Here is a 72,089-nt window from a genome sequence, read left to right on the forward strand (position 1 = left end):
AATAAAAAAGTTATAGGGGTGATCCACTTTTGAGACGCACCCGGTATATTTATCCGTTGCGTATCTGAGGGACAAAATTTTACGAACTACAGATATGTGACAATAGATATGACAATAGATATGACAATGCTTCGAAATAAACTAAATCAAGCCATCAAGCCATCAAGCGATCAAGTGAATCGCTCCCCGCTTACAGAAGTGTCTAGCCCCAGCAGGCAACTCTTAAGCTTGAGCAATCAGGTTGGTTAGCGTGGTTATTTGGAGGGTGTTAATTTATTTGTGTTTGGTCAAAAACTCTAACATGATTGGTCGGGCTTAATAGTTGCCTGCTGGGGCTAGACACAAGTGCCGCTTATTACTTACCGTTTATTACCGAAAGAATATGTGCCCTGCGCCCTGCGCCGCAACTTACTGCTTGGCGCTTGGAGTTAACGAGTACTTACAACGTGCGATGGGTGAAAACTGTATTTATAAATACGAGTGATATTTCGCTCGAGTGATCGGTTATTGCAATCGCTTGATACTCGAGTACTCGATTATTGAAATTAATCGTTTTTTCCCATCACTAATAATTATCTATTGGATATACAGGGTGTCTCAGATTTTAATCGGGAAAATTTAATACACGATAGAACTTGCAAAAATAAAACAAAAAGTTCATACCAACTTGTAAGATTTAAAGCTTCCTTTTCGAGATAGAGGGTGTTAAAGTTACTTAAAAAAGAAAAAAAATTAAGATATTTGAAAAACTATTTAATCGATTTTGATATAACTTGACCCGTTTATAATACTTACTATGGGACTTAATTTGATGTAATTAGATTTAAGTTTAATGGCCAGGGGCGGCGATGGGGCATCACGGTTAAATTATTTTAAAGGAAATATAGGGACGCCACTGCTTTTTTTGAACTTTAATATTATTTTTGGATTTAGTAATTAAAAATATTATTTTTTTGTCTCCTGACTTTTTTGTCTATAACCTAACCATTATTATTTAATTTATTGTCCAGGGTGGAGTGAATAAATGAATTTAATTTTTTTCGCAAGAAGTAAGCAAGATAGACAAAAAAGTCTATAAACTTATTGTTTTATTTTTGCAACACACTGTATAACTATTGTAGTATATATTTATCCACTTTTGATTAACATAGGCTGTTATGTCCGAGGGTGATATGTTTTTTAGGTCTGCCGTTAGCATGGTTTGGTCAAACACCTCAAACCTGGTGCTGCTCCCAGTAGGGCAGGTACACATAACATGCTTTATAATTTCGTCATTTCCATACAGAGTCGGTATTAGGCGTCTTCCACCAGTCCTTCCACCACCCATCCTCTGCAGGAGTGATCTCAGCTTGCAGAGGATGTACACTAGAGTGAGCGTACACGCTCCATTCCTGCCGGCTTGTAAGAGTTCTCCTCTTCTACGTTTGGATGACCCTGCCAGGATTTTATTGGCATGTTCCATTCCGGGACTGTCATTCCAGTCCCGAAACATTATGTCCCATCCCATTCACAGAGCCTGTCTCTTGCGAGTTTTTTTAAACGCGGTTCTGTACCCAAGAGCAAATCTGCACTTGTTTTGGCGAAGGAGTCAGCACGTTCGTTTCCCTCTAGGCAGACATGTCCCGGTATCCATATTAGCGATACCTTGTTCGTATCTCCTAATAAATTGAGTAGTTTTCTACATTGAAGAAACGTGGTGCCTTTTGTTGCTTCAAGAGGTTTCAACGCGGCTTGCCTATCCGAAGATATGTTTATTGTTTGATGGATACGGGACATTACTGGACATACGGGACATTATTTAAATTCTTTCAATCGAGCCATTCTGAAGCAACCAAAAGAGTTATAGTCAAAACATTGTTATTTTTTTATAAATGGGAAACCCCTTTAGGGCCCCCCTTTAGCGTGGGGATCTCCCTCTCTACGCTACCCAGAGGCCCACCCACTAAAAACCCATCTTTGCCTAATCTCAGTCTCCGTCTCGGAACCGCCCGGCCCGGGGCATTATTTCAAGGCAGAGGGTTGTCTTATGTGTGCATCCTATATGCCAACTCGTTTGGTGCCTCCCGTTGTGCCAACTCTTCCTGAATTTTGGTCCTCATGTTTCTTGCCCAGCCTAGAGCTGTCGCAACTTTCCTTTATCTGGTGTACCATAGGCATGACACCAGCCAATGCCACTACTGCCGTTGTCGGCGCAGTACGGTAGGTGCTCTTAATACCTAAAGCCAGTCTCCTAATCATAGATTGTAGCATATTTTTATAGTGTTTATATCTTATAGCTCTTCTCCAAATTGGAGCAACATACAATATCATAGAAGTAACGGCCGATGCCATATCCTCTTCATAGCCTTAAGTCCGCCAATATTGGGCATTACTCGCAATAGGGTGTTAGTTGCACGTGTGGCCTTTTTCACTATCCTGCGGACGTGGGTGGTCATACGCAGACCGCGGTCCAACCACACTCCCAACATCATGTCATAGAAAAAAGTGATTAGAAAAAGCGCAAATTTAAAAAGACCGTATTAATTTCTAACAATAATAAAATTTTTAGCAATCCAAGTTTGGAAATTTTAACAATATGGCAACCACTCAACAGATGACAACCACAGCGCAGAGATAGTTAATTCCGACTTGTCGGAAAGTGTCGGTTAGATATTAAGTCCCAAACGGGAGATAGCGGCCTGCGTGCAATGGTAGTACTTTCGTACCACCGAGGCGAAACTATCGATAGTAAAGTATGGATGGTAAAAGGCTTTTTTTCAGGCAAGCCAAATTATAAAATAGAAAACAAATTTCTTGCAGTATAGGTATATAATATAATTATATAAGAATCCTGATATAATTTTATTATATATATTTTATTATATTATTATTTTATTATATACCTATACTGCAAGAAATTTGTTTTCTATTTTATAATTTGGCTTGCCTGAAAAAAGCCTTTTACCATCCTTTTACTGTCGATAGTTTCGCCTCGGCGGTACGAAAGTACTACCATTGCACGCAGGCCGATATCTCCCGTTCGGGACTTAGGGCTCGAACTCACTGACGACCAGGTCGCAACGACCTGGCCGTCGGCTGGCCGGATGTATTGCGTTTTTAGCTGCGGCCAGATGAACGACCAGTTTTAACAGAGTTGTCAAATCTAACGATTTTTTACGTTTTACCAATTAGAAAATATTGTTTCAGAAATGTTAAAATATCCGAGTTAACTAAAAAGCGAAGTTGCTATTCACAACAAACAAAAAGCATTGTGTATGCGCGACCGACAAAAAGGGAGATATTCTGTTTCTTTTTTCTACTGATATGGCGACCTTATCGACTTTAGAAGTAAACCTAGAGACCACTCCAGAATGACGTGACTGACAGTTCGCAAAATTTGCTGGGAGGCACACAAACCAATTAATTTTCACGTTGTCCATATGTAAACACAATAATCCATGGTTTAAACGAACAGTGAAAAATGCCTCATTTTTGTTGTGTTATTAAGTGTTTAATGCGTGATAATGTCTAATTTTTCCCAAATCATGCTGCTTTGACCAACAGAGGAAATAATTTAAATGCATTATCTAATGTTCGAAGAGAAGTGTGGTTAAAAGCTTTGAAATGAAAGGCCCCTGTATGAAAGTGAGATTAAATTCGAAATTGTTCCACGAATTTGTTCCAAAGACTTTATAACTGTTAAGTCCGTTTTGCAAAATTATCATTTATTGAGTTTAAATTAGCGAAAAATACGTTTTTGTTTTTAAGACGAATTATGTTAGGAGATAAGTCTAATTCAACCAAAATTTGGGATATTCTTCCTGTCTCCAACTACTTCCTGTCTTCAACACTACAAGTCATATTCTAGATTTGGCATATTAAGAAAAAAATGAATCAGAGGTTTGTTATTTATACTATAACTAAGATATATACAAGCGTATAAAGTATTTTTATTTTTAGTTAAAGATGTTGCTATAAAAGATGAAAATCGACCAGTAAATTTTCATAATCCTCCAATCGTTAATCAACTTTATTCAATTTAAATCGTCTGAGATAGAAGACGATAAACCCAAATACACGACAAGGATTGCACTTCTGGAAGATCAGCTGAATAAGAACGATAACAGGGCTGTGTTCAGATCAAATATATACCAAGAATATTTTTCGTGAAGTCTTGGCTGAGTATGCCTATAATACAAGAACTGTGGATTTTGGAATCCTAAGATATCAGCTGAGCCTCTATGAGAAGGGTCCTTGGTACATGAGTGTAAAGTTGTTTAATAGGTTGCCACTCAAGTCAAGTTAATAGAAGTAAAGAGTAGTTTGAGACAGAAGTAAAGAGTAGTTGCACAATTGAAAAATTTGTCAATTTGATATAGAGCCATATCTCTCAGATTTCCTGTAGACAAGTCAATAAATATTGTGTGACATCATTTCATTTTCTGTATATACTATTTTGTATTTTTACATTTGTATGTTACATTCCTTGAAGTAAAGATTATTATTATTATTACTATTGTAAGAATTATTTAAATATAGCGCCAAAAATTAGGCTGACAACTCCTTCCTGGAAGCATAGAATTATGAGTAGCTTGTTGTTATGGTGTTGTTAGTTGTTATGTATTGAGAAATAAACAGAATTGGAGAATAAAGTATAAAAATTACATGAAGTCATTTTTATTGTAAATACAATAAAAATTAAGGCTCCCCCTTTTATAACTTCAGGTGTGGGGTTAAATCTGCGTAGTCCCCAAGAAGAGAAGAAGAGTGATAAGTTATAACAATAGTTTGAAGATTACCGGCAATAAATAAAATGGAAGATCAAGACGAAAACCAGAGTCACCAATTTTCTGCTGATGATTTTGAAAGATTTGTGCAAAATAGAGCTGAAGAAAATCCAAACAGTAATGCTAATATTAATCAATTTATGAATACGATAACAACCTTATTGCAACAAAATACTCAGATGTTGCAAATGCTACAAAACAACAGCAGCAGCCATTACATGCGCCAAATCAAGAATCTCCAGTTCGAAATTATAACGTAATGCCAGATCTCTCGAAAACTATAGAAATATTCAGTGCTGAAGAAGAGCCAAGTAAAGCTAAGTTATGGTTACAGCAGTTGGAAACTGCCGCAACACTTCACAATTGGCCAGATGCGTTTATTTTCCAAACAGCCAAAAGTAATCTGATTGGTGCTGCACGCCATTGGTATTCAGGGCGAAGCAGTGAAGTTGTAGATTGGTCATCCTTCCGCATGGCTTTTATTAAAACATTTGTATTTACCAAGAATAAAACCGAATTATGGAAAAGAATGCAAGAGAGGGTACAGTCTGTCAATGAAAATGTAAGCGTATATTTTCATTCCAAAGCATCATTATGCAAAGAGTTAAGTTTATCATTCGAAGAAGAGAAAGAGCAGATAGCTATTGGATTATGGTCCAGAGAATTAAGTAATTTTGTCATGTCCAAATTCCATATAGATGAAGATGCATTATACCAGGACATTATAGCATACGAGAGAATTGTTACTGCGAGGAAAAAATAGATTGCCTGAAAGAAAAAATGAAATAAAAAACCACAGAAGACAATTGAAGCATCTCTGAAGAAATTTACCAGTTTAGATCAAGTTAATAATAAAACCATTAAGTGTTACAATTGCAATTTGCTAGGACATTTGGCGTCGCAATGCAAAAAAGATGCCTAGAGTGAAGGGTTCGTGTTTCAATTGTGGCTCAATGGAACATAAAATAAGAGACTGTCCAAAGATTAAAGGAGAAAGAGCCTCTACATCCAAGAAAGAAGTTGAAGAGAAAGAAGCATTGATGGTCGAGAACAAATTCCCTGATAGATTCACCTTGCCTTTGTGTCTTGTAAAGACAGTAAACAATTATTTATCGAAGGTACTCTTGATTCAGGTAGTGTAATTTCTATTATTACTAATAGCATAATCAGACCATTTAATTTTGAAATCTCAGAAGCCCCATCTGTAGATTTTGAGGGTGTTAATAAATCTAAATTAGATGTTATAGGTTCAATAATGTTTAAAGTATATGTTGAAGGCATAGATGTCCAAGTTTTATTTTATATAGTACCAGATGATGCTATACCTGTTAAATGTCTATTAGGTAGAAATTTTATGACAAAATAAAATATTTCTTTAATTTTTGAGTCTGGAAAAAGTCAAAATAAAATCAGTATTAAATGATAATTTATTGGAAAATCAAGAAAATAATGAAATCTTACAAATTGATTACATTGATCAAAATGAGGTTGATTTAAATATAAATTCTGAAATTGATGCAAAAATCGTCAAAAATTAGTTGATCTTTTTGTTCAAGATTATATACAACCTGAGCGACCTGAAAAATAGAATCTAAAATTAAAATGAAAATAGTAGTTAATTCAAATCATACTCCGTTTTATTTTAAACCTAGACGTTTATCTTTTTATGAAAAAATATAGTGCAAGATTTGATTAACGACATGTTAGAAAACAATGTAATACAAAAAAAGTACTTCGGAGTACAGCTCTCCAATAGTTCTAGTTAAAAAAGAAAACTAATGATTATCGATTGTGTCCTGATTTTAGAGCTTTAAATAAAATTACTGTAAGAGATAACTTTCCTATTCCCCTGATTGAAGATCAAATTATTCAATTACAAGGTCAAAAATATTTCATAACCCTGGACCTTAAAAGTGCTTTTTATCACGTTGATATTGAACACGATTCGATAAAATATACTTCGTTTGTAACCCCAGTAGCTCAATACGAATTTTTAAAGATGCCATTTGGTCTTAAAAATTCTCCTTCTGTATTTATGAGGTACATTCACGAAATATTTAAAGAACTTATTGATCTAAATAAAATTTTTATTTATTTTGATGATATTTTAATACCAACTACAACTATACCAGAAAATATCTCAATTTTAAAGCATGTTTTTAAACTATTAGTGGAAAATCGCTTGACTTTGAGAATAGATAAATGTACTTTTTTATATACTGAGATAAAATATTTAGGATATATTATTAATGAAAAAGAAATTCGTCCGAATGATGAGCATTTATTAGCAATTAAAAATTACCCAGTGCCAAAAAATGTAAAACAGGTTCAAAGTTTCATTGGTTTGACCTCTTACTTGAAAATTTGTTCAAAATTTCTCAACCATTGCTGGCCCATTATATAATTTAACTAAAAAAAACAGTAAATTCAATTTTGGATCTGAGCAATTTACTAGTTTTAATAATTTAAAAGAAATATTAATGTCTAAACCAGTTTTAGCATTATACTCACCTAAAGCAGAAACTCAGCTTCATTGTGATGCTAGTTCGCATGGTTATTCCGGTATTTTAATGCAAAAACAAAAAGATTTAAAGTTCCATCCAGTATTTTATTATAGCCAACGTACCACAGAATCAGAGTCTAAGCAACATAGTTTTATTTTAGAATTAGCAGCCATAATAAATAGCATTAAAAGATTTCATGTCTATATACTAGGCATTAAATTTAAAATTTATACAGATTGTAATAGTATCACTTTAGCACTTAAGAAGAAAGACATTAACCCGAAAATAATGAGATGGAGTTTATTTTTACAAAATTATGACTATACTTTAGAACATAGAAGTGGAAGTAATATGCAACATGTTGATTCTTTAAGTAGATGCTATCAAAATGTTTTAGTACTAGAAGAGACACCTTTGAAACAAATCTTAGCATTAGACAATATCAAGATTCAAAAATTAACAAAATTAGAGAGGAATTAGAGAAAACTGAAAGTAAAGATTTTGAAATCAATAACAATCTTGTTTATAAAAAGAAAATAGACGTTTACTATTTTATGTACCTAACACTATGGAATTAAATGTAATTAGAAGTTGTCACGATGATTTAGGACATGTAGGTATTGATAAATGTATTAATGCTATAAAAGAACTCTATTGGTTTCCAAACATGAGAACTAAAGTTGATGAATATATAAAAACTGTTTAAAATGTATTACTTATTCTCCTGTAAGTGGAAAAAAGAGGGTTTTTACATAATATACCTAAGGGAAATAAACCATTCCTTACATTACATTTAGATCATTGCGGGCCTTTAGCAAAAACCAGCGAAAAGAAAAATCGATTTATTTTTGCTATAATTGATGGGTTTACAAAATTTGTAAAAATATACGCATGTAAAACTACCAATTCAACTGAGGTAATAAAATACTTAAGAAATATTTTGCTGATTATAGTAAACCACTTAGAATAATCACAGACAGAGGTTCTGCCTTCACCTCTAACAATTTTTCAGAATTTCTTCAAAATTATAATGTAAAACATGTATTAATTGCGACTGGTGTTCCACGTGCTAATGGTCAGGTAGAAAGATTAAATAAATTTATTATTCCTATGATTGCCAAATTAACAGAAACTCCAGAGAAATGGGATGATATCTTAAATGACGTTGAATTTGCTGTAAATAATAGTGTTCATAGTACCACTGGAGAAACCCCTGCTAAGCTATTATTCGGAGTTCCACAGGAAGGGTTAATGAATGTCGATTTAAAACAATTTCTTTTAACACATAAGGAAGAAGAAACAGACCTTGATGATCTAAGAGATAAGGCAAATAGGAATATTGAAAAAAGCCAATCATATAATAAAACCTATTACGACAAAAAGCATAAAGAAGGTAAAACTTATAGTAAAGGTGATTATGTGATGATACCTAATGTAGATGTGAATCCAGGTATCAATAAAAAGTTATTACCAAAGTATAAAGGTCCTTATGTAATAAAAAAATGTCTGCCAAATGACAGATATTTAATAACTGATATTGAAGGATTCCAGGTAACTCAAATACCTTTTGAAGGTATTTTTGATTCAAATAGTTTGAAATTATGGTTAAAATTATCTGACACTATTGACAAAGCCATTGACCAAAATCTTGACCAATGTTAATATTTTGAATCTGCCCAAATTGATTTTACTTAACTTATTTTCCTGAAAGAGTCATATAATATTGGATTGACTTATTTTATTTTGACTTATGAAAAATAATTTAAAATTTAATCACATGAGATAATTTATGAAACATTATGATTATATAATGCAAAAATTTATGATTTTGGTTATGAAAATTATGTTATGATGTACTGAATTAGTTTTATTAGTAATATGTACTAGTTTCTAGTTTAGTCATAAAGATTATGTTATGCAATTAGTTTATGAATTACTTATGATATGATGTTATGAAATCATAAAAATATTATGTTTAGAATTAATCTTATGTATTACGATACTTATGTGTTATGATCAGAATTCTTATGTCTCTTATGTTAAATTTTTTGATTATGAATTGCTTATGTAACCTCTTATGTAACTTAAAGTATTATGTTAACGTTAGGATAGAACGAGGTCGTTCTAATTGTCAGGATGGTCGAGTTGTAAGAATTATTTAAATATAGCGCCAAAAATTAGGCTGACAACTCCTTCCTGGAAGCATAGAATTATGGGTAGCTTGTTGTTATGGTGTTGTTAGTTGTTATGTATTGAGAAATAAACAGAATTGGAGAATAAAGTATAAAAATTACATGAAGTCATTTTTATTGTAAATACAATAAAAATTAAGGCTCCCCCTTTTATACTATGAATAAATGAAGATTTATTTAAATATAATACGATTTAAAAAAAATATGTGTCTATTTTTAATAGTATAACCTTGGTTTATAAAGTTTAAATATTATAAATTTTAAATAATATCTGAAACATCAATCCATGAGTTAAACATGGAAGAAAAGCCTAACCACTTCACATAAATTTGTTTATTTTTATTTTTCTGGTGGTGACCTAGCATTATTTCAACTAGATCAATACCAGGAGACTTTGTCTTCTGTAATTCGGCCTCATAAAAATACCCCTTAATTGGTTGACCTACTGATTCTAGGATAATTAAAATTGAGGATTAAAGAAAATTAAGAATTAAAAAAATATGTCTATAACGCTATAAAAGACTAAAAACACAAAGAAATGAATGCAAGTTAATGTTTTATATACGGTTTGTATGCCTCCCAGCGAAAATGGCGGATCTGTCAAAGTCACGTGTTCTGGAATGGTCTATTAGGGCCATCGTAAAAAAAGATCGTCAGACACTGGCTCTAAATATAAGCAGGTAGAAAGTTAAGCTTCCAGTTATTTCAATGTTTAACAATACAGGGTGTCCCAGAAATGAGTGCAGATATTTTAAGAGGTGGTAGATCTGGTCAAAATAAACATATTTTCTCTTTACCATTTTTAAAATAAATTGAAAATAACTGAGTTATTTAACTTTGAAAATTTAAAAAAATAATCGCAACATTTTGAGAACCGCCGGCAGATATTGCCAACTACATCCAATTACCCGGATCAAGCCCGGATTTCAGTTAATTCGACGCACTGTGTTGCCATATGGACAAGAAAGTATATGTTTAAAAGTAAGTCATAAAATCACAACACCTGAGGAGTTTGCAGAGATGCATTACATTTTTAAGATTGTGATATTATTACATAAAATGAATTAAAAGTTAAATGTTTAAAAGTTAAAAAAGTTAAATTAAAAATCTTACCCAACATTAAAAAAGATACTTATGACAGATCGATGTAACTGCGACAGTTCTCTTTTTCGATACACACTTAACTAAATACACTTCATTGTGCTGCTTTACTTGTACATGCTATTATAAAAACTGCTAAAATAACAGTCCCCATTTTTAACTTAACACATTATTTTCATATAGGCTTCATCACTATTTGAACCACTGATTTACAAAACACCTTGAAAAGCACACATTACACATTACTTTGAATATCTTTCTGAATGAATAAATGTTGAGAATTATTTTCTCTTACCGCCACTTTACGAACTACTTTCAATCTAAGAAAATACATGTTTCACTCAACAATTTTAAATACGTATTTTGCTTTTTCGCAATTTTTTCGATGTTTTCGACAATTCGTCAACAGCCCAACCATTCGTCGGCCAAGACAGCCACGCATCACTGGTTGGTAACTGCTCACTGCTTCTTTGTCGCGCCGGCGTGTCGAGCTTGCGTCATGCGAGGTTGCCGTAGTTTCAACAATTTCAAATTCAAGACACTCGAAGCAATCAAATTCTTATTAAATTTTAAAAATAAAACAGAAAAACATGAAAGGAAAAAACAAACCACAAATGAATTGATTATTGATAAGGTCACAAAAAGAAATTTCTAAATTGTTTATCGTAATTCAGAATTCAATATATCGAAAACAGCCCGACGAATAACCAATTCATTTTCGTTTTGTTTGTTTCCTTTCATGTTTCTCTGTTTTATTTTTAAAATTTAATACAAATTTGATTGCTTCGAATCTCTTGAATTTGAAATTGTTGTAACTACGGCAACGTTGCTTAACATCGTCGTCTGACGCAAGCCTGCCACGACGGCGCGGCTCAAAGGACCAGTTCACACGTGGCACTCTTGGCCAACACGCGACGGTCGGGTTGTCAAAATACATCGAAAAAATAGCGAAAAAACAAAATACGTATTTAAAATTGTTTAGTGAAACATGTCTTAAATTGAAAGTAGTTCGTAAAGTGGCGATAAGAGACGGTATTCAAAGTAATGTGCGCTTTTCAAGGTGTTTTGTAAATCAGTGGTTCAAATAAAACAGAGAAACATGAAAGAAAACAAATATTGAATTCTAAATTACGGGTGCTTGTCAGATATAACACCCTCCGAATTTTGTACTTTTTTTTATATCACTCGAAAGCATACATCGAAATAAGTATTCCAAGTCAAAAAAAAGTGTGGATGATCCATAATTTAATGAAAATATAAACATCTAATTATTGCTACAACAGGCTACTTTCTATGCGAAAACTCCTCCAAATTTTGTCGGCGTTGCCAGATTCATTCATTTCTTCTTGAAAGGTTCATTAAAAAAACACGTGCTGGTCGGAAGAAAACTCGCGTTAAGAACAGATTATAAATTATTTTAAAATCAAGAAAAGGCGATCGTTTGAGGAATTGTTCCTACACATAGCTGATATTTTGCCAACGAGATTTGACTATTTATAACTACAAAGTTGCACGAAAGAGTTTTGATTGCGTTGGTTTCAACTTCTTTGGGGGTTAATCTGTTGTTTTTTTTTATATTTTAATACGAATCTGAGTGTTTTCAATGTCTTGATTTTAAAATAAGTTATAATCTGTTCTTATCGTGACAGCGCTACTGTATAAGGATTTGTTCGTCCGGCGACCGGCACGTAAAATCAAGTGAAAGCAATCAGATTCGTATTAAAATAAAAAACAAAACAAAAGATTAACACCCTCACGAAAAGGTTGAAACCAACGCAATCAAAACTCTTTCGGTTTCAACTCTTTTTTTGTATCATGTAACGTACCGTATGATCGAAAAAAAACGGCGTCAGCCATGGCTATGAAATGAACATCGCTGTCATTTTATATGTAAAATTATATGGGGAATGTCATCGATCGTCATTTCCAAGCCAACTGGACGCCGTTTTTTTTCGATCATACGGTATTATGTATCATACAAACAAGAAATAACTTTGGCAACAATGCTTACACAGCTTACATCCTTAACAACAAATGGTGACAGACGGCTCCGGCGGCAAGTTTGAATCGAAAGAGTAAATCGATCAGGCAAATATTACAAAAGATATCAGCAACTCTATTTTTGATTTATGACTTATTAATGATTCTCAATGATTAAGTCTGACGTTTATATTAATAAAAAATGCACATAATCGTCATATTTTACAATAATTACACGCTTATACAACTTCACCATAACCTAAAAATGCACTTTTAATTAATTTATTTTTCAATAAATTGTGGTTCATCCGCAATTTTTTTTTGCTTAAAATTCTTATTTAAGTGTATGCTTTCGACTGATATATAAATAAATGCCAAATTCGGAGGGTGTTATATCTGACAAGCACCTAAATTACGATAAACATTTTAGGAATTTCTTTTTTGTGACCTGGTTGTGAATAATATGATGAATCATTTTCGTAAACGTTATAAACGTAATGTTTTAGTTAATTTTCGGTGGTTTTTGTTAAGTTTTCATTGAAAGGGTAAGTACTAAAAATAATTAATGTGTTTTTTTCTATAATAATTATTAATAATGAGCACTGATAAAAATTTAACATTCTTAATTTTTGAGTAGAAATTTTTCTATGGATTTATAAATGTAGAACTATGTAGAATGTGGATAACATAGGAGGTTACAACACTGCAAGGCACTAAAAAGTTTTTTCAAAATTCCCGGAAAATGTCAAGAAAAATTTTAAATTTTCAACATTTTTTTTTCGCAAAAAAACCTTATAGGCGTGTTTCTGGGGTTGAACTATACTACCAGTTAAAATATTTGCACTTATTTCTGGGACACCCTGTATGTGCTGGATAAAAAACACTTTCATTAAAAGGGTAAGCTCTAACTAAACATTAAAGGTTATAATTGTTTATTGAAACGATTAAAAATATTTCCTAATATGGCGAAAAAAGAAGCTAATTGTTAAGATTTATTTTTTCAGTTTACTCCACTGTAAAAAGTATTTAAAATATTGCGCGTTTCTCTACAATTAGTATAGCAATCTACACTAATATGAATAAAATTAATTTTCGTATTTTTTTCTGTAGCAACTTAAAATAATTGAATTTATAAACATGCAGAATGTGGGTATGGTAGGAGGTGGCAACGTTGCATTCTCTCCGACACTCTCTATGCCCGGTAAACGAATTTCCCGGGGAGTGAACAGTGGCACTCAAAAGTTTTTCAACATTTTCCGGAAAATGTCAAGAAAAATATAAAATTTTCAACATTTTTTTTTCGCAAAAAAAACCTCATAGGCGTGTTTCTGGGGTTGAACTATACTACCAGTTAAAATATCTGCACTCAATTCTGGGACACCCTGTATAACGAAGAATCTACAACAGTAATTACATCTATTTTTATGAATGTTTAAGTTACTTTCTTATTTTTTTTCAAAATAATGTAAAAACACTAAATCACCACAATACACCAAAACACTTTTACTTTTACACTGCAGATGATTATAAACCACAGTTCGTTTATAATCATCTGCTGATGATGCTAACATGGTTAGCGAAACGCGCGTCCAGTGTAAAAGTAAAAGTGTTTTGGTGTATTGTGGTGATTTAGTGTTTTTGTTTTGCTGTGTAATACCAAAGGTTCCAACCCTCAACTGTAATAAAATAATGTACCTAGTAGAAATATAGTCTAATGAACCCTGTTTGAAAAACGTTAAATTAAATATAATATTTAAAATACAGTTGTCCTCCTTGTACATGACTACAATACAACTAAAAAAACTAATTTAATAAAAAAAACAAGTGTTTTTTTCTCTGAGTTTTTCTTTGAGTTTTTACTAGAATCGACCCTTGATAAAAAAAGGGATTAGATTTAAGTTTACCTTTAATCCAGTCTGTATACTATTTCTTTGCATGGTACTTCTGCACGTGTGCAAAAACTACACTAAAACACTATATCTTATAGAAAATAAAATATTGTGCCTTGAATTTGAGGGATTTCATCTGAAAAATTATTAATTTGGAAGAAAACCGGCAACAAGCGGCAGAAAATAATAATATTTCCGTGCAGTCTTCTGGTCGCAACGACCAACGGACGGCGGCGGCGGGACGTTAGTGTGCGCTATATCATTTGATTTAATGTTTTTAGAGGTAGCTGCGGCCTTGCCGGTGCGACCTGGTCGTCAGCCTTTGGTATCTAACCGACACTTTCCGACAAGTCGGAATTAACTTTCTCTGCCCTGTGGTTGTCATTTTGTAGATCTGCCCAGGCTCACCTGATGATGGAGTAGGGCTCCGAAACCGGTAGTGAGAGCAGGTTGATCCACATTATGACAAACATAGCGTAGAATTAAATTACTATATCAGCAGTTAAATGGCAAGAATCCTTATATAATTTTATTTAATAATAATGTATCTATAATTTTATTATGTTTTAATTATTATAATTTTAATTAGTTAAATATAAGTGAATTTTATAACTGATTGGTTTTCTACACCTAACGCATATTACAGGGTGTCCCAATATTCCGTGGACATAGTACTACTACGTATTTTTGGAATCAAAATAAGTTCATTGGACACAATTTACCTCTATACAAAAGTGCTTCGTTTGTCCGCCAGAGGGCACCATATTTTAAAAAAATAAACATATTTTTCAGATATTTTAAAAATCGTATATAATTTTGTTTTCATTCTTTGATAGATTATTATTGACAGAATTTTAATTATTATCATATATTTTGCTGTTTTAAAATGTTAAAGAAGCACAACATTTATTTAGTTCAATGTTACGGAAAGGTTGATAATAATTATCGAAAAATCAACAATAATTTTAACGTTAATCAAAATTAATTATAACGGTCTCTCAAAGAACGAAATCGAAATTATTTTACCATAGAAATGTCTTTTAACTTTTAGAACTTTAGGAAAAATTCGACTACATTTTCATGTTTTTAATACCAATCTATCAAGGAATGAAATCTTTAGGACTTAGGATCTTTAGAAAAAAAAATCAACTCTATAGGTATTTATGTTTTTTTTTTAATTTTCTCTAAAACGGTATGGAAATCTGGAAAAGTATAAAACGGGATTAGTCGTTTTAGAATAAGCAAACATTTTTATGAAGAATGCATTTTTCTCAAAATGTGAATATTAAAAAAGTTTTTTCTCTTGTTAAGACAATCCGGGGACATACTGTAAATAACAAACTATTTTTTTGATTGTATTTTTATTTTCATATGTAGATAGCAGAATACTATAAGCTTTTCTCAAGTTACTTAACACCCATTATCTACGCACCGCTAGTTTTAAAATTCCTGCCGCTCTACACTTTACACGCAAGTTACAATTTGTAGGCTAACGTAATAATTATCCATTTTCGTAATGGTTTCGGTATAGTGCCTGAGTGCCCGAACCAAATGCGAAGTAACAGATATACATATAGGAACAAAAAAAACAAGAAATAGGAAAATAACTGACAGAAAGAAGGTTACACCAGTAAATTGAGGTGAACGGTTAATAAAAGAACTGGACTGGTACAATCACTTTTGGTTCAATATCGTTTTCGTATACATACAGTATGTTTATAAAATACATCTTCTTAACACTTTTTATAGTTAATTAACACTTAACAATGAAACTTTCTATTTTTATAAAAAAAAAATTAAAAAAACGATTTCTTCACGATCCTCCTCTACAGAAACAGAACAAAAATCAAACGTATGTATTTTGAAAATTATGTTATATTATTTAGTACAGTTAAACATACATGATACAATTCATGACACTGTCAGTCATTTTAACTTAAGTGTAAATTGATTTTTCTGTCAATTTTTGCATGTGGTCTGTAGAAATCATCCGTTCTTTTGTTGGATATATTTTAACTGTCATGAAACTTAAAAAGGCGTATTGGAAAAATAGATATTTTTTTCAAAAATATTCAAAGTTAAAACTTATATTCAAAAAAAATTCTAGTGGTAAAATAATAATTTTACTAAATGGATTCTGAAGAAATATGGTACATATTTTTATGAAACATTGTATTATAATGTTTATTTTACAATTTAGCATATTTAAATCCAAACCATATTCTAGAAGGTCTAAATAGATTTATAGGATTTATAGGCTTTGATAAAGTTATTACCCATGCAAATTTCGTCACACTTCACTCAATTAAAACGCAACCATGTCGTAATGAAATCGTTTTTATTAGAAATTACAGATAAATATATAATAATTAACACAGATTCTTAGTAAATAATACTGCAAGCACGCACACTTTCCCAAACTCGAAATCCTTCTATCGATTGAGCAACAACACATTTTTTTTAATAATTCAACATACAGTATAGTATTTCTGTTTTTTTTAATCCGGAAACTGAGTTGGCTAAAAATATGATTTTTTCTTATTTTTATACCAAAAATGGTTGTTTTCCTTTTGAAAAATTCAGAGAAGAAAAGAATAATACAAAGAAACATTAACAAGGATTGAAATAAAAAAAAACAGTTAAAAAGAAAAAGAATGATAGAAAACAACCAATAAAAACAGACTAGAATATATATTTACAATATTTTTAGCTATCTCACTATCTCATTCCCTGTCTCATAACTTACAAACAACAACATTAACCTTAAAAATAACAAGATCAAATAAAATTCACTTGAATCTCCAAGTAATTTTATCGAATCCTTGACATTCTCTCAAGTATTACATCAGTGATGGTATTCTTCTCCACCTCCGTATCCACCTCCGTATCCACCTCCGTAACCACCTCCATAACCACCTCCATAACCTCCACCGTAACCTCCTTCTTCGTGGTGAACTTTGACAGGTACGGGTACTGGAACTTTAACTGGATACGGTACTGGTTTTTCGACTGGGTAGGGTACTTCCTTGTAGACGGGGTATGGTTTGTCTACTGGTACTTTGACGGGTACTGGGTATGGTTTTTCTACTGGGACTGGTACTTTCTTAATAACGGCGTATGGTTGTGGTACTGGGACCTGAAATATAATATTAAAATTAAAGAGTTACAATATATTATATTTTAATTAATATTAAATGCAATGAGAAAATACTATTACACTTAACAAAGTTAAGAGAAAGATATTCTTATTATAAGAGAATATAAATAGAAAATAAAAAGAGTAAAAACAATGAAGTAGACATAATGTTATAATAATTATAATACTAGAAGAAATTTGATGGTTAATTTAACAAAAATAACCATCAAACACAAATCAGAAGTCATAAATAAATAAATTATCTAGATAGAATAAATTTTTTATTGATTGAAATTTAATTTTAAATATTCTTAAAAAAATATTTATGGAAATGAAAAACAAATAGAAAAATAAACCTCGAAAAAATATAAAGAAAAACTATAAAAAACAAACTATTAAAATAATCCTATAGAAAAAATAATCGATAAATTTGGAACAAGAAAAATAAAGATAAGTATTCCTAGAATAATATATAAATTAATATACAATAATTGAAATAATAAGACTAACCATCTCTTCAATTTCGACTAAGTAATTTATTTAAAATCCGGTAACAGTAAATTACCATTACAGTAAAGTTTGGTAAATCTATGTTCTTGAATTTAATGTTAGTTTTATTCCAAAAAATATTTTATACGAATAGAATAACAAATTATCGAAATATTGAAAAATAAATATTAACTAAGAAATAAAAGGAAAATAATTAAGTATATAAATCAAATACTCTATAAAGTAATAAATATTATATTTATCACTTATAAAAGTAAATAAAACAGATAGAACCTTAATAAGAACTGCTAAAAATCTTAAAAAGAAATTGAATGAAATATGCCTTAAATAATTAAATAAGTATAGGAGTATTTTCTATAAAAAATTGAAATTATATAAAAAATATTTTGTCTTATTACTGTACCTTGACTGGTACTGGTACAGGCTTGGGTACTTCGACAGGGTATGGCTTGTCAACTGGTACTTTGACTTCGTATGGTACTGGTTTCTCTACTGGGTATGGAACGTGCTTTTCAACGGTGACTGGGTATGGTTTAGGAACAAAAACTTGGTATGGTCTGTCTACTGGTACTTTAACTTCATAGGGTACTTTTTTCTCGACAGTGTAAGGTTGAGGAACTGGTACTTCAACCTAAAATTCATAAATAATATGTCGAAATAATATAATATACCTAATAATTTATATGGATGCAAATAATTATCTCTACAAATAAACATTTTGTGAACTTTTTTCTTGTCTAGTTTGTTTAATTTAATTATTTTTAGTTTAATTATTAAAATTAATAAAAAATTATGGTGTTAATCATAACTAAATTACCATTTTTTATTGTTGATTTAAATTTAATTAAAGATTATTATTTATTAAAGATTTAAAAAAAAAATGTATAATATTTTTGGCAACCCCTTTTTTACGATCAACTGAAAAGTAAACCAAACTTTTAATTTGTATTTTTTATGGTCAACATATGATTAAAAAAAAGTATGTAATATTTTTTGTAACGTTGATGTTTTAATTTTGGACTGATACAAAATTGCCATTATAAGAATATTTTTCATTACTTCTTTTACATTTTTACTTTAATGTAATAAAATTAATATTTAATACGTTTTATTAAAGGAATTGAGATAAGTAAAAAGATTATTAATATTAGGTGATAATGTAGTAAAAAGTATTTTTTTGTAATCATTTTCTTAATGAATATTTCCGCATTTGGTGCGACATAAATAAAAAGTTTCTGTAGAATCTTATTTCAAATAATTATTTTGGGATAAAACAAGTCTACTAACCTTGACTGGGTATGGAACCTTTTTGTAAACAGTGTAAGGCTGTGGCACGGGCACTTTTACTGGTACTGGCACCTTCTTTTCAACGGTGAAAGGTTGTGGTACGGGTACTTTAACTTCATAAGGCCTTGGAACTGGTACTTTGACTTCGTAAGGCACTTTCTTGATGACTTCGTAGGGTTGTGGTACGATGTAAGGTACTTTGATGTACTCTTTTACGGGTACTGGTACTTTCTTTTCTACTGTGTAGGGCTGTGGTACTGGAACCTTGACTTCGTACGGTACTTTCTTTTCAACGGTGTAAGGTACGTGTTTGGTAACTGTGTAAGGCACTGGGATTTTCTTTTCTACTACTATGGTTTTGACGTGTTCGTGATGACCACCGTATCCTGAAAAATGTAAATAATTATACAGGGTTGGCATAGTCCACAGCAAACGAGAGTAGTTATTTTTGGAAGGCCGAAAGTGATATATTTTCTTATATGTATATCTTTTTTTTCTTCACTTTTTTGAGCATTAAAATTTATTTTATTGGTTTTAAACATTACCTCCACCAAGTTCTTCTCCACCCCCGTATCCTCCTCCATATCCGCCACCGTAACCTCCTTCATATCCACCTCCTCCATATCCACCTCCAATGTCACCTCCACCACCGTATCCTCCATGGTCTCCAAGCAGGATGCCTCTTTTGTCCTGCTTCTTACTTTCCTCCGAGACCTCTTTTTTCTTCTCTTCGGTCTCGGCAGCTAAAGCGCAGGCGCAGAGGCATACTGTGCCTAGTACTATCACCTATAAAAAACACCAAAAAAACAATGAGTAGGAGTTCTCTAACATTATACTCGAACAGGGCGTGTCTATTAGTGACAATCGTTTTAAATCAAAAGTGTTCTAAAGGTTCTAATTTTCTAAGTGTTAAATCAAAAGTGAAAACTTCTTTACGCACGCTGGGAGTAAAAATTCACACGCGGCCTTGAACGACGGCCGCCAGACGGCCGTGACGCGCGAGCTAGCGGGAGATAAAGTGATAGAGGCAGTGTTGCCACAGCTACTCCATTCGGGGTAGGCCTACTTCTTTGTAAAATAATTTAACCACAGTTTAAAGAATATAAATATATCAGTTGACCCACCCTTCGCCGGTATCAAAATTCCTCCCGCCGCTCCCCGCCTGTCTTGTAGACTTGGGTCAGTCTACATCCGTTGCTCGACGTGTACACAGCGTTCCAAGTTTATTTTAGTTTTGTTTTCGGTCCGACGCATAGGGTGAAACAAAAATAATGTTTTAGTTTCGAATTGTGAATAAAATGTCTACTAGAAATATTTGTGTAGTGGATGGTTGTGAAAGTAGAATGACAGACAATATATTACGTTCTTTAGGTGCCCAAAAGGTGAAGGAAGGTATGTGTTTATATAGTATAGGATATTAAGTATACATAATAATTAAAATATTAGATATATTAAGTATATTATAATTATGGAAACCTAACTATGAATAAAATCTTTTAAAACCACACCCCCTTTTTGGTACTTTCATTATTTTTCCCGTGTACATATTTCTTAAGTTATAGCATGTTTTGCTTTTTAGCTGTTTGCATTTAACATGAATTATCTACCTTGTAACTTGTCTTGCCATTGTCAATTTTTATCGAACAGTAAAATTTATTACACAAATAACTACTAACAGTTATAACTACTGTTCATGATAATCATAAAATTTAGAAAAAAATCCAAAAAAATTGACAATGGCAACACAAGTTGTATGCAAAGGTACTTTTATTACCTTACGATAAAATTTGGGCTTTCCGGGTAGGTAATTAAAGTAAAATGCAAACATCTACAAAGCAAAACATGCGATAATTTAAGAAATATGCAAATTATTAATGTATATATTAAAAAAATTAACTTATTATATTTATTTAGTATTTATTTTTCATATGGGGTTCCATAATAATTATTAATAATAATTACCCTATTGACAATTCCATATTCCAAAGAATTAGGATAGAATAATATATCTAATATTTTAATATTAATGTATTCACCATAATATGTATAAGTAGAGTCTGATAATTATTTTTTAAGTTTGCTTTAGTTTAAGAAAAATGTATAAGAAACTTTACAAATATTATCTTCTGATATAACATTGTAATCTGTATTATCTATATTTTTATTTGTAATAGTATTTCACCATTTCACCTGAATATTTTTCACTTTTTATCTGTATATAATAAGATTTTATAATCGTTATGTATTAACATTGATGGTAAAATATGTAAATTATTTTGTTGTAAAATTAACATGAATAAATTAGTATTATAAGATAATGTACTTAACTAAAATTCGTTTTTTATTTCACATTTCAATTCATATCGTATTTATATTTGTAAACAATGAGATATGTTATTAAATAATAATAAGAAGAAAGTAAATAAATATTGATAAATTATTAAAGACGCCTAAAACTGTTAATCAATAAAACTAGTACTGTATTTTTATTTTTCTATTTGCTATATTAAAATTTCTTAGTATTTTTAGTTGATCCCTCGTATATGGGCAGCGTTCTGACTGATAAAATAGCACTTCCGCTGCACCCGGTAAACGTACAAATTTTTTTATCACCTCGAAGGGTCGCCTTTGAAGTCAAAATAACAATAGAATTCCTTAGAGTGGGTCAACTGATATATTTATATTCTTTAAACTGTGATTTAACTCCGCTATCTTGTGATAATCTACTCCGATGAAAAATAAGCTTGTGGCAACACTGAGTAACTATCTGTGCCATATGCGGCTAAAAAAATCAATATAATAAACTTACATATTGGTACAGTATTTATATATAAATACTGTACCAACCTTGATGTGTACCAATGGTCTGAGCTGTAATTTATGTAGTATTAATCCGGTAAATGATGGAGATAAACAATTGTGATTGACTAAAATTTTATTTTAAGATGAAACTTTTTTAACATTCTGAGAATTCCAATAATGACAAGACAACAATGAGTGACAATTTTGATTATGCAAAAGAAATACATATTCTATGAGTTTACTGGTTGCCTAACGATTAACATTAATTTATAAATAAATCCCCAACATGAATAATGAACAATACATTTTAACAAAAACAGACCACAGAACACACAAAACAGTTTGTTGGTTAGTAGCAGTTAGTAATAGTCAGAGATATAGATGTAGTAGTATTTTGGTTTAATGGCCACAGCTATCCGGCCGAGTGATGAATTATCGTTTTTTAATAAAAATTAAAAAAAAACATTATAAAATTATAAAGCTGGAATAGTATACGGTTAGGTTTTAATATTAACTCTAATTTTTTTGAAATTTATAAAAAGCATTCATAAAAAAATTTTATGTTTTTAAGTTTCACTTCAAATATTTTTGTGAATGTAATAATAATTGATCTGTAAGAAATCGATAATTTGGAAAAGCTCGAAATAAAGTTTTTAGTGGACAATAACTGCTGGCCAAAGATAAATAGTTAAAATTAAAAATATTGTCACAAAAAGCTAAAAATCTTCGCAGTCCAAGCGAAAATCTTCTAATTCACCTTATAGTTTTTTATGTCTATCATTTGATATCTTGCAATAAATCTTATGATTAATATGAAGTTTAATTTTTAAACTGGAGGGGTTTCTCTGATTTCAATAAACTAATTATACCTAACTTGAGGAGAAACTGAGAAAAGAATATTTTTTTGCAAAAAACATTTCCTACAATAATCATGTAGCTTGAACCTGCGTTTAGTAGAGGAGAAAATATACAAATAAGGGAGCTTTTTCAGAAAGCTGAAAAACTTTATAAAACGATTGTTATTAATGAACAATTAAATTCTCTCTCATATAAATATTTAAGCACAAGCATCAACGGCTCAATGTTACATCTACAATAGCCTGAATACGCTATATACAAGAAATAATAAATGTAAATGAGCTGTAATAATAATTAATATCTCTTATAGTTCTTTTGTAGGTCATACATATACGCTCTGTCTACTGTATGTATATGAATGAGTGAAAATTCAGAACCACATTTACCATATTTGCATGTTGTGTCATCCGCATAAAACTGACTGTGATATAACATTATATAATACCTGCCGTATGTTATGATATAATTTCGGAGAAAGTATCTCATTTATGGGCTTGGATTTCCTTGAACTCTCGATTTAACCCAGTGACTTTTGCGCTAATGCGTTGTTTTTGTTTTGCTTATTAACATTTGGAAAAGAGCTGGCTGAACGATGTCACGAATTTAAGATTAGAAGATTTCGTGATGGGGGAGTTGTCATTGGCGTAATGAACTAAAACGGAACCAATTCAATGTGTTTACGAGAAATTGCATTTGTTATTTACTTGGTTATATGTCTTATAGCTTAAAATTTAATATATAGGGTGGCCCAGTGTTTTAAAAAAGCACCGTGGCATGTTTTCTATTTGAAATTTTTTCAATAAATTTTTGTTAAAATAGAGGGTGGTCGGAACTATATTCCGACAACTTCGGCAGCATATTTTGCAGATAAAAATAAGTAAAAATGTTTGTATATACATATGTATGTCCTAAATTGCTTAGTTTCGGAGATACAGGGTGAAGAAGTTTCATTTTTATTGTGTTTTATTACTGTGTTATTATTGGATGAAAATTGGCGTCCGCGAGTTTTTTGACATGAGAGATTTTAATATTTTTATGTCAATATAAGTCCCATTTCTAGAGGGCGCCACCTACATGTGTTTTAACTGTTTTGAATAATAATACGTTTTTTTTTGTCCGTACCTGTATAAAACTAATGAGTGAAAGAATATACAATTACGACGTTTTTTACTTAAAAAACGTTTCGTGGTAAAAATCGCTACGAGTAATTATTCTTAAGATATTTAGAATGGAAATAGTCAATACATGTCATTATTGACAAAAAATAAACATGTTGAAGTAGATAATTATTTGACTGAAATGATAAATTTGGGTAATTACTTTTCAAACCAGTTAAAAAATATGTAGGTGGCGCTCTCTACAAGTAGGGGTCATATTGATATCAAAGTCAAATTTTTCATGTCAAAAAATTCCCGGACACATAATTTTCATCCAAATTTTGATCTTACTTCAGAAATTATTTGGAAAAAATTGAAATAAAATTGAAACTTCTACACCCTGTATCTCCAAAACTAAGCATTTTAGTTATTTTTATTTGCAGAATATGCTGCCGAAGTTTCCGAAATACAGTTCGGACGACCCTGTATATAAGAACTTAAAAAATCGAAGATTATTGTTTCTATTTAACTGTAAGTATTTTTATAACGTCTGCTCTAAACTAATCATAGATACTAAAATAGTCGATAACCAAAATAATTCAGAAAATACAATTTGTCTGTGAATTAAAGTGACAGATTACAACTGTCACTATCAGGAATCCTTCCGTTGGACTATAAATTCCTCGATACAGAGGGTGAGTAAAAACCAGACATGTTTTCCTCGCTGTTTTTTAAATGTTGTAACCCTGTATTTTATATCATAAATAAGCACAACTGTTATCAGACTCACTGATGGAATTAAAAAACTTTTTGAAGTAACGCAGAAAGGACTTACACATAAATACCTAAATAATTAACAAATGAAAAGCAGCAGGAGAACCTCTATTACCGATTGAATAATGAGCAAAAATATTTCATTTCAGGAAAAGAAAGTGAACTTAACTCGTTCAACGACATATGCTATTCGACGTAATACTTTTGCATTATTTCAATTTCTAATAGCCGCTAATAAAACGCAAGTCGATGCAGTTCAGCACACACAGCTATGGGTAATTAACAAGTAACGTTATTAACTAGAATCAACTAAGAATTTTTGTTACTTAGATAAATACGTTTTTACTTAGCACAATAGAAAATTTAGTAAGCACAGAATTTTTTTTTTCGAAAAATGGCAAGTAAATTGAATATTTGGCTAAAATTTATCAATATGAAGTTAAATCTATTCATTTATATTAAAGTTCTTTTTTTCATAAATTTATTTGTTTGTTTTGTTGTTTGGATTTTATAATAGTATCTATACAGGGTGTCCCAGAAATAAGTGCAAGTATTTTAAGGAGTGGCAGATCTCGATAAAAGAAATATATTTTCTCTATATCGTTTTTCAAATAAGTGCAAAATAAGTTAGTTATTTTACTTTGAAAATTTCCAAAAAAAATTTTTTTTGCTAAAATTTTGGGAACCACTGGATCTTTTCTGGATTTTCTTTCTTGTAAATTTAATCTTCTACCTATGTTGCCATATTATCAAAAAATAATGTTTTTTAACTAAAAACTAAAAAAAAATCCAAAAAAAAATTCAAAAAATTCCGAATTTTCAATAGGCGTGTTTTTGGGGTTGAACTATACTCCCAGTTAAAATACTTGCATTTATTTCTGGGACACTCTGTATACAGGGTGGCTGATTAGTCCGAGGAAGTCCAATATCGTCGTTGTTGACAAAGATACGAAAACAAGTTTTATATAGATGTTGCATGGTTTATAATGGTGCATATCCCAAAAATATTTTATTGTATACAGGTTGTCCAAAAAAAGTTATGTTGCACCCTCCATTTTTCTGTACACAATTATTAGATTTAGCATAAAATTCTGCATATAGTGCACTACTTTTATTTGAAGCACTATGCGGTGTTACCATTCTATTTCTTATTTACTAAAACTTTAGTTAAAAACAATATATACGAAATGTGCTTAAAAACTGGAGTGAATATGACTTTATTAATACTTAACTATATTTCCCTAAACAGTAAGGATAACAGAATAAATCCAAAGGAAAATTTACATTAGCGTGTACAGCGTATTTTTTATGGCGTCGGCGTCGCCAATATCGCAATATGTATTTGAAATGTTTTATCTCTATTTTTTAAATACAACGCCCTCTATATTATTATTTTTCTTTTAGAATGCAGAATTAGACAATACACATTCTTTGTATTTAAAATGTTCCTAAATTTTTAGCGGTTTTGCCAAGGTTTTGCAGATATTTGCTGTATTATATTAGATACATATGGGAGGCTTCACTGGTAAAATACTAAACAAATATCATTTAAGTGGCTTGGATTTTGAAAATTTACTGTTGAAAGATCTAATATTAAACGCGAATATCTGCGAAACCGCTAGAAATTTTGAAATATTTTAAATATAAAAAAAATCATTTTTAATTCTCCATCTAAAAGGAAAATAATATACAGGTTGTTGCTCTGTGATTTTAAAAAAGTGAGATATGGCATTTTAAATATTACAATGTTGACCGCGTCATAAGAAAAACGAGTTTTCCTTAATGAATTTTTTCTGTTATCTTATAGCTAAGTACTAATAAAGTTAAGTATACTGTAGGTTTTAACCACTTCTCGGATACACTATTGTTAATCAAATTTTTAGTTAATAAGAAATAATGCCCATGCCAGCATTGTATACTCCTTCAAATAAAAATAATGTACTATGTGCTGAATTTTATGACGTATCCGATATTTGTGTAGAGAAAAATGGAGGTTTGAATAACTGAATTTTATAATATAAGTACTTTGTTTCATTACTTCATCTCCTTAAAAAGTTGGAGGATAATTTCATCTCAATATGGATTCGATAAGTTTAATGAACATGCCATATGTAAAGTTATTATAGAAAAAAAAATTATCTTTCTTTATTTATATTATTTTCATTTAATTATATTATTATTATCTTATTATTGCATTTTTTCATTGGCTATTATTTTACTTGCCATATCTATTTATTCATTTTAGTATTATTTGATGTTGTTAGTTTGTTTATGTAGATTTTTTTATCTTATTTTTATTTAACAATAATTTTATACTTGGATTTTAAATTGGAATTATAAATGTAAAACAAAAAGTTAGTACTAGAAGATAGATTTTTTTCTGAGCAGACTTTTAATCTTACTCATTTTATACATTAAGAATAGAGATAATAAAAAAGCTTAGTAACCCATTTGTATGTATATTATATAAAGTTGCCACCAGAGTCCCTAGAGTGTCGTTTTATTCAAAATCTAAGTAATGATAAAAAACTAGTGATGAAAAAGAATAAAAATCACTTTGTTTATAAATGATTTATATATATATTTATATATTAATATTGTTTAATATTTTTAATACCTACAGTATCTCCCCAGATTGTCTTTACAAAAGGAAAAACTTTTTTATTATCGACATTTTGAGAAAAATGCATCCTTCATAAAAAAATTTCCTTGTTCTAAAATAGTCAGTCCCCATTATACTTTTCCAAATTTCCATACCGTTTTAGTGAAAATTAAAAATACCATGAAAAAATATGGTTGAATTTTTTTCTAAAAAAGTTGAAAGTCCTAAAAATCAAAAGATGCGTCTATGGTAATATCTTTTCGTTTTAATCTTTGATAAATTGTCGTTGATAGAATTTTAATTTATAAGGTCATATTTTTTGCTATTAAAATTTTAAAGCACAAAATTTATTTAAATCAATGCCACGGAACGGGTGATAATTATCGAAAAATTTAATACTTTAACAGCAAAAACTAATCAAAATTAGTAAAAACCATCTATCAAAAAATGAAATAGTAATTATATTATCAATTAAAATTAAACCATCTTTTCATGTTTTTTTTTTAATTTTTAAGCTTGATTTTCATGCATCCGTTGTCCGACGATACGATGATACGATATTAATTTTATTGGTTGAATTTAAAGACTTCGGTTGATTAGAAACGGTTAACCAATCGAAGCCTTTAAATAAAACCAATGAAATTAATATCGTATCATCGTATCGTCGGACAACGGATGCATGAAAATCAAGCTTTAGGTGGTGCGAAGTTAAACGGGTCAGCTAGTATTTTAAAAATACCCACAAATTTTTCTATACATATAACAAACGATATTTTAAATTTATTTCTTTAGAAATGCTATATGGCCTTTAAGTTTTAAGAGTAGTAATTGTAATTATTCCTTTTACGCTCAAATTGTTAATTTTAACTAGTATTTGTTTAAGAAACCTACTTATAAACATTTCGTAAATTTCTCTCAAAGTTACTGATTCGTGAATACAAATGAGATAATTAAAATATACAGGGCGGTCCGAACTTCGAAAATTCGGGAAAATTTGGAAACATATTCTGCAGATAAAAATAAGTAAAAAAAATCGTATAAATATATGTCCTAAACTGCTTAGTTTTGGAGATACAGGGTATAGAAATTCCTTTTTTATTTTGATTTTGTCCAAATGATTTCTGAAGTAATGCCAATATTTGGATGAAAATTGGTATTAGGGAATTTTTTTTGACATGAGAAATTTGGTTTTGATGTAAACATAACTCCTACTTGTTGAGGGCGCCACCTACAGATTTTTAACTGGTTTGAAGAGTAATAACTTTTTCTCCAAAAAAAATCCTTTATGGGTATTTCTCCACTGCACTGCAAGAAAATACTGCATGTCAGAAGTTATGTTTAACATTATGTTATACAAATTTGCCTAACAAAGAAAAAAATGCTTCACGTTTCAGAAAGTTTATCTTTCCGTAGTCAATAAATTTTTGTTCGTACCTGTATAAAAGTACATAGTAAAAAAATATACATTTACGGTCTTTTTAGGTAAAAAGGGTCTCTTGGTAAAAATCGCTACAAGCAACCGTTCTGAAAATATTTAGAATGAAAATAGTCAATACATGCCATTATTAACAAAAAATAAACATGTTGAGTAGATAGTTATTTGACTGAAATGATAAATTTGGGAACTTTATTTCTTTAAATTAATCATAAATTTTTGTTAATGAAAAAATGATGATAAAACAGTTTCTGTTGAACCTTTGACACAAAAACATTTCAAATTTATGATTTCAATCTAATAACTATTTAGTCAAGATGTATATTTTTGTAAATTATGTTGTGACAGTTATTGATAATTTAGATTCCAAATATCTCGATTGACCAATGACTCGTAGCGATTTTTACCAAGAGACCTTTTTTAAGTAAAAAACGTCATAAATGTATATTTTTTACTTAGTAGTTTTATACAGATACCGACGAATTTGTTACTCTTCAAAACAGTTAAAAGACATGTAGGTGGCGCCCTCTACATATAGGAGTCATATTGACATCAAAATCAAATTTCTCATGGCAAAAATCTCTCAGATACCAATTGTCATCCAAATATTGATGTTACTTCAGAAATTATTTTATAAAAATCGAAATAAAAATTAAACTTCTACACTCTGTATCTCCGAAACTAAGCGTTTTAGGACATACATTTATAGAAGTTTTTTACTGATTTTTTTCTGCAGAATATGCTGCCGAAGTTTCGGGAATACTGTTTGGACCACCCTGTATATGGGAGCTATCATAAAATATAATTAAAAAACCTATTATGTTATTTTGGAATTATAGGTTCCTATTATATTATACAATGCCTATTTACTATGCTTGAATATTTTCAAATTGAATTTTATAATATAAGCACTTTGTTTCATTACTTCATCTTCTTAAAAAGTTGGAGGATAATTTCAACTCATTATGGATTCGATAAGTTTAATGAACTATATGTGAACTAATATGTGAAGTTATTATAGAAAAAAATAATATTTTTTATTTTCTTTTATCTTTTTTTTAATTATATTGTTTTCATTTAATTATATTATTATTATGTAATTATTGCATTTTTTCATTGACTATTATTTTACTTGCCATATCTATTTTTTCATTTTAGTATTATGTACATATAACAATAATTTTTTACTTGGATTTTAAATTGGAATTATAAATGCAAAATAAAAAGTTAGTATCTACTTAAAAGATTTTTTTTCTGAGCAGACTTTTAATTTTACTCATTTTATACATTAAAAATAGAGATAATAAAAAAGCTTAGTAACCCATTTGTATGTAAATTATATAAAGTTGCCACCAGAGTCCCTAGAGTGTCGTTTTATTCAAAATCTAAGTAATGATAAAAAAACTAGTGATGAAAAAGAATAAAAATCATTTTGTTTATGAATGATTTGATGAAAAATATTGCTTAATATTTTTAGTACTTACAGTATCTCCCCAGATTGTCTTTACAAATGGAAAATTTTTTTTATTATCGACATTTTGAGAAAAATGCATCTTTCATAAAAAAATTCCTTGTTCTAAAATAGGCAGTCCCCATTATACTTTTCCAAATTTCCATACCTTTTTAGAGAAAATTAAAAATACCATGAAAATATAGCTGAATGTTTTCCTAAAAAAGTTGAAAGTCCTAAAAATCAAAAGATGTGTCTATGGTAATATCATTCGTTTTAATCTTTGATAAATTGTTATTGATAGAATTTTAATTTAATAAGGGCATATTTTTTGCTATTAAAATTTTAAATCACAAAATTTATTTAATTCAATGGTACGGAACGGGTGATAATTATCGAAAAATGTAATACTTTAACAACAGCAAAAACTAATCAAAATTAGTGAAAACCATCTATCAAAAAATGAAATAGAAATTATATTATCAATTAAAATTAAACCATCTTTTCATGTTTTTCTTTAATTTTCTCTAAAATGGTATGGAAATTTGAAAAAGTATAAACGGGGTTAAACCATTTTAAAACATTTTTAGGAAGAATGCATTTTTCTCAAAATGCTAATAACAAAAAGGTTTTCCTCTTGTAAAGGCAATCCGGGGACATACTGTATATGTCTGAGATCAAAAGTTACGCAATACAAGTATTCCAGAGAAAATTCACTTCGAATTTTTTTTATTGAGTCCTTTATCCGCACTAAACCACACTCAGTCACCTCGAATTACACTAGTATATCACTGTTAGCGCCGAATCTATGCTTGACAGAACCTTTTTTTCCCTGTCATAACCTTATCAACTTACCAAGGTCTTCATCATCGACGTATATACGAAGACGTGCAACACTTTGCTTGGTGTCAATCTCCTTGGCAGCTTTATATACGTACCAGAAGCACACTTTCTAGGTATTTTTCGATCGGGCACCACCACCACGGGTAGCGCTTAGTGCCAGTGGTTTCACTTCCACATCCGCGCCTAACGCCCGTAACGTACCATAGAGTACCACCGGGCCGAGGAGGAGAGAATCTGCGATGCGTTCGTTGGGTGTTACGTAAAATTCGTAGACAATCTCTTCAAGAAATCGAGCATTTAGTTTAAATAGGCTTTGAAACCATTTACCATCAATAAGGAAAAAATATATTTACCCGTATGTCCCCGGATTGTCTTTACAAGAGGAAAAAACTTTTTTATTGTTGACATTTTGAGAAAAATGCATTCTTCATATACATTTCTGCTTGTTTTAAAATGGTTAATCCCGTTTATACTTTTCCAAATTTCCATACCGTTTTAGAGAAAATTAACTTCTCCTAGGAGATGCAAGATATTGTTGGTGGGGAAGCTCCTGGTCAGGTGCTGAGGGGAATCACCTAACCTAACCAAACTGAGACTGTATGATGAGTTATAACTCGTTACAACTCAAGAAACGGGAACACACAATAGATTTATAAGGTCGCGGTGATTAACTCCCCTCCTAAACATTCTACATTCTACAGAGAAAATTAAAAAAAATGAAAATATAGTTGAATTTCTCTATGATTTCTCCTAAAGATGTCCTAAAAATCAAAATGCGGTTCTATGGTTGTATAATTTCGTCTTCATTTGGTAGATTGTTATTGATATAATTATAATTAACGTCATATTTTTGCTATTTTAAAATGTTAAAAAAGCACAAAATTTATTTAGTTCAATGCTACCTACGGGAAGGGTGATAATAGTTAATCAACAGTTAACAACACCAAAAAATTTGACTCAAAATTAATAATAACCATTCATCAGAGAATGAAATCGAAATTATATTACCATAGAAACGCCATTTGATTTGTAGGACTTAGTAAAAATTCAATCATATTTTCATGTTTTTTTTTTCATTTTTCATTTTGGAGAAACACTTGAAAAAATATAAACAGGATTAACCATTTTATATTATTACCTTAATTAAAATTCTATCAACAAGAATCTATCAAAGAATGAAAATGAAATTATATTATCATAGAAATCTCTTTTGACAAGTATAAACGGAATTAACCATTTTAGAATAAGGAAACATATTTATGAAGAAGAGATTATTTGAATGACAAGGCAAAACCTGCACTTGAGTATAATAATGGAAACACATTAAAAATCACTGTCTTTTGCGATTAGGCGTATTTGTTTCCGAGAAATGGCGGTATTCCATATTAGAGATTATTCCATATTTGGGTAATTTCCTCTATTGTTTATTTGTTTGTCATTCATATTAAGACAACTCAAAGAGAGATATATCCTCTATTATAGATCCCTCTATTATAGATCGGGGACAACACCTGTATCAGGTCTAAGAAGAGACCAAGTTAAGGAGGTGGAGAAAATGGAGACTGATTCTCCCACCTTCATATCAAGAGTAACTCAACCGGACACAAGCTCCTTGACTGTGAAAGGCACGGAGGGCTAAACCCCAACCGTGGATGGGAAAACACCACAGTTATTTAATTATAAGTTATAGCCTTATGGTTTTGGTTACATTTTTGAAAGCTTAACTGTTTTTTTTTGTAAAAAATCTGAGCTTTGACGTTGTGCGACTATCTCTTTAGCAAAGTGGGCAACAAATTCTGTACAATGGGACGTGCAAAAATGCAACATAATGTTTCACAAGTTAGTTTTTGCAGTAGCACCGTCCGGTATATTTTGTCTAAAGCATATGAACATATGTGAATTAAGAGAAACTTGATATTCTTCATTGTTTTGATTATTATTTCTGTAGATATAATGTCATTTCACTTCCATTCATGTAATTCTTAAATACTGTAGTCAAATCAAACTCAAAAACATTTCATAAGTTCAAGAGATGAATCGCCTTGAATCGTTCGAAACATTTTCCATATATTTCCAAAAAATTCCTTAGACAGTTTATATCACAAATACCAAAGTTTACAAAAAAATATATTATATAGATAGAGAAAGAGAACTACTCGATAAAATAAAAATAAGAAAACCATCTTATCTAGGGCATATAGAAAAAATTATTGAGAAACGAAAAATATCACGTCTTCCAATTAATAGTTAAGAGAAAAATTGAAGGAAAAAGAGGTCTCGGCAGGAAGAAACTATTTTGATTGAGAAACATCAGAAATTGAACTCACGTTACTTTTAAAGAAGTTATGAGAAAAGCCGACAATCGTGAAGAACTTTCCAATGTGATCGCCAACCTTCACGAAAAAGACGTATAGAAGAAGTATATTTTTTCCCGATTGCTACTTTAAAAACTTTCGCCCTGTATTATGATGTATCCCGATATTAGAGTAATAGAACTCGACACAAAGCTGTTATTCTATAAAAATGATAATGATAATAAAATTATACTCTGGTAATGATGCTTTACTAATGCTTAACAAATGTAATTATTTTTGTTTAACCAGTAAAATTATTTAATATACAAGGTGGTCCGAACTGTATTCCGGAAACTTCGGCAGCATATTTGGCAGATAAAAATCAGTAAAAAACTTCTATATATGTATGTCCTAAAATGCTTAGTTTCGGAGATACAGAGTGTAGAAGTTTAATTTTTATTTCGATTTTTTCAAAATAATTTCTGAAGTAATGTAAATATTTGGATGACAATTGGTATCTGAGAGTTTGCCATGAGAAATTTGATTTTGATGTATGACTCCTATATGTAGAGGGCGCCACCTACGTGTGTTTTAACTGTTTTGAAGAATCTTATCCGTATCTGTATAAAATCCCCTACTGTGTGAAAAAATACACATTTCTGTGATTTTTTACTTAATTTTAAAAAAATGTTTCTTGGTAAAAATCGTTACGAGCAACCGTTCTCAAGATATTTAGAATGGAAATAGTCAATACATGTCATTATTGACAAAAAGTAAACATATGTTGAGTAGACAGTTATTTAACTGGCGTGATGAATTTGGAAACTTTTTATTTTTATCGATAAATCATGTCTTCAAAAAAATTATGATAAAATAGTTTCTGTCGAACTTTTGGCTCAAAAAAATTTCAAATTTATTATTTCGGTCTAATAACTATTTAGTCAACATGTCAAATTTATGTCAATTGATAATTTCGATTCCAAATATCTCGAGAACCATTATTCATAGCGATTTTTACCAAGAGACATTTTTTATGTCAAAAAAGTCGATGCTGATTTTTTTTTCTAAATATCAACTATAGTTCGGAACTTATTTGGAAAAATCCGAAATAAAAATGAAACTTCTACACCTGCATCTCCGAAACTATGAATTTTAAGACATTCATACGAAATAAATTACTTAATTTTATCTGCAGAATATGCTGCCGAAGTTTCCGGAATACATTTCGGACCACCCTGTATACACTCACCAGCACGAACAACGGGCACCTTAAACTTTTGATGTATTTTAAAGTTTAACATATTTTGTTCTAGTGGGCCGATTTTGATGATTTTTTACCTTGCTACTCCCAAGGCGTTAAATGCTATATACGGGAGCTATTATTATTATATATTATGTACTAGTGTACCGATTTTGGTGATTTTTTAAACAATTTGTAGCTAAATTATTTGACTTTTTAGTATCTTTTTTTAAATTAAAAATGAAAGTTTCCATCCACTAAATTTTTCATTTAGAAAGAGATACTAAAAATTCAAATAATTTAGCTACAAATTGTTTAAAAAATCACCAAAATCGGTACACTAATACAAAATATATAATAATAATAGCTCCCGTATATAGCGTTTAACGCCTTGGGAGTAGCAAGGTACAGCTTGCCATACTAGAGCCGTTCCGTATACAAGGAAAGTAATGTGGCCTAGTACTACGCTTCAACCGCCTATTATTACCTCAGGATTGTGAATTCCAAGTACTCAGTACTCATTTAAGGCTGAGTCGACCTAGGTACCCAATCTATTTTTATTTTATGAAAAATAGTCGGCTGATGAAATGCCGGCTGTGGGATTCGAACCCACAACCTTTGAAATGGTAAGACGTGACCTGTACCTCTACGCCAGCGGGCACCTTTGAACAAAATATATAAAATTTTAAAATATATAAATATTTTGAGGTGCCCGTTTTTCGTGCCGATGATATTTGCCGAAAACCGCTCTCTCCCCCGTATCATATTTAGTGAGATTCAGCTTGACCCCTTCCCCCTTCTAAACCCTTCACGTAATTAATTAACGCTCCCTTTAATATATTTTTTAGTAGCTTAGAGAAAAATATAGTTATACTAAACAAAACTGATAGAACTAAAACCGTAATAACATTACGTTTAAATATTGTACTTTTCTGTATTTTTGTTTCAATTAATAATAACGCTTTTGTTTTTATTAATAAAAGAATCAATATAAAAACCAATTAGTATAAAAATTAAAGAGAATAAGCGACATTGAAAGTAAACATTCTACCAACCAATAGACCTTAAAACCGCTGAAATCAGGTTAATCGAGCTTGTAATCCAATAAAAGACGGCGTTTTTTTCAATATTACCATAAGCATTTCTTTCTCATTTTTTTTCATGATGTAATAAGATCGATTATAATCGCGTCGTTATACATATAAAACATGTGTTGAATAATGATGGACTCAATGATGATTTACCTTATTATAAACTGACGTAATAATTTTAATAGACTTTATATAATAATAATATTTTAATTAATTACGAACGTGATAATTTTTTAGTAGTTTAAACGTATTTAAGTTAGGCTCCAGCTATGGTTGGAAATAGAGGATCGAAATTTCGAGCGATCACCGAAGTTATGCGAAGATAAGGGATATTGATATTTGGATGTGTCTGGCAATAGAGTAAAATCTATTGTGACGCAATGCTTACTAACGTATGTTAAGAGACCGGACAAGATCGGATATTTGCTGAGTTCTTACTGAGTCTGAATCTCTTGACGATTTAGAGATTTGCCGGTAGGCCATTTGTGGCTGAGGACCGCGGATCGGACATCGCGTAACTAAAATAGGTTTTATCCTGATTACCTCTAAAAAAGGCCAAAAGACGATGTTAACATATTTGAATGTTAAAATATTTTACTTTACTTCTTTGATTTAAGTTGATGTATTCTTTTTGCTGTAAGAGCTAATCTGGACGAGGCCGAATATTCATTTAGTATTCGGTATTTGGCTGTTTTTATCTATATACGGCATTCGACCAAATAATACTGTGTCCTATTCGGTCAAATTCTGAATACTTACTTAAAAACATTGATACTATTAAAAAGATATTAATTTAACAAGTTATTATTTTTTTTTGAGGAGGAGGGGAAAAATCTTGCATAAGACACAGTTGGGTAGTGTCGGATTCCTACCGACTAAAAAAACCCTCCTCGCATTCCATCGCTCTATCCAGCTGGAAACCGCTTGCGCATTACTTCATCTGGAAGGCTGTCTATGCGATAGGCCCCGCATTCTATTTCCTTTGGTTTCTATTATTTCTCGAATGCATCTATATGTAATTTTCCATGATGTTTCACCACTTAGCAGCCCTTGCATCATATTTTTAGCATTAGACTTGTCCACCACTGTCCCCTTGGAATGACCCTCTATACTGCTTCCATTCATTGCAGAGGAATAGTGTATATTCGACACTGTCAACTTCCTTGCAATACATACATAAATTTGAGGTGGATCTCTCCCTTTTATGCAAATAGTTGTTAAAGCATCCGTGCCCTGTCAATTCCTGAGTTAGGAAATAGTCCGTCTCTCCAAAGTTTCTGTCTAACTAGGTATTAATGTCTGGTATGATATCATGTGTCTATCTACCATATCTATCTAGATCCCACTCCTTTTGCCATTCAATCATCAGTATGCTTCTTGCCTCCAGTTTTGATGTCCCTTTGTATCTCTCTCTATAACGAGTTATTACATACTTAAATACATATGTAGTTACAATCTATTAAAGGTGAATTATGGTGTATAAAAATATTTTCTTTCTAGATTTTTAGGAAACAAACAAGCGATTGGGTATTCCCTCATAAACGTTGCTAGCTTTCGAAAATGCCTCTGACTAAGAGAGAAAAATCTTTACGAAGGCTCTTCATAAAGGTTCTTGCATTTGCTGGCCACCACTTGTAAAGGAGGGTCCACATTTAGTAACATGTTATTTAACATTGCTATTTAACAAGCTACATATCACATGCTAAAAAACCGGGACCCATCCACATTATAGTTTTCGTAATCATGAATCACTTTGGCGAGAAAGAGGTTCTGCTAGCAGCAGCGGCGTGCGTAATTATTTTTGAAGAAAGAGAAAGAAAGTCAAGAAAAAAAGCGGTTTTGAGTCCGCCATGGCCTACAAGATAGATCTATATATAGTTGAACTCAATAAGCTTACCTTTTCAATACCTGCCTCGGCTGTTTCTTGTGGTGTCTTTTAAAAACATTAATACCTTAAAAGCAAACCATTTTGAATTATCCACTTCTTCTAAACCAGTACCTGATTTGCATTTCTTTTATTCCCTCTGGAACTGCCCTAATAGATAACGCATTTTTTCTCAACTTTTTCTCTTTCCAAATACATACTTTTTGCAATTTTTAACCATGCATCATGCTTTTTTTTATTTTACTTTAAATGAGGGCTACGGATATCCCATAACACTGTATGATCTCTATACAACTTAATTAGTTGACAAGTCTGCTCTTGGCTCTACTCCATTAACAATACAAGAACATAGAGAAAGTAATAAAAAGTTTTACTTTACTATAAGTTCAAGCTTTTTACTATCTTTCTCTATGTATAAGAACCATACGATCGAAAAAGATGGCGTCAGCGATGGCTATATAAATGAAGATCGCTGTCATTTTATATGAAACATTATATTGAGCCAACTGGCCAACTGGACGGGAGGCCGACTGGACGCAGTTTTTTTTTCGATCATACGGTATTATTGACCAGTAAATAAAGAAACCCAATATCAGCTCACCATACTAAGATTCTGTCGCGCACGTCCCTGAAAATATTAGCGGCTAAACTAGAAATTTAGCAAGTCTGGACGCATTGTTTCATGTTACAATAGCACTGTTGAGCAACATCTTTTGATCTTTACCGACTACAAATGGATAACATCTAGCAAGTTATATAGCAGCGAAGTTTGCTAAATATGACTAAAAAATATGTAACATGTTATATAACTTTGCTATATAATAGCATTGTTATATAGCAAGTGTGCACCTTCCTTAAGGCTATGCTGTAAAAGGTATCCGGCTCTGAACAAGTTTCAAATAGAGTTCAATTGAACTCTCATTAATATTTCAATTGCAATTGCACCGGAACCTTATTTTTTTTAATAATTGTATCGATTTACTCAAAACAACTCTTGAAACTATTATATGTTTCATTATCATTGGTATTTCATCTCTTAAGAAATGGAGAAGAATTATATCATCAGATTTGGAACTCTGGATTCATGGCAACTACTTTTCAGAATCTTAAGGCCGACGACACTGGATTGACAAAAAAAAATTAGCTTTACTAGCTATCTATAACGGCATAACAATTCCTTTGTCTGACTGTTTGACCGAAAATTCATTGTTCGGTCAAAATCAGTATTCGTGAGATCTCAAATTATGATTAATCTAATGTACGGTTTGCACATGTGAGCGACAATTTTATATCAACTTTTACGAGACAATTCATTTCTAAATTGGGGTGAATGAGCACATGAGCAGTATACGTCTGAATATAATTTTTCACTCTTTTCTTGGAACAATAGTATGATCAGGGCTGCAAGCTCACAGAAAACTTAAGTCTTCTTTTGATTTAAATCATATTAATGACTTAAGTCATTTGATTTTAAGTCATATTTCGAAAGCTGACTTAAGATCTAAAGTATATGTAATTCTCAAAATAATTTGTGATTTAAGTCTTTATTCCGAAATTTAAAAAGACTTAGTCAAAAAAAAGTTATTAAAAAAGGCTTTTTAAAGATTTAAGTCATTTTAGAAAATATTTAAGTCAGAGTTTTCATATACTTTTATGACAAATTTTTAACAGCATGACAGCCTTCTAGTTACGTCACTGAATTCTACGTGGAAAACTCTATGGAACTGGGTTTTCATATCTTTTCGATAAGTTATAAGATATCCGAGATTGAGGGGATATGGAGAAATGCAACAATTTTCAAATATGCCTTGTATATCAGGAACTAAGAGGGCTAGGACAAATCTGTGTGTACCATCTTTAGTTTCATAAAAAAGTAGCGAAGTAATGTGAAAACCGCATCTTTGTATATCTGCTCATAAACAAGAAACCCTGTAAAATACACAAAAATGTGACACCTTGTACAAAGTACCTACCACAAAGCACAAAGTTCAATTTTATATAAGTTGTGCTGTTATGTTCTTGATGCATCTATTTTTTTATTGTTTAGTGTTTGTAGTTATTCTGAAAATAAATCTTTTTATTTTAAGATTTTTTTCTTATGTACCTACAATAAATTAATAATCTAGTTAATTAGAAAATAGGCACAATACAACTAAATTAATATTCACATTTAGAAAATAGGTACTTAAATTGAATTCTGGTTGTTTTGACTTGGGGGGGGGGGTAATTATATTGATTTAAGTCACTTTACTGACTGAACTTGCAGATAATCATGATTTAAGTCAAAAATATAGATTTAAATCATAAAACGACTTAAATAACCTTAAATTGATTTAAGTCTGCACAAAAATGACTTTACTTGAAATAAAATGAGTTAACTCAAAGACTTTAATCATTTGAACGTTATGTTGAAATTGACTTAAGATTTAAATCATTTTGATTTTAGAAATGACTTGAGACTTAGAATTTTTAGAATTTAGAATGTGTGGCTGGGGGGTTAATCACTGCGACCTTACTACTTGTGTCCACCTTTCTTCAGTTGAATGAGTGGGAGGGGGGTTAATCACTGCGACCTTACAAATCTATTGTGTCCACCTTCCTGGAGTTATAACTCATCATACAGTCTCAGGGCTTTGACAAAAGCGAGTGTCTGGGACGGTTTTACAGAGTGTAGTTCTCCATCTCTAATATCAGTCGTACCAAAGTTCATGGCACGAATGGTTGTCGTCTCGGCATACTCAGGTGTTCTGGATTTTCCCCATCTTCCCCACAGAATCTGCATTCGCCGTTTCTTCTTAGTTTTAATCTACTGAGGTGTTCATTGAGGAGACAGTGTCCTGTTAAAAACACTGTGACAATCCGAAGATTGTTCTTACTTAACTCCAGGAAGATCTTTGATTTTTCTTGGTTGTAAGTCCTCAGAAACTTCTTTGAGTGTCTTAGACCGTTGCGAGATTCCCATTCCAGGTTGCGGATGGAGTCTTCTAAGTTCTTGAATTCCGCCTTTAGTTGGGAAGCAGAATGGTTCTGGTCCAGTTAGTGGAGTGTTCACTCCTTTTCTAGCTAGATCACTTGCTTTTTCATTGCCTTCTATTCCTTGATGAGCAGGCACCCAGAGTAGGAGGACTTTGTTTTCTTTGCCTAATTTATTCAGCTTCTCTATGCATTCTTTTACCAATTTCGAATTGATTGATACTGAGTTGATCGCTTTTAATGCTGCTTGACTATCAGATAAGATGGCTATTTTTTGTTTCCGATAGTTCCTATGTAAGATAAGTTGTATGTATCTTTCGATAGCGTAGATTTCTGTCTGTAAGATGCTAGGGTAGGTGGCCATTGGTTCGGAGTATTTAGTTCTCGATCCAAATACTCCGATCCCTGTTCCCGCATTGCTTTTGGAAACATCAGTATACCAAGTTATGGTATGGTCTTTTAACTCCTGGACTTGAGACTTAATATTTAAGTCTTTTTAAAACTGACTTGTTGCAGCTCTGAGTATGCATGGAGTTTGCACTTTTCGTACACTCGTCGAAATATTCATATCGTCTAATGCCGCTTAACTCCGGCACCGTTATTTCGACATCGATTGAGTCTCTACCGATTATTTTATAGACTATAATCTTATTTTTCCCTTTTTGCTGCTGCAGGTAATACGTTTTAATATATTTCATCTTTTGGTGTTGTGAGGTGTGAATCGTCTTAAAATAATGTTAAATAGTTAGTGCAAAATCTACATTTGGCACATTCTAACTAATGGGCCAAACTGTACATTGGCCAATGGCCAAGATAGTCTAAATTGTGAATTCTAGACTACATTTACATACGTTTAACAAAAAAATAATTCTATGGCTAAATTTTCTGAACTAAACTATGAAACTTTTTAAAACTTTTCGTATTAATTATTATAAATTTTGATGTCAAAAATCTTAAGAAATATTCCTTAAATTTATTTTCATACTATAATCAACCGATGTTTCATAGAATAAAGAAAAATATCTTAATTAACCCAAACGAAACTGAAAAATAGCGTATAAATTACAATTTAATAGTTCATTTTTCGCAAGATGCATCTTTGAGATAAACTGACCGAGCCACTTTATCAGAGAAGTCGAATATGGGTCTCTATCTAACGAACGCATCACAACTAATGTGCTCCACTTTATCTTGCTGGCCATCGCCATTTTTCAGGTAAAAAAGAAGAATAACAGCCAAAAGAGGTGTCTTTCTAACTGAAAAAATGTGCACCTGCTTGTAGAACAGCGAATATTAGGGTTTTAGGTAGGGCAATTGGTAGAAATGTGAGCAAATCGGCTAGTGATGATATAATGTAATGTCGGTTTGTATATCGTCGTTGGAAACATACGAAATCGCATGCAAATTTTGAACAGTCCAGATATTGGCCACCCTGTTAATTTTACAGCGAAATTGTAAATAGGTTTTTAAAGGGTCTGCGTATGCTGAATACACATGCCCAATTTGAATAATTTTGGACAAGCCGATTTTAAGTAATTTAAGAAACAAAAGTTTATTTTTAAATTAAAACGGAACAGGTAACAATGCAAAATCAGGCAAATGCCAACGTACCTTAAGTCATCCTATAATTTTGTCAATGTCAAATTGTATTTTGACATTGACAAAATTTAAACGTTAGGCTTTTGTTTCATTCGAATTAGATATCTTGGAAATCTTTGCTTTGTATAGAGTATCTAAAGTAAATTTATATTCCTAAAAGTCCACAAGACTTTCATAAATCAAATCTCTTAAGTTTTTCTAAATTTCCCAATTTGTTGATCAACATTTCCAATTTTTATTACTTTATTTAAACTATTACGAAAATTTTAAGATTAATTTTCGAGCAAGCAGTCCCAGCCGTCATTAATATTTCATTGTAATTTCTACAAGTTATGTAGGTTTCTACTTAATTTTGACTTATTTATTTACTTTTTTTAATTAAATTTTTAATTAATTATTTTATTTCTCTCTTACTTTATTTTTATATGAGTCACAATAAAAATTTAGTTGTATAAGTTTATTAACACTACTTAATGGTTTGTGAATTTTTCGCTGGTAATAAAATAATCTTATTAAATCGACTTAGATCGAGTAAAAATAATTAGGCAATTATATTTAAGTACTACGTTTTAATCTATTTACTATAATGATAGCATTTTCTAAATCATTTATGTAGAAAATAATAACATTTATTTGCTCGTGCAACTTATTCATTTATTTTTTAATTACACTATCGACGTTTCAATGACGCTGGAATGGGTGAGTTAAATGTAGTAATGGGTAAGTATATCGATACATCATTTTACGTACTGAAAACAAAAACCTACAAAATAAAAAAACATGTATTTTTGTTTTAAGGTTTATTTTATTACTTTTTGACTAATTTTGCTCCAAAGCTAGATAATTCTACTACGAAAACTATAATTTTCTTTGACCAAAGTGAAGGAAAAATACTTATATTCCGTATGTAGTTCGTTGTAGTAATTATAGTAATACATATTTTTTCTATTTATTATAGAAATATTATAAAATTTTGGTCTATTTAATCTTGCATATTATAGAGAGAGGTGCAGGAGGCATTTACACAATGATTTAAAGTATATGATATGAGTGTAATATATGATCAGGGGACTCAAAGTGGTACTTCTTAAGGAACAAATATTATTAAAAAAATTTAAATTATTATAATAATTTGTTATAATATTAGTAATATTAAGATTTAAATGTCATTGAAATAAGGTAAATATAAAAAAGCTTAAAATTAGTTCACATTTGAAAAAATACTCAGTGATAAATGATACATACGACGGAAACGGTGTATCTGATGATACACCGTTTGATACACAAATGATGATGATGATTCATCATCATCATTTTCAGCCTATTCAACCATTTCCAATTTTGGTGTAGCCTCCCTCACATCCTTTCTTTGTAGTTGTTCCCATTGTTGTCTATTTTTGGCTATGTGGGCCCAAGTTAACCCTAGTAATTTTCTAATATCATGGTCTCATCCCAGGTTCGGTCTTCTTCCAGGGGTGCAACTTTGTTCATGTTTCAAAGCGATAGCAAAGTAATTTGTAGCTTGATGCACTATGTTTAGTAGCAACATCGATTTGTAGCGATATTCTGATTTCTAGCTTTGTGGCGAGGCGACAGTCTAGACACGTGTGCAAGAGTGTGATAGTGATACCACATTTCGCAGCATTTGAGCGACACTAGTTTTGCAATGAACATAGTATCGATCTGGTTTCGACATCGCTTCTAAACGATCGGTTGCTAACTCGAACAAAGTCGCACCCCAGGTCTTCTTCCACTTGAGCGATTTGACTCTGTGGATGACATCTAATACCTCGGTCTTTTGTCGTATCCACTCTATTCTTTTACGGTCTCTCTTCGGTTATTCCCAGTATATTCCGTTCCATTGATCGTTGTGCGACCTGCAGTTTCCTTATTATTCCGTTCTAAGGGCCCAGGTTTCGCATGCATAGGTCATGACTGATTGGACACATTAGTCGAATGTTTTCTTCTTTAGATAAAGTGGCATTCTAGATTTGAATATGATTGAGTTCTTCCATAAGTACTCCATGCTAACTTAATTTTTCGGTTGATTTCTGGTAGTAGAGACCCTGAGTTGTGTATTAGTTGTCCCAAATATGTAATTTTATACTATTTCCAATTTTGTGTTATTTATTACAATGTAGGTTGTCAATGTAATTGCGAATGTAGGTATTTTCTGTCACTAATTCGTTGTAAATTACTTTAGTTTTTGCTAAATCTCTGAGACCTACTTTATTGTTGGCTATATTTAGTCCGTTAATTTGTATTAGTTCTGCAGCACCATTGCCAATTAGGACTATGTTATCATATATTTTATGGTTAAGATATTTTCCATCTATTTTCAATACTTTGTTGGTCCAGTCCGGTTGACGGAAGATTTCTTCTAATGTTGCTGTAAACAGCTTTGGGGATATCGCGTCTCCCTGTCGTTCTCTTTTGCCAGTTGGTAAATCTGGGGTTGTTTTATATATTATCATTACTCTTGCTTTGGCCTCTTTGTACCGGGTGTCCCACTAAGAATAGCTCTCGGCTGTATCTCGGAAAGTATTAGTCGTAGGGCTTACGGAAAAAAATATTTATAACTAAAGGGGCTATGAGAAATTGCTGGAAATTATTTTCAAGTTTGCAAAACGGCCGCTAGGGGGCGCAACTGCTATGGAAAATAAGAAAATAGAATTTTTACAGAATTTTGCTTAGATAATGGGTACTATAAATAATAGCTTCATAATCTTCAGTAAATTTTGGATTTTCTTTGTTAGAACCATTTTCCCCTATCCGCTAAAATAAAGTGGTGGGGGAAGGTTAGATCTATCTTTATATAAATGTTAGTAACTCCGGACTGGATAATCAGAATCCAACAAACGAGACTCGTTTAAAAGAGCGTTTCTTACTCTATATTATACCATAAAAATAATAATAATAAGGTTTTGAACGTAAATGCTACGGGGCGCTTTCTTACAATTTAACAAACATAGCGCGTTTTTTCAAAAAAAAATAATTACGAGAGTTTATGTAACTTAGTAAAAGCTTAAAAAGTCCGAAAAATAAAGGCGAAAACCGCATCTTGATATCTTCTTTCATACCGAAGATATTAGCAAAATTATAATAAATACCAAAAAATAAGCCCTTAATTACCTTATTTTTACAATACGGTATCAGTAGCCCTCTTGATTATGCCCATTCTAACAAAAAATAAGATAGAAACAGTTAGTTTATTTTAAAATCGACGAAATACCAGAATACCATAATACCAGATGTATTAATATGTAATAACTAAGATATTAATAACAGTGAACAAGAGAGAAACGATGATTCGGTGAAGTCATAGTAGGCTTTGGAAAAAAGTTGCTTTTCACGTAATAGTATAACCGTCAAACTGTTATTAGATCAACATTTTGATAGTCTTAGCCGCGTTTTTAATCTTTTACTATTTTTTATAATATTTTTTTTCTTTATTACATTGCGCACAATTGTTTAATTTTTCTGGCTAATTATTAGTACTACAAAAAAATTGAATTTACTACAATCAATTGCATCGTTTGTAGTTGATAATAAGACAAAAATCGAAAAGTTTACTATAAAGCGGGTTCCAACGGGACAGAGCTCTGTCAATACCTTGTTTTGCTAGGGCTTCTGTTATTGCCTTAGGCCTTAGGATATATCGAGTCGAAAGCCTCCTCAAAGTCTATAAAGGCTATGGCTAGTGGAAGTTCGTATTCTTTTGTTCGGCTGATAGTTTCTCTTAGTGTATGTATGTGATCAATCGTGCTGAAGCCGCTTCTAAAGCCTGCTTGTTCTTGAGGTTGTGCAGCGTCTAGCGTGTTTTGTTGTGTGTATAAGTAAAATTAAACAAACGGTGCATAAGGCTGTGTCCACGCTGCTCGCGAGTAGGCCGAACGAACAAGTGAAACACGAAAAACATGGCAAACAGTCGGAGCAAGACGTTCGCGGCGCTCGCGACGCTCGCGGTGCTCCACATGCCTCCGATCTCATAGAATGCCTGTTTCGACTGTTCGGCTCTGTCGCGGTACATCAAAGAGACGCTTCGGAGTCATGCGAGCATACTTTACGGCGCGGTGGTGTTATGCGCTCGAGCTGTTTGCTTTGTTTGTTAAGTTTTTAGTTTGATTTCATTCATAGGATTCGGTATTTACTGCAGTACGATGATACTACCATGATTTTTCTTATATTATTTTATTCAGAATTACAAATATTTGTGTAAGTTTATACAAATTTGTGTAAGTTTTTACAAATATTGATAATATTAAGTGTACCTTTAATAAAATATAACTCTATATTCATATTGCCTACTTATCTTAATCAGATCTTTCAAAACTTTATTTGTATTTTGGTTTGGTTTGGTATTATTTTTGAAATGTTTTGCTTGGAAACGTTGAATAAATAACCCAAACTGGTATGTGAGTCTCTAGTTGCAAATAATCTTAATGCTATAGCCAATCTTTATTTAAGTCTTTCTTTAACCAAACCAAACACTTCCTAACATTTGTATTTTTCCTTTTTATACGGGAGCCAACTAAGTTAATAAGTCTTTCAAAATCAGTAGCGGACATGCCATAAAAAATTTTAAAAAAACATTCTGTCTGTTTGTAAATCGCGTAGATGTTTACTTTCACTGTGCTGGGATCTACTTTTGAAATTATTAGACATCCAACACCGTCGTTTTTTCTCTTTGTCTCCTTCGTTTCGCAATAATGATCATACTAGCAGCCGCTATTAAAAATACTTCTGTATCATCCATGTCCAAACAGCACGAAGGCAAACACTACATTACAATGTGGACGTCGTTGCTTGCGAGCCGAAAGATCTTGAGAAACACGACAAACAGGAAGTGCAAGCAACGCAAGCACGATCAGAAGCAAGAGCGCGAGCAGGATTACGAGCAATGTGGACGCGCCTTAAGATATTAAATAAAAAAGACAATAGAAATTCGAAATTATATTAGTATCACTACCAAAATCTAGTTGAAAATGCGATAATAGATTTATACTAGCAATATAAATATAAAAAATAATGTTTTCATGAATGGCCTGTCATCTCTATAATTTATGGCAGAAACGTATACGAAAATTATAACAATAATCTGAGTTCTTTTAACGCTAGACTTTAAACTTTTATCATTTAAATTGCAATAAAAGTATCGATTTCCTTTGTTCAATATCAACATTCCTAGTCGAAAGTAACTTACCGTTTCCGTTAATTCGATTCAATTTTTAATTACCAATGAAAGTGCAGACAGTTTTTTTCCAATAAACAACTTTAAGTTTCCTTGTTCTATTTAATTACAACATATCAATGATTTTTTTAATAACCCCTAGTGCTATGAACTCGATGCGATTTGTTTTGAATATTTTGTTTGAAACTAATAATGCATCTAGCTCTTTTCGTGTTACTTTTCTCCATATCAGGACCTATTTTTCACCTGGTCGGGCCCTAAGGCCCAAGCAAAAATTCGGGCCCTCTTTTCCAATAAAATTCAAAAATTCAAGAAATTATGAATATCTTACAACCTTTAACAGGCCCCCCAGACCACCGGGCCCAAGGCCCGTGCCTTATGGTAAAATAGGCCCTGCTCCATATGACAAAACACGATCTGTCAAAGCAAGCAATAAAAACTGGTATTTTTTAAATAAAAAATATATTCAATGATGATATTCTATTCTTCATCAAGCACATCAGCCTTTTCTAATCATGACCTGACACTGACCAGTCATTCGCTTGCTTTTTCTTTCATTGTATGGTAGTGATCATTTACTTACCATAATCGTTCCTGTTAACTGGTCAACTGCCACACTGCCAGTACGGGAAAACCAAAACTTAATACTAATAAAGCTGGTTAAAGAATAATAATACTTACTTACTGCTTACTGCCATTACTCGCTGACGAGTATTTGACACGCATCAGAAGATGGTTACGGAAGGCGTTTCCTGTCATGAGCTTTACTGTGACTGAAAAGCCCGATACGTGATGTTATCTCTCTTCCGCACTCCGGACATTAAAAATCTCATTACTTTGTTGCCTCTTTACTCTTTGGTTGTCGTTATTAACAGAATTTACAATTCTCCTCCATTGTGTTCTATTGTGCGCTGCTTCCTCCCAGTTATGCTGCATACTTATCCCCTTTAAGTTTTCATGAAAAACATCCTTGTACCTTTTGATTTGTCTACCCGGTTTCCTCTTACCCTCTACAAGTTCCCCGTAAAGAAGAGATTTCGGTAAGCGGTTTTCTTGCATCCTGCATACGTGGGCAGCCCGTCTTAAGCGAGATATAGTAATCATGACTTCAGCGCTTTTGCAGCTTGCATTCTCAAGGACTGATACGTTTGAGACATGGTGGTACCATTTGATTCTTAACAGTTGTCTAAGGTGTCTCTGTTGCAACTTGTTTTAATGCGCTCGTGTGCCGGTGGTACGGCACCAAGGTTTCGTTTCCATATAACATGGTGGTGATTATTACTGCTCGATACACTGCAAGTTTCGTTTTTGTGCTCAAGTCATGATTGTAGAAAACTCTGCCTTTTAATTTCCAGAATGCTCTTGCGGCGCTGCTGATTCTGTGCTGAATTACAGACTCGATATTTGCCTTTTCCGAAATCAAACTGCCGAGGTAATTAAATTCCGATACATATTCCAATAGTTCTTCTCCGATTTTTATAGCACTGTTATTATTTTAAAGGGAAGTGCACATGATTTTAGTTTTATCGATGCGATGTTCAGTTTAAGGCCCAAAGTCTGGTATACCCAGGTATATGTATTCAGCATTTCCTGTAATTGCTTTAACGTATTTGCAACTAGAGCGCAACCATATACATATACTCCCTAACATATCACGTCTAAGCATTGTCGAGGCAAATTCTAGCATCGCAAGCTATTCTTAATGGAATCGATTTTTTTACGAGGAATATCGAGAGAATGTCGTTTTCCCCTTACGGATGCCCCGTAGCTACAGAATGGATAGACGTAATGTACCTGGTATATATCCAGAAAGGTATGTAGGGTTATATACCGTAAATAATCGAATTTTACAAGGGGGTTCCCCGACGAAATATTCTCTCAATAAAATAAAAAATTTTGTTCAAAAAATAAAAAAAATAAATTTTAGGGTGGACCACCCTTGTCACTTAGGGGTATAAAAAATAGATAACGACCTATTCTTAGACCTACTGAATATAAATATAAAATTTCATACAAATTGGTCAAGCCGTTTCGAAGGATTATGGTAACTAAAACTATGACAAATTATTAACTTACTAATATCGCTATTAAAAATAGGGGTTGATGGTAGAAGGGTGAAAATTTAGGGTTGTTTGTATTTTTAATGCCACAAAAATAAAAATAAAAAATTTTGTCCAAAAAAAAAATTCGGGCGGACGACTTTTATCACTTAAGGGTACAAAACACAACCTATTCTCAGACCTACTGAATATACATATAAAATATCATCAAAATCGGTGAAGCTGTTTTGATGATATTTTATATTGAAAAATGTCTAGTTGTCGCATTTATTTATTTATTTCCTGACATTATCATTCGTTTTGACATTTTAGTTTTTTATTACGAGTTTTTGTTTTAAATAAATAGTATTGTGATAATTTAAGCTTAAAAGTTTTTACTACCAGACCTTGCAGTCGAACATTGTTCTTTTTAGAACCTCTTTTAGTACAAAGTGTACAAGATAGCTTAATAGCCGTAAAAAACTCATCGCAACTTTATTAGAATATTTTGAACGGGAAAGCGGTACTAATGGCCCTTTACGTCCCTTAAGTGATGTTAAGAAGGTGAGTTTTGTTGACGTAAATAATTGTTTCTAAAATATTTATAATTAATTTAACTTTGTTTCCTAAAATATTTTGATTAAAAGAAAATATATAAAAGTAAAAGAGGGCAAGGGCGCTGCGCTGTGCCGGTCAAGCTTAATCACGTGACTAAAAGTTTATTTGTTATGAACTGTATATTAGATACTCGTATTGTTATTTTTTATTAATGGTATAGTTGTAAATAAATTAAAATACAAAAATGGAGAGAATGTGTTTTACTGTCTCGAGATTTAGTTAAGCTCTCGACAGTAGTAAAATACGTCTTAGCAGCTATGTAATATTCTACATATATAATATTTAGTAATATTTTAAAAATTGTCCACAAACAATAAATCTAATTAATGGACAAATTTCTTAACTTGCATATATATGGTTCTATTGTTCTGCACCGAGCCTTGCCAAGTACAAAAAAATATAAAAGAATTACAAGTATCGTGAGTATTGCGATAGGTTACCAGTCGTAATTAGGCTTAAGTTTAACAAGAGTTGTTCGCCGCGCTGTTGCAATAGATCTGAAAATTCCTAGTTTCGTTTAATTTAACAATGTTCTGAAGGAAAATTTCTCAAGAACGGCCAGTATTTTTCTTATTGTTTCTGATATTTTATTTCAATATGGGAAATAACAATAAATATAGCTTTATTATTTCTTTGTCTTTGTTTTTTTTCTATATCATATCATTATCGATTATTGAAATGCAGTATGGGAATGCCGGAAACATGTTATACAAAATTGCGACTACTAATTGTAGTTATCTACAAACTGTTAATGTAAGCTCAGGCTGCTGTATAGATTATGGTCAAAAATATTTTGATCAGAGTCAACTCGTATACAGCATGTCTCCGGATTGTCTTTCCAAGAGGAAAACCATTTTTTTAATCGGCATTTTGAGAAAAATTCATTCTTTATAAAAAAAATTTGGTTATTCTAAAATGGCTAATCCCGTTTTAGCTCAGGGCCGATATATCGTTTTACATGGGTGACCTTCAACAAATTAGAGACAAGCTGCAATTTTGCATGGAGCTTCATTTTGTAGATTTTTAAACATCCTGAAACCCCAGCGATGAACCGTTGAGCTCGCCACCCCTAAACTACCCCTACAAGGGGTAAAAATGGCCCTTTTTTTACTTTTTCTTCAATAACTCTAAAACTACGAATTTTAGGAAAAAAGTCACGAGTAAAAAATTGAAGAGAAGAAAATTTCCTACCACATAGGTAAAGAACCAAAATTTTTAGAATTTCAGTGGCGCAGGTGCGAATTCTTTAATTTGGGAGGATTGTTTTAATAACCTGTGTTTAATTCTGTGTTTAACTTCAAATGAAAGAATTTTTGAGATAAATCTCTAAACCAAAAAATTTATTAGGATACAAGTTCCTATAAAAACGATCTTTTTAATAAAGGTAAGTTACCAGTGGCGGAGATAACTTTTTTAAATGCGCGTTTTTTATATTTAAAAACACTGAATAAGAAAAATTGCAGTTTTACAAATAGTTTCCCATGAAATAGGTATATGGAAAAATTTACACGTTTAATAACAACATAAGAAGCTCAAAAATAGGATAACTTAGCTCAAAAATAGGATAACTTATCTTAAGGATAGTCCTCATTCACTTCCACATTTGTGGGGTTCATACATGTAATGCCATCGCATTGACCACATGCCATAATGCAGGTGAGTCCTATTCGCTTGCATGTACATGCTTTGCAAAAAAATTTCTCTAAAACCCATGTAGGAGCAATGGGCTGCTCTGAATGTATTGGATTCATCTCTCGATTTTTCAGATTCCAACCCCAATCTTGCGGTGGTAAATTATTATTTACGCATGTATGAACCCAACAAATGTGGAAGTGAATGAGGACTATCCTTAAGATAAGTTATCCTATTTTTTAGCTAAGGTTTTTCATATTTTGTTATTAAACGTGTAAATTTTTCAATATACCTATTTCATGGGAAATTATTTGTAAAACTGCAATTTTTCTTATTCAATGTTTTTAAATGTAAAAAACGCGCATTTGAAAAAAATTACCTCCGCCACTGGTAACTTACCTTTATTAAAAAGATCGTTTTTATAGGAACTTGTATCCTAATACATTTTTTGGTTTAGAGATTTATCTCAAAAATTCTTTCATTTGAAGTTAAACACAGAATGGTGGGTTATTAAAACAATCCTTCTAAATTAAAGAATTCGCACCTGCGCCACTGAAATTCTAAAAATTTTAGTTTTTTACCTATGTGGTAGAAAATTTTCTTCTCTTCAATTTTTTACTCGTGACTTTTTTTCCTAAAATTCGTAGTTTTAGAGTTATTGAAGAAAAAGTAAAAAAAAGGGCCATTTTTACCCCTTGTAGGGGTGGTTTTGGGGTGACAGGCTCAACGGTTCATCGCTGGGATTTCAGGATGTTTAAAGCTCTACAAAATGAAGCTCCATGCCAAATTTCAGCTTGTCTCTAATTTGTTGAATCTCGGCCTGTATAGGCTCTGGACTATTTATATTTTTCCAAATTTCCATACCGTTTCAGAGAAAATTATTTATTGAAAAAAACATGGGAAATGTTTGAGTCCTAAAAATTAAAGTAGTTTCTATGCCAATATAATTTCGATCTTATTCTTGGATCGATGGTTGTTATTAATTTTGATTAACGTCATATTTTTTGCTGTTGTTAAAGTATCACATTTTCCGATAGCTACTATCACCCTTTCCGTAGCATTGAACTAAATAAATTTTGTGCTTCTTTAACATTTTAAAACAGACAGCAAAAAATATGACGTTAATTAAAATTTTATCAACAACAATCTATCAAAGAATGAAAACGAAATTATATTACCATAGAAACGCGTTTTGATTTTTAGGACTTGAAAAAAGTTTAACTTTATTTTCATGTTTTTTTCTAATTTTCGCTAAAACAGTATGGACATTTGAAAAAAGTATAAACGAGATTAACCATTTTAGAACAAGCAAAATTTTTTATGAAAAATGCAGTTTTCCCAAAATCTCAATAATTAAAAAGTTTTTCCTCTTGTAAAGACAATCCGGGGATATACAGTATGTTATAGTCACAAATATTTTGATCCAGAGTGAATGATGATAGACAAATAATTTTTATAAGAAACAACATTAAGCATACCGCGCACTTGTGCGAAGCGCGGCGAAAAAACAAAACAATGCAAAACGAAGCAACGTTGCTTCACTCAGTCCGCGGACCCCCAATTTTTTATATTACATTGCACGGTTTTCCGCCGCGCTTCGCATAAGTGCGTGGCAAGCTTTATTAGCCCACGGCCACACAGAAAGCGTTTTTAGCGTTTTGCGTCTCAAGCGCTTTTTGCAATTTTACCGTTTTAAACACGCAAAAGACGCGGCAGGTCTGCAGTTTCTATCAAGATGTCAATTAGTAACTTGCTCGTGGATTCCCGGCCCGTCCAACAATCAATCCTGTGAGAAAGATATAGGCGAGATCGGGGCCGTCAGCGTTGAAGGGACGAAGATAAAAAATGCTGGAATTGAATTGTGGACGGGCCGGGGCATATATTCGGAGACAAACACAATCTACTGCTAGTGCCAGTTGTGTGTGTAAAAATAATAAGTACTTAATTAGTACTTGTTATAATTATAATATAATAAATAATAATTTTAATTATATAATAGAATAGTAAATATTTCTAGTTGTTAATGCAATTTTAGGACATGATTTATGAAACATTTTGGAGTGATACTTCTTTAGGCGCACTGGGAGTAAAAATTCAAGGCCGTGACATACGAGCTAGTGAGACGGCCCTGACATACGAGCTTGTTGTAACGAAACGTGTTAACGGCTTAGAAATACGTAGTGACGCGACGTGTATTTGTGAGCAGTCTTTTATTTTAATACAAATTTTGTAAAAGTGAATCAAATTATTACGTGTAAAAAAACATTTGTTACACGTAAAAAACTATTTTTAATATTTTACGCGAATAAAACTGTTACACGTATAAAACTATTTTTTACGCGTATAAAGCTATTTGTTACTGGTAGAAAACTATTTTTTACGCGTATAAAATTATTTGTTACGTGCAAAAATCTATTTGTTACACGTAAAAACTATTTTTTTACGCGGCAAAAACTTATTGTTTCTGGTAGAACACCTTTCTTACGCAAAAAAAATATTTTTTACGTGTAAAAAACTATTTGTTACACGTAAAAAACTATTTTTTACGCGTCAAAAACTATTTGTTTCTCTTAAAAAAACCTTTTTTACGCAGAAAAAAACCACTTTTACGCAGAAAAAAGCTATTTTTTACGCGTAAGAAAATATTCCTTTAATTTATTACTTTTTCAACATTTTAAACTACACTTTTTCAAACATTTCCTTCAAATTTTTGAATTTAATAGAATCTTCTTAAACAGTAGATGTTCTTTATAAAAATATTTTTAGATAATACCCTAAAATGAAAAAAAATGCATACTATTTAATTTATTTTTATTGTATTAAATATAACGTCCACCTATTTCGGGGTCTCATCTTAGAAAACGATAAAGACGCTACAGAAAACAAACTGATTTGTTTTCATTTGCGTTTTTTGCGAGACACGCCGAATGCTACACGCTTTTGGTGTAGCCACTCCTATATAATCCTGTTATTTTGTTTTAGTCGTTAAAGACGCTTCACGCTAAAAACGCAAAAAACGCTTTCTGTATGGCCGTGGGCTTTAGTGTGGGTTTACATGTTACGTAGTCCGTCGTTCCGTCACTTAAATACATACCTACATTAGAGAGAATTTATGATTCTATTGATTCTATTAATTGGTGACTGCACTTTAGTCTGGACTATTTTTGGACACACAATAAGTCTGGATTTGACAAGAAAAGATTGTGGCTGCTTTTTGAAGTATAATTCCACATATGTATCTTAACATGAGAAGATCTGCAGTGAATAAGGAAAAGAAGTATTTTGAGCATTTGATTTCATCTATCTAATTTTTGTTTTGGAATTAATATCTAGTAATTCGGCAATAATTAAAATATGTTTCAAAAGTGTATCTTTTTATTGCTGTTGAATATTTTATTCTATATCCTTATTATACAGCTAAATTAATGAAAAAATGCCAGTAGATTTTATTATATGGTAAGTAATATGGTAAGTATATGGTATAATTAGTAGATTTTATTATATGGTAAAATCTACTGACTCAAAATCATTAAAATAAAAAATCGAACAATCATATTTAAGTATGAGCTGTCATTTTTGAAATAAACCAATTGAATTGTCAATGACAGACGACGGATGATGGATACATGTAAAAGCACACTTAATATTTTCTTAACTGTCAATGGCAAAGTTCGCTTGGTTACAAAACTGAGAACACGGTATATTATAATATTCAGTAACGATAAAAAATAATACCGTATGATCGAAAAAACGGCGTCAGCAAAGGCTATGAAATGAAGATCGCTGTTATTTTATATATGTAAATTTATATGGGAATTGTGATGATCGGCATTTCCCAGCCAACTGGACGTTGTTTTTGTTTTGGATCATACGGTATTATACTGAAAACTGTTTTATTCATTTCTTTAACTTTTTTTTAAAAAACTGACACTTTTTAAAACTCTTTAGTTAAACATTTTTTCTAAAAATTGGCACGTGGACATAAAATCGCTATTTGAACAACTTTTGAGTTAGTAAGAGTTTTACAGAGATTCTTTAAGAAATAAGTGAAAGTGAAATCTTTAAATAACATCAGATCATAATGATATTATCGTTTTATAACCTAGATCTGTTAGTCTTTATTTAAGTAGCATTACTTAATTTGGAAGTGTATAATTAGCATCCCGACAAGAATTATCCTATAAATAAAATTATCGTTAAAGATTTCATAGATATCGTTAACTTAATGCTGTAATGAGTATATTGAGACAGAGGGAGATGATACATAATTTATATGTTTAGTAACATGTTAATTAATTAACAGATTATTATATTTATTCTAGCGCGTGATTGAATAAAATCAATGTTATAGAAATTGTAGAAAAAAGCAGCAATTATACTGATGTGAAATCGAATTTTACTATGTTTATCGCTAAATTTATTGACATTGATAGTAGATCGCAAGTTCTTTTAAGTGTTTTTTTTACAAAATAAAGTTTTCGTATAAAGAAAAACCTTATGAATTTCGAGTTCTTTTTTTCTGAAATTCTAGGTTTAATTGAAATGATTGATGAAAATAATTATCACTATGCCATTTTCACTTTTCTTCGTGAATAAACTTGCAATGTTATTTCTTTAATTCGACGTTTCAAATTCGAGACACTATCATCAACTTTGTTAATATAAATAGACTTATAATTTTTGTTTCACCACTCAGTGTCCTTCGTTAACTATAAAATATATAGCGATAAAAGTCATAATATCGTTGATTGAAGAAATAAGAAGATGCGCAACCTTAATGGCGATTTTGTGACACGAAACCTGTCCGAGATGTAGGTGGCGTTACCGTCAGCCTGTCCGAGAATTCCGAGATTTAGTGTAGCTCTGTGCCGACATACGCAAAGAATACTGTACCGTAGTTCTGCTTTCAGTCGACAGAGTGAGAAGTTGCCGGACACAGTGTTGCCAGAACTACTGATTAATTCGTAGATTTACGGATTTAGGGTACAGCACGTTAATAATACGGATTTTTTATCATTAAACAATTTAATATAGTATTATATGATTAAACAAAGAACGGCGTCAGAGTTGGCTTGGAAATGAATATCGCTGTTATTTCATATGTAAAATATTATTGTACCTAAATGCCAATAATCGTCATTTCCAAGCCAACTAAACGACTTTTTTGGATCATACAACGTATTCAGTACGTATAAAAGAATGTTTATTTTTGTTGTTTATGTGGTGCCCGGTGGCGTAGAGGTACAGCTCTACCAATTCAAATGTTGTGGGTTCGAATCTTACAGCCGGCATTTCATCAGCCGACTATTTTTAATAAAATAAAAATAGTTTGGATACCTAGGCCGACTCAGCCTTAAATGAGTACTTGGGATTCACAATCCTGAGGTAGTAGGTTAGCGTAGTGCTATAGCCACATGACCCTCCTTGTATACCGAACGGCTCTACCTTGCTACTCCCAAGGCGTTAAACGCTATATACGGGAGCTATTATTATTATTTTTGTTGTTTATTCTATGTTTAACATGCATAAATACATTTTCAAAACATAAACGCGGATTTGTTATCCAAAGATACTTTCGCTAAACGTATTACAGATATTACACATTTTAATATGGCAACACTGTCGTTTTCAGATTCACACCGTTTTCGATATGCCTTTGCTGGTTGAATTAGAGAAAATAAGTGTTTTATGCGTTGACCGCAGATCGATTGGTGTCTCCACCGTACCGCACTTGAGACGTAAGTGGAAATCAAATCAGCCTTGTTCCGAATTCGCCCATTAGGTTGCGTATCTTCCCAATTCTTTAATTACGATAATTTACTATTTGACATTTTTGAAAATATATGCATTATTTCAATACAACACCATCTAATGACTACGAGTATTAACAAACTTACTACAGTACAGTTTACGGCTTCACGAGTAGTACAAAAAGACCCATTTTTTAGATATCGAATTAATTAAAATGGATTTATGCATAACAGAAATATTAACATTTGAACGTTGGAACGTGAAAAATGCGTTATTTTCCTCAACCACTTTACTATTGACAATTAGTTAAAAATAGTCTAGACTAGAAATGAGTAGATCCGGAATTTTGAAGGAGTCTGTCCTGACATACATCCAGCTCCGGGAAATTACGTCAAGCTTCCATTTTTGTCGGATCTGACACAAATTTTTGAACCTGAACCTACCAGGGGACGCAAAACCATTAGAGTTTGTAATCATGACGTGTCTAGGTCCAGATGTCCAGATTGTCCAGATACCATATTTAAAAAAAAATGGCGTCCTTAGGTTATATTCTCCAGTTCCATCCTTAAAAAAAGAAATATCTTTATGGATTAAAAGTTATCTGTCTAGCCGCTTCCTGTAACTGACTTTCCGGCGATGGTAATAGGAGAACCGGTGATAGGATTGTTTTGAAAATTTGGATTGTTTACCACAGTTTAAAATCATCTGCTGATGATGCTAACATGGTTAGCGAAACGCGCGTCCAGTGTAAAAGTAAAAGTGTTTTGGGGTATTGTGGTGATTTAGTGTTTTTATTTTGCTGTGTAACACCAAAGGTTCCAACCCTCAACTGTATTTTTTTTATAGATTTAATATTATTAAAAATATACGTCAACAACATAGGAATTTTGTTTTTTATATAACTAAGTAAAGTAAACCGTTAAAATTCAAATTATAAAATCTAATTTCTAATAATAGATACAAAATCAGGTTATGCTATTGTATCAGTGTGTATTTAGTTCACTGTCATTTGATTCAAATGAATTTTGAATATTTTAGAATATTTTATTCACATATTTCTGGGGGAAGGTCGTTCGCCAATATTATTTGAAAAATTTCCTATAATTTAAATGGTAATTGCTGTGTTCGTTATGAAACTTAAACTTTTAGATATTGTGTGTTTGTAAAGGTTGAAAGAAATAGTGTTGGGTTTGTTCAAGAATAATGCCCATTTTTGGTACTTTATAATATACTGACTGACAAAAAAGGAGAACAACGATATACCATTTCCGTTTTCGCATAATCAACCGAGGCGAATGAGGTGCGCCACCCTGTATGTTTATCAGAATTCGATATTTTTGCTGGCTGCCTTATCTTGGTTTGACTAAAAATCGATTAAATTTATTTATGTTTATTTCTTGAATATTGGGGGGATTCAATGGGATCAGGAATGGAATCTTTTTTCTGTTTAAGGATGCACGATGGCCGGGCAAGGCTGAGAACATTCAGTCTAGTCCAATCTCGTATGTTTTTTTACCTGAGAGAGTGCTTGCGTCTCCCAAGTCCTCTTCTGCCTTCTACCTTTTCTTCGATGATTAATTTCAGAAGCTTTGCTCTACTATTCCGCATGACATGGCCCAGGTATGCTGTCTTTGGTTTTTTATACTTGTCGGTAATTCCCTTTTCCTGTTAAGCTTTCATAACTTCAAACGATCCAATCACGACGACAATCCCATCTTTCAGCGAGACAATGCCAGACAACATATTGCTTTAGCATTCAGAAATAGCCTTTATTAATCAACACCGCATTAACAGTTTACAATAGCTGCCATGATCGTCCAATTTATCTCACATTGAACATGTCTGGGGCGTGAAACACATCACGTCTTCAACAGAAGGCTTTTTAGCGAATTTAGTAGCCCTTTATGCACGAAGTTGAACCAGCCTGGAATGGGATACCCCAAGAGGACATTGATCACCTTCTCAGAACTATGCCTAGGCATTTCAATAAGTGTGTCAGAAGTCGGGGGTCAGCTATAAAACAATATAAACCCAGATTTTTTATTAAATTGTCTGATTGAGCTGAAAGAAGAAGCTATCATCATGTACACCAAGATTTATTAAACTCTTATGAACATAATATAATAGGTGTTCTCCTTTTTTTGTCACTCAGTATAAAATAATAAACAACGGTCGATTTAGGTAACTCAATAAGGCAACTTTATCAATTACCGAAACATAAGAAATTTCGTTTAAATGAGTTTAACAGCTCGGAATCGTGTGCGTTAAGATCACAATATTTATCAAATAAATTTAACGTATAAACAGATTTTTCCTTTATCTTAATGAAACTAAACACACACAATAACGACATTTATGTTTTTAACTAAATGCTAGAAAATATGGAGGGTCTCCCAATTAAAAAAAATACTTTTAGAAATATTTCAGCTCTAACGATCTGACTTTTCCACTGGAGTGTCAAGATCCACCCAAGAAACAGTTTTTAGCTATTCAATAAGTTTAAGGATAACTAAGATGCGAAGGAGGTTGAGGTTCCCAAAATTCAAAGTAACTTCTTTGCGAAAATCGCAATCTTTTCTCTTAAGCAATAACGGAGATATCCGATAAGAACAGTGAAAATGGGACACACTGTACACTGTCAAGGATTAAGAGAAACATTAGCGACTATCACTGTCAGTGCTGAAGTTTACTCATACATCAATTAACGCCCATTTGCTTAATAATGCCGTTCAAGAATAGTATTAAAACTGTATTTATGGTTAATTCTTCTACATTTGTAAGTAGTTTTATGCTCTACAATTATTGTATTTTTTAGTTGTGCGTTATATATTGAACCTATATTTATAAGTAGAGATTTGCATATGAAGTTTTTACTTATATATTCGCAATTGACTTATAATTTTGATTTCTGTTACGTTGCAAATGAGTGCTTACTTATACTTTACATCAGATAAAATCATATTATACGGGATTTCTTTAATTGATTTAAGTGAAATTTGACATTGATGCTATTTTTTGCTTTAAATTAGATTAAAAATGAACTTTATTGATTGATTTAGAAAACTTAAATTAATTAGAACTTGTCGTTTTAGAAAAATTATACATAAGTATGTATACCAATTTTCATCCATCTAGTCGAAATATATTTTTTATTTTTTAACAAATAACCGTTATTACAGTTGAGAGTTGGAACCTTTGGTGTTTCACAGCAAAATAAAACACTAAATCACCACAATAAACCAAAACACTTTTACTTTAACACTGGACGCGCGTTTCGCTAACCATGTTAGCATCATCAGCAGATGATTATAAACTGATCAATAACCGTTTCTCGAAGTAGAAGCGAATATATTAATGATAGTCTGTTTTTCGGTCAAATATTTATTTAGTATACAGGGTATTTAAAAAAACATGTATCATCTCTCGTGGGCAGATCGTGACGTAAAAATATGAGGTATTGAAGTGAAACTTCTTTACGCGCGATGGATGTAAAAATTCAAGGCCGTGACACGACAGGGCCTTGACATATACGAGAAAAGCTAGCGAGAAAAGAAGTGGTGAGTCAATCGAGGAAGTAACATAGGTCTTTGGAGTGTTGTAACTCGGGCTCTATGTGAGCTAGGGGGCTGAAATTCGGAATGCAGATGGGACTCGAAAAGCCCCATCTTTTCAGGATCTTTTTACGACGTTTCGTGCACTACGAAACCCCATCATCAATGAATCAAATCGCAGAACTAGAGGGCTGAAACCCGAAATGTGGATGGGGCTCGAAGAGTACGACACGTATCGTGACGGTTATATTTGGCGTAATAAACGTCAATAGTTGATGTCGTCCGATCGCGACCAAATTTGGTGGGTAGGATATGTGAGCGATGGTACACACGGTCTCACCCTGCAAAGTTGGATACGACGTTTCGCATTTTGGCATAATTGGGGACGGGGTACAAAATGACACCCTTGACGCTTTGAACCCATGCCTCTAAATGGACAAAATCATCAGGATTTTTCTTAATTATGGGTCGATTGGAACCAAACTCGCCACTTGGTTAGAGGTAACCGAATGGAGTCCTCAGACGGACAGACACACAGACGGAAGTAAGAAGAAGTTTCACTTTAAATATATGCACGTAGTGCATACAATTTTTAGCCGACCATACCAATAGGTATATGGTAGGCTATTAAGATCGGCAAAAAAAAAATTTAATTTCACTCAAAATGAGTTATTTGGGTCATAAATGACCTAAATACAAAATATTTTCATGCAGTCTGTCTTCTGTCTGTCCATCTGTAACACGATAATTTAATTAATTTAACCAAATTTGGCACAAAAACACTGTGGCACCCGAGAATCTGGCCATTAGTTTTTGGTGGGGGTGGGGGGTTGGTAAGGGTGTATGGGAGGGGGTTAAAAATTTTAAAAAATCGTAACTCCAAAATTACAGTAGCTAGCGAAACGCGGTTTTCAATTTAAGATTAGGAATAATATTTGCAACAAAATTTGTAATAACATCAAAATCAGTCAAAGTCGCAGTTTTCAAGATTAAAAAAAATGGAAAAATTCCTTTACTTTGAAACTAAAAGAACTGCCTACCAACTTTTTATTAACATATTTTAGTATGGGCGGCTATACGTGCCTCCCGGCGCCAATTTTTTTTTATATCAACATAGGTCCAATTTGGCTTTGATTTTTCTTCGACGTACTTTTACTGATTAGCACGAAATTTTGAGGGTAATAGATACAAGGGTAATAATTACGGGAGCTACTACATATTTTCTAAAAAATTGTCGAAAATTCACAACTTTTGTAAATAGGGTCCGGCAATAGTGCGTCGGGCATCTGAAGCTCTTAGAATAAAAAAAATGAGAATTTTGTTTAAGTGCAAACCTAAAGTATGTGCGAGGATGTAATTCTGGAAAATATTTTAACTTCTATAGGGTGGCTGAAAAAAGTGTGAGTGGATTGGGATGATTTTTTTAATGGAACACCCCACATATTATTGCATTTTTAGCTTCCTTTTACATCACACTACCTAATTCTAAGGTATGAGTAAATATAATTTCAGAGATATTAATATTAATATTAATTGAGAGAAATCAAAACTATATTAGGTATTTACTATATATATTTGCTATAAATATTGTAATCTTAAATCATACAGGGTTTTCAAAATTTTATACACTCAAATGCAAAAAAAACGCAACGGAGAAATTTTTGGTCAAATTTAAAGTTGCTATTTTTATGATTTTATTAGCAAGCTGTATATAATTATATCAACTTTAATTCGTATACTTAGTTTTTTATAAACTTTAGTATTTGGTATATTATACAGGGTTAATCGAGGGGTTGTTTTTTTGCCCTAAATTTAAAACACCCTGTGCAATAATTTCGCGTGTCAATTTTCCCAAATTATAATTTTACGGCCAGAACCATGTCTCCTGAGCATTTTGTTTTTTGATTCATATCAGTACATACTTTGGTTAATTTTTAAGAGCGAAATGAACTTGCCACCAACAATTTGTAATTTTGTTCAATTATCTTTTCTTTTTAAAGTTACTTTTCAACATAACAAGGCGGCTTTGGTGATCATTGTGAATTATACACTACTATGAACTAACCATCATGTTCGACGTTTGGGAAATACTTGGCAAAAGGGTTAGAGGTCGCGAAGCGTTACCAGCTTCATTAAATGAACTTCACTTGGTTCTTAAAGAAGAATAGGTAGAACATATAGCATTATGATATATGCAGCCTCAATGACAGTATGGACGGACGTATACAGGCAGTTATAGCACCCAAGAGAGGCAATACAAAGTATTAGTAAGGTATTTTTTACAATTTTTGTTTTCTGTTTGTATACGTTGAGTATTCCAGATTTTTTCTTTAATATCGTTAGTTCTGTTACCGTTATTAATGTTTATTAAAACCCGGACTGTATCGTTTTGGTTTGGTAGTTTTTAACGTTTTTTTTATTTATATCCAATGCAGCGTAATGTGACGTTTTCGTAGTCATAGTTTTACTAGACAATAGTCACCAAAACCATCCCGTCATATTAAAAAATTGCATCAAGAAGTAAATATAATTGGAAAATTGCAAATTGATCGTGATCAGTTCATTTCGCTCTTAAAAATTAACCAAAGCATGTATTGACATGAATCAAAAAACAAAATGCTCAGTATAGATGGCTTTGGCCGTAAACTTATAATTTAGGAAAATTGACACGCGAAATTATTGCACAGGGTGTTTTAAAATTAGGGTAAAAAAACAACCCCTCGATTAACCCTGTATAATATGCCAAATACTAAAGTTTTTAAAAAAACTGAATATACGAATTAAAGGTGATAATTATATACAGCTTGCTAAAAAATTCATGAAAATAGGGCTAAAAATAACAAAACTATAACACTTTAAATTTGACCAAACATTTCTCCGTAGCGTTTTTTTTGCATCTTGAATTAAAAATATTTTTTTTTTAATTTAAAGTATTTCAAAAATTGTTAGTGGCTTCGCAGATACACGCATTATTATTCATATAGCTCTTTCAACGGTAAAATACGAGAGAAAAATTATTGGGTGGCTTTGATATAAATTTACTGTGAAAATACCATATGAAATATAAAACAGCGAATATTGTATAGAAACAGACCAAAATTAGACCTAATGTTGATATAAAAAATAAGCACCTACTATGTTTTTTGAAAGACCCTGTAGATTTAGTTGACCTTTTTGAGACAATAGTTTTTAAAGAAAAAATAAATTTGCATTAAATTGTACAGGATGGCGCAACTCATTCGCCTCAGTGGATTATACGAAAACGGAAAGATGTAGAAACAAAATATTTTATGGATATATGAGGGAAGGTAATGTGCATAATTTAAAATTATTTTGAAATGTACAGGGTGTGTCAGAACTAATATCCATACCAAAGTTATATTTTTTCTTATGGAACACCCGGTATTTTATTTCATTTTTGGATTCTTGGACATTAAATAAGGCATTTATTATAAGGGTTTAATATGTTTAAAAGCTATGGTTTTAAATATATTTAAAGATATTTAAATATGCATGCTATAATAAAAAAGTTTGTCAACACCTTGTACATTACTTATTACTTTTCAGGATTAATTGTTGTGCTGACTTTCAAGCTAGAGAAATAAACTTTATTAAAAATGTTTATTGTTTCCTTAAATGTATACAGGGGTATCAAAAATTGGTATCCTATTTTAAATATTTATTTTTCATAAAAACTTCGTTATTTCAAATGCAACACTATGTATTTTTTTAAATAAGTCGAAGCAGATTTAAATGCTCTTTCAAACTATATTAGGGTTTCCTATACCTATCTGGCTCAGATTTTGAATAAAAAGAGATTTTTCAATAAAATTGTAATCAAGATGGCTGATGTCGCCACGGCAATTTTCTAGTCTATTTTTGAAATCGACATTAGTTTATGGACTTTATTTAAATTTATACACATTATATAATAACAGGTTATTTCTATATAATAACAGATAATTTCATAAATTTACCCACAATAAGGTTAATAAGTAAGTTTTTATTATTTTATCAAGCAAAATGAAGCAGTATCTGCTTGCGGAAGGAATGGATATGTTACTAGTGATTTTATTTTGTGAGGACAATTGCTTCTTGGCCTGAAGGGTTTATGCTCAAAGATATCCAAATAGGAATTTTCTTGACAAGCGTTCCTTTGAAAAACTACTTTTCCTATTTCGCAGAGCTTATAGTGTGGCATGTGAAAAACCAGTTAGGCAGAAACCTGTAGTTGAAAGTGAAGAAAATGAATTTGCCTTAATTGGTTCTTTTATAGAAAATCCAATATATCTACTAGTCATCGTAATATAAATCAAAGAACTACTTCTTTATTTTTCTTGATAAAATAATAAATACTTACTTATTAAACTATTGTAGATAAATTGAATAAAAGTAAACTGTTATAAATTTAAATAAAGTCAATAAACTAATGTCGATTTTGAAAATAGCTACTAACTGTCACTAGCAAATTGCCATGGCGACACCAGCCATCTTGATTGCCATTTTATTGAAAAATCGCTTTTTATTCAAAATCTAGCCAGATAGGTATAGGAAACACTAATATAGTTTGAAAGAGCATTTAAATCTGCTTCGACTTGTTTTAAAATATATATAGTGTTGTATTTGAAATAACGAAGTTTTTATGTAAAATAAATATTTAAAATAGCCCAACAATTTTGGATATCCCTGTATACATTGAAGGAAGCAATAACAATTTTTAGTAGAGTTTATTTTTCTTGCTTCAAAGTCAGCACAAGAATTAACTCTGAAAAGTAATGTACAGGGTGCTGACAAACTTTTTTATTATAGTGTTGCGGACCCGTACCGTGTGAACTCGGCCTTAGGCTTGGCCACTCGGCTATGACTCATACGCCCACCGAACGCCGCTAAGAATTTTCGAGATATGTCTGGACTGTCTGTTTCTCTCATATACATATAAGCTGATGCCCGAAACCTGAAGGGGATAGAGATAAATAACCGATCGACGCGTACAGTTACAATCGCCGCGCTAATTCAAAATAAATTTCTGTTAGATAAATAATTAGATAAATTGTAAATAAGTTATAAATAGTTCTTTAAGTCTTTTAATCGTTATTGTTTTTGTTAATTAGTGTTAAACCAAAGCATTTAAACATATTAAACCCTTATAATAAATGCCTTATTTTATGCCCAAGAATCTAAAAATTAAATAAAATACAGGGTGTTTCATAAGAAAAAATATAACATTGGTATGGATCTTAGTTCTGACACACCCTGTACATTTGAAAATAATTTTAAATTATGCATATTGTCTCTTTATATATACCCATAAAAAATTTAGCTTCTACATCTTTCCGTTTTTGTATAATCAACCGAGGCGCATGAGGTGCGCCACCCTGTATATTTTATTAAAAATATAGACTGGAAATTGGTATACTTCTGTAAATTTAAAATAAAAATAACTTTTGTAAATAAACTTTCAAAATTTAGTGAACAAACTAATTTTTTAGTAATTTTCTTCTTAAAATTTTAAATTTGATCAATACCTTAGATATCAGCAGTTCAATTTTCTGTGTAATTTTTAATACAATTCAAAGAAGAAACTAATTTACTATTAAAGAAAATTAAAAATTAAGAAATATAAATATACCTCAAAAGGTATTCATTCCTTCAAATACAACAATTTAAGCACCAATTATTTTAAATATACAAACAAATTGTTTAGACGCAATTTGCATTTAAAATTAATTTAATCGGCTTGCAGACCGACAAAAAGACACTTAACAACTCCGAAAGGGTAATGCGATCATTTAATATCTAATTAATTATCGTTTGACACGTTCAAGTGCTGCTAAAAACCAGCTGTGGTAAGTTTTTTCCGTTTTCCAACAGGTGTGAAAGGTTACAGAATCGAAAATGGTTTGTTTATAGACTTGGCTTATCATAAATAATCAGATTATTGGATTGGTGGCGTAACTTATCCAGATTTGTATATTCTGATTATAATGTATAGTTTTAACATTTAAATTTTATTTTTGTGTCATTTACTTTAGAGCTCTAGGAAACAATCTTTAGCATTATTTGAATCTCAGACAAATAAGTAGTATAAATAGAGAAAAAACCTTATTGTACAGGATGCAATATAGGTGTTTGGTTGCAATTATACGGTATCTCCGTTATTACTGAAGATAAAAGAGTGCGGTTTGCACGAACCTGTTCAACTTTTTTGTCAAACGGAATATGCTGTAAACAAAATTTTTATAGACCTCTTCCCTTCTAGCTACAGGATTTGGGTGTCCTCCAACGGTTAGGTTAGGTTAGGTTTGGTTTGGTTGATAGAGGATTCTTCGTCTATTGGATTTCATCTTGAGGCCTATTAATTTAGCACCCACTTTTCTCTTTTCGTTAAGATAAAGCTACACCAATGACGTGCATCTTGAAACTCATCTGACAAAACCATTCTGAATCTTCAACATCTTGAAAAAATCTATTAATTCTTACATCAAATTAAACTGTACCTAAATAAATAAACGGGTTACATTTTGCTTGTATATGCTGGGTTGAAATATGTATACATGTTTTGCAGAGATATTTAGTGCCATACCTGTAGGCTCACCTATTGGAGGTAGTAAGAACATTAAGGGTATTATTCTTTAACAAACTACAGCAAATATGTTATAAAGAATTACCTAGTGGAAAAGGATTTTTATGATTTTAATGTTTTTGTCTTGTTCTGTAAGTTTAAGTGATTTCAATGTTTAATTTGTACGTTTTTTTATATAAGTTTATATTCGTATCATGTTCTTTCAATTTTGTCAATGTATATATATATATATATATATATATATATATATATATATATATATATATATATATATATATATATATATATATATATATATATATATATATATATATATATATATATATATATATATATATATATATATATTTTAAGTGACACATGTAAAACAATATTTACAATGTGACTCTTAAAACTACAAATACAAAATTAAAGAACAATCTTTAATTTTGTATTTTTATATTATTTACTTGTGTGTGTATTTTAGTGATGTGTCGGTATTTGAGTAACGCGATTTTGGAGCGGTATTTTTTTGTATCGCCGTGTCGTGCTCCACAACGAATGAGGAACCTGTTACTGAAGAACGACGATCATAATGACGACAAAATTATAAATTATTTATAATTTGTAAATAAATTATTTATAATCGCTCTTGAAGTTAGCTTGAACCGTAGTAACCGCATAGCGACGTGTTTAGCTCCAGCCGTCGCGATTTCGTCGGTCGCCTACAGTAGTTACTGGGGGAACTGTACGTAGCGTCGGGCGATCTCGGTGGCGACGGCGACGTGTTCGCTACAGCCGTCGCGCTCCTAGAGTTGTAGTTCCCTGTCGCGTAACTGCTGTAACTGGGCATCGACGCTCGACCCCGGCGGCGCGGCGTCCTACTTTGCTCCAGCCGTCGCACAGTGTTGCACCTTATAGGGGAATTGGGTCAAAATTCATATTTTGAAAACAAACTAATATTAATTATTGCGACTATTTTTATTTATTTTGTTAATAAGAGAGCCAACTTTTGCTCCAAAAATGATTGCAAAATTGTCATCCCCTATGCGAGGGTGTCATCCCCAAAATTTTCACATGGAAAGAGGGGCCAATTTATACCTTATTGAAAAGGCCTTTTATTTACCTAAATATTGGTGTATAGTTCTCCAAAATCGATAAGCCCCTATTGAAAATATGGAGGTTTGAAATATCAATAATAAGGAAAAAAATGCAAAATAAATTATATCAAGAAATTTGGAGGTTTTTAAACAAATTTTAAAAATACGTTATTTTAGGGTAAAATCCATAGAGAAATCTTCAACATTCAAGTGGGGTATCATCCCCCAATTTCAAACCCCACTATTTTCCTAAGGGGTTGATTAATTTTCAAAAAATAACCAGCATTATATAGATAAATTAAAGTCGTCTTAATAAAATATTACTTGACCCCTATTTCCATTGAAATAAATTGGGGATGATACCCCCACTTAGAGGGTTAAAGAATTTGCTATGGTTTTAATACATTTGACGTATTTTTGAAAATGTGCTAGAAACTTAAAAAAATATATTATAAATTTAAAAATAAATATTTGGCATTTTTGGTATAAAATCCTAAATTGAAAATAGCAGAGGATTTCTTTAAAAATAGAAAATTAACAAAAATCGCAAAAATGCGCAAAACATGATGTATATTATTTTAATTCTACAATATTACAGTTGAGGGTTGGAACCTTCGGTGTTACACAGCAAAATAAAAACACTAAATCACCACAATACACCAAAACACTTTTACTTTTACACTGGACGCGCGTTTCGCTAACCATGTTAGCATCATCAGCAGATGATTATAAACTGAGGTATTATTTTACAAGTTATATTTTATATTACTATATATATATATATATATATATATATATTATATATATATATATATATATATATATATATATATATATATATATATATATATATATATATATATATATATATATATATATATATATATATATATATATATATATATATATATATATATATATATATATATATATATATATATATATATATATATATATATATATATATTATATTATATTTTTTATTACAAGTTATTTTTTTTACAAGTTACCCATTTTTCGTATAACATGCTGTTGGGAATAGCAGAGGATTTTCAAAATTTCTTCGGACTATATTGATATATTTTTTTGTAATTCTAAGTCAAAGTTGAAATTTCTTTTTTTTTTTTAATTAAATAAATACTAAAGGCAAATAACGTAACTGACTGCTTACCTTCTAAATTAATATCCATAGTCTCCTTAATGTTAAAAAATAATAAAAAACTGAAAATGACAAAGTGCCTCTTATAGAATAAATTTTACACTAATCTTTCAATTAACGCACAAAATTATTTTTCGTTTTCTTTATCTCTGTTTCTTTGGAATTCGTAAACAATAAAAAAAGAACATTCTATTTTTATTATCAGCAGAGATTCCTCTAAAGATAGGTGTATTTACAAACCCAAAAATAAATACATGCATTTTTGAATTATGTCCATTGAGCGCAACAGTGTGCGTCGCGCTCCTAGAGTTTTAGTTCCCTGTCGCATCCTGCTGTAACTGGCTATCGACGCTCGACCTCGGAAGCGGCTTACTTCGTTCCAGCAGTCGCTGGAGCGCTTCTAGGGTTTCGTTTTCGCCTGTAGCGATTGGGTCGGTTACTATTGGCGTTGGTGCTCCCGTTGCCGTCGCTACGTTACTTTTGAAATAGCGATTTTTGGTATAAAATAGTGTTGTTTGAGAGATGAAACATAAAAGCAAATAAAATAAAATGAAAATATTATTTGCTTTTATACTTTTATATAAGTTTTATTGTTTATATCTATTTTTAAGGTCTGATGATGGCTGGAATTGCCGAAAGCGGTCACCAATAAAGAATTTTTTTGACAGTGGTTTGTGGGACTAGGTAGGTAGTATAAAATAAAAGTAGGTACCAATGCCAGAAATACTACATAAGCGAGGACCGCGACACTTAGGAAGTTGGAACCTCGATTACAAAATCGCGATATTTTGTCGCGGTATTTTTCTGGAACGGTCGCTATTGTAACGCGACTCATGTGGAACCGGTATTCCCATCACTAGTGTATTTATTATTTTTCACCAGTAAACTTGATTTGATTTGATATATGACATGAGTTGACGATATAATGACCTCTTTTCATAGTGAATGTATTCTTTTCCCAGATAATTATCAACATATCTGTCCTCTTTCGTCACGTATATGGTCCCGGGATATTTTTTAACCTGGTTCAGTATTATTAAACAATCCAAATAAGAGCATTGAGTATAGGAAAAATTCAAGACGAAGAAGCCTACTTCCTATGTACGCATACTTATACGGTAGCTTTCTATTCCTCACTAAACCCATACGCTCATAATTTACGCGCTTTGTGGTACAATTCTTTATTTATTTAGTTGTCGGCTGCATTAAGTAATCGGAGGTAATTAGTTTTTATGGACTGAATAATATACAGTTTGCGCAAAACGAATGAGCGGAACGCTATTCCAACTATTCCTACGAAATTAGTGATGGTTGGCGAATTAAAACGTAAAGTAATCAAGAAGAGAAGGTTAATAATATTTTTCGTTAATTAAGTATTCCTGTGTATGAAAAAAATGTATAGTCTGTCCAACGAGAGGTTACTTGAGAGTGACAGTTGGTGTCTGTCCATGTTACTCCCAAGTAAATTGAATTTTCTGTCATTTTTTAAATGTCGTCTGTCGACATCTTTCTTGACTCGCATTGAACAGATCATAATAGTATGAAGTATATTCAAATTTATAAAAACAGGAAGCTTTTAAATTAAGTTTTGGGGTTATATTCCTCAGTGGTTATATCTTTGGAAAAAGGCTGGCTACATAAGTTTTTATTTTGTAAAACAATACTGCATTTTTACTAACTATTTTTTAAGAAAGATGTATAAAACTATTCTTATATTCATGCATTTCCCCCTCTAATGCAATAATTGACGTTATGAGCTGCCATTTTTTGACAATTTCAGTTGACGATGTGTGGACTCGAATTAAAGTGAATTTATTGTTAACAAAACTTCAAAAATACTTACTTCTATAGAGTGCGATTATCCAAAGATAAAAGAACCTAAAAATAATGGATTAACTTTTTACTAGTAAACAATATATATAAGATGTGCAAGGTCTCGCTTTGTCTTCCTATTTTGGTGTGTACAAAGTGTTCAGCTAATGTCACTTCCCTTAGGAGATGCGAGACCTTGCAGTTGTTGGTGGGAAAGCTCCCAGTCGTATTAGGTGGCTGTATTGCCCTGGCTGTAGTGTCGTGGCCAAGGAATTGCACCAAAACGTATAACGATGCCTAGATTGGACTACCCTGTCCATCATATCAGGCACCCTCTACTGTCTGTGGCCATGTCTCATCTGTGTG

At 31.6% G+C, this 72,089-nt stretch overlaps 1 protein-coding gene across 1 annotated transcript; it reads right to left on the minus strand.

Annotated features, from left to right (window-relative positions):
- Positions 1 to 16,753: 16,753 nt before the first annotated feature.
- Positions 16,754 to 31,333, minus strand: LOC115876534 (skin secretory protein xP2). Its single transcript, XM_030892347.1, has 5 exons — positions 31,239 to 31,333; positions 19,911 to 20,151; positions 19,366 to 19,751; positions 18,482 to 18,709; positions 16,754 to 17,568 (listed from the first exon to the last, which is right to left on the minus strand). Exons 1-5 carry the CDS (start codon positions 31,251 to 31,253, stop codon positions 17,278 to 17,280), a joined length of 1,161 nt encoding a protein of 386 aa, XP_030748207.1. The 5' UTR covers positions 31,254 to 31,333; the 3' UTR covers positions 16,754 to 17,277.
- Positions 31,334 to 72,089: the final 40,756 nt, after the last annotated feature.

Source organism: Sitophilus oryzae, unplaced genomic scaffold, assembly GCF_002938485.1.
Source record: "Sitophilus oryzae breed Bouriz unplaced genomic scaffold, Soryzae_2.0 scaffold_1436_pilon_pilon, whole genome shotgun sequence".
In the NCBI taxonomy this organism is placed as follows: domain Eukaryota; kingdom Metazoa; phylum Arthropoda; class Insecta; order Coleoptera; family Curculionidae; genus Sitophilus; species Sitophilus oryzae.

Excerpts from the sequence above, each read along its gene's own strand:
- LOC115876534 (XM_030892347.1), bottom strand. Across the intron at positions 19,752-19,910 it reads TGGAGAAGAACTTGGTGGAG|GATACGGTGGTCATCACGAA; the intron begins GTAATGTTTAAA and ends TACATTTTTCAG. Across the intron at positions 18,710-19,365 it reads AGGTTCCATACCCAGTCAAG|GTTGAAGTACCAGTTCCTCA; the intron begins GTTAGTAGACTT and ends TATGAATTTTAG.